Below are 72089 nucleotides of genomic sequence, written 5' to 3'. Positions count from 1 at the left end.
GAGCCAATGTCATTGCTTCCTAGAGTCTGCATTGTTAGGAAGCTGGACTCAAATCCAAGCACTCTGAAATGGGATGGTGGTGTCCCAACAGGTGTCTTAACGTCTAGGCCAAATGCCCACACTCCTGTGGTTTCCTGTAAACCCCCAGGATCCAATCATGAAGCTCCACCCTGTGACAATCTGATTCAATCCAGTCTCATTGTCTCACATCCCCACCTATTCCTACCATTAACATAAGACTGGGGACCAAACCTGCTGAGTTCAGGGGACTGATCCCTAGACCATGCTGGTGTCAGAATATGTCTGCCTGCTACTGGTATGACCTTTTCTCTCTGTTTCTTTCAGGCCAGCTAATAGAGTTTTTCATATTCAATTCTCTTAATAACTTGGAAGGTTCTGAACTGTTTGGTTCTAGTCAGCACCAAATGCTGGTGTCAGCCCCTACAGTTCTTTACACTGTGCCGTTCTCAGGTGTGGTTGCATTTTATTTTTTAATTCTTTTCAGCCCTAAATGACTTTATTTCTCTCTCTCAATGCATGACAGCCAACGGAAGACCTCTGATACAACAGGCATGGAAAGATCTCCCATAACAAAGCGTCACAGGAGCTTACACTGCACAAATTCACCATCACACACTTTGGGAGACTAACGGGAAGGTGTGGGCAGGGCTGGTGGCAGACCTGTGCCTCGCTCCTGGCTTCCTGTGATGTGTCAAGCCCTCTTGCCTTTTGATGCATTACCCCCACCTCTGCCTTCCTCTCTGCAAGCTGCTCTCCCTGAATGGTGGTCACATCTGCGCCCAAAATTCCCCTTTTCTAAAGAGCCCAACATTGTCCAGGAGTCCATTCTGATCCAGTAGGACCTCATCTTAGCCAATTATATGTCATTCCCCTATTTCATTAGCTTTTTGAAGACCCCTCATCTACATGATTTCAAATTCTTTTTTGCACCAAAATAAATTCATCTCTTAATCTGTTTCCCTCAAGAATTTTTTTTTTTTTTTTTGGAAAGATGGAGAGGCATAGAAAGCTTATATCTGCTGGTGTACTCCCCAAGTGCTTGCAACATCCAGGCTGCATTAGGCCTGCATTAGACCAGGAACTCCCTCCTGGTCTCTCATGGGGGTGGCAGGGATCCAGGTATTTGAGCCATCATCTGCTGCCTCCTGGGGTGTACATTAGCAGGACTTGGGTGCCTCCCACCCACAAGAGAGAGCAGGATGTGGTTTCTGGTTCCTGGCTTCCACCTGGCCTAGCCTCAGCTGCTGCAGGCATTCGGAGAATGAGCCAGTGGTTGAAGACCTCTTGTTCTCTTCTCTCTTTCAAAAAATAGTTTAACGGAAACAGAATCAAAAGACAAATTTATTTTGGTGCAAAGTTTTTTAAACTTGCGCATATGAGGGGGTCTGCGAAAGCTTATGAAAAACACATGGTATGAATAAATAATGCATGGATTTCAAAATTTTTGCACTAAAATAAATTGGTCATTTAATTCTATTTTCCACAGACTTCTTGAAATGCCTTCACATTCTTAGAAAGAAAACACCCACATTAAGAGGAAAGGAAAGGAAATTAATACCTGCTGAACACCTACTATGTGCCAGGCACTATCACATACCCTGTATCTCTCTTAGTTTCAAAATGTGGAGGTCCTGTGACATTAGGGTCTTCCGTGGCTGAGAGAGGAGAATTTTTCCATGAACAGCTTCCATGCCATGTGCGCACTTCCACACTTTTCAAGCCTTTTTCTGCTATCAGTTTGCAGCTGAGCCTCCTCTCACACCCTATTTAAAATTTAGCTGCTTCCCTTCCCTGCTCTTTTCCCCCTAGCATTTACTCTCAGCACCTTTTTAAAGGGTGTGTGATTTTCCAGTGTTCATGTTTACTGTTTGTCTCTTGGCACTCTTTGTCTCCCAGGAGGTAGCAGACTCACACTTGATCTGTCAGTGCCTTGAATGGTGTGGGCACACAGCACACACGCTATAAAACCTGTCAGACACAGGGTATCTGGGTCCCAGCTGCAAAACTGGGGCTGAGGACAAGTGCCCAGGGACTGATCAGAATTGCAGAGAAGCAAATGGGCTTAGAACCACCCAGATCTGGTTTTAATCCCAGCTTGGTGCTTTCCCAGTGAGGCCATCTGAGGAAAGTGACTTTGTCTTTCTGTTCTTTAGTTTCCTTCTTGGAAAATGGAACAATATCAGTCCTTCTCTCTTAAGTTGGTTCTGAGAGTCAACGTTTAGAGTACATAAGAAAATACTTAGCAGGGGCTTGCATACTGCAGGCACTCAATAAATGCAGCTTTTACTTGTTAGGGTTATTGTTCATAACACTGATTCTCACCAAAGAAAACCTCTCTGCCGTTCCTATGTCTTCTCACTGTTGATAGAGTTTGGACTTGACCCCATATCATAGAAAAAGAAAGTGGCTTTTGCTGTAAGACCCTGTTTCACTCTGTTTCTTTTTCTACCGGATCCTTGGACCTTATCAAACTGTGTGTACAGTAGCAGTGAGACACCTGGACTGCAGGTTCAGCCTAGCCCCCTTCCAGCTGGGTGCCCTGAGTCCTTGACTCTTACGACATCCCCTGTTCCGGCTTTTTAATATGTTAAATAATGGCATTTATTTCATGGTGGAATCTTTGAAGAGTTCCAAGATTTGGATGTTGAGGTTTGGAATGGAGATGAAGCTGAAAGGGGCTTTGTGGAGCAGAGGCCCCCTAAAGAGCAGAGGCTATAGGGAAAGACTCAGGTGATGGGGGAATCCTTTCAGTTTTAACGTTCCCTGATCCTGCTCTTTAGGGTTTAGCCTGAACCCTTCTCCACAGTTGCTGCCCCACTTGCCCTGCCTCTAGCCCAAGCTGCTGGTCTGTGGTCAGCTGAGCAGGTCAGATGCTCTCCTGGTCTCTGGCCTGCAGGGTGAGCTCTAGGTCCCCAGCTGCCCTGTTACTGAAACTGTCCCTCCTCCAGGAACCGTGTGCTCAGCAGGTCCCTGAGGCCGAAGTGCGCAGGTGCAGAAGCAAATGTAAGGGTGTGGGAATGCTGGGATGGCAAAGTCACCTGCAGTCCTGTGTTCTCTCCTGGTGCCTTTTCCACATGGGAGCTCACTTGGGGCCAGCCAAAGATGGGGCTGGAAAATTATCCTCCGAGTGTGCATTTTATTAATGAAGGAAGAAGACAGCAGAGGAGACTGTAATGATATCATAGTATGTCTGATCTAATTATGCTAATCAATTTCTACGGCTCATCAGTGGGAATCCCAGTTGAGGCTGTGCCTGGAATCCCCAGAGGATCTGGAGAGGCTGTGCTAGGACATGCAGTCTGTTGGGAACTTCTCCTGCTGGTCCAGGCTATGGGCCACCCACTCCACTGGTGTGGCTGGTAAGTGTGGCCCTGGGAATTGGGGAAAAGCCTCAAATAAGAACAGCCAGGCTGGAACCAGGAGCAGGGAGCTAGGGGCTGCCAGAGCTTGGGGTTCCCAAAGGATCAGCAGAGGCCCTTGGTGGGCTGTTGGCAGGGACTACAAAGCTGCACTGTCAGCATTCTGGCCTTTCGCTGTCAGCCCAAGGCCATGCTGCCTGCTGCTCTTCTCTGTTGTCTGCTGTCACTGGCTGATTCCACACTTCATTTTGTTTTGGGCTTAAACCAGATTCACATTAAAGGGTCTGGGAATGAGTGTGAGTGCAGCCTTATGACATCATCCCTCCTGTCCACCAGGGGCAATCACTCCCAGATCCTTCCTTGGGTGCGAATGCTGAAGATGGTGGGAGAACAAGGGCCACTATTTCCCAGTGTTGCCCAGGGCTGTATCTCCTGCGGTCACCTGTAGGACTCTGTCTCTTAGACTGGGTTTGTGCAACTCTAGGGGTGCCCTAGGGCCTGTGGGCCGAGCGCTGTCCCTGGCCAGTTTCCCACCTGCTCTACCAGGGCCAGGCTCAGGAAGGTAGGACCATGTCTGCCCAGTGTGTGATGCAGAAAGGTACTCTGATGAATAGTTACTGATGGCTGTGCCTTCCTTCTGGACAAGTGGCATGAGTCTCAGAGGCTGGAGTGCAGGGGGTAAGGGAAGAGGGATGGAGCAGAGGAGTGTGGAGAAACCGTATTAGGTCAGGCCAGAGTTCTGGCAGAGGCCCCCTGAGCATTCCCAGAAGCTAGTCTGAGGAACAGGGAGTGACTTCCTACTGGAGTGTTGGACGCTGAGTGCTGGTGTTATATTACATTCAGGGTGTCACACCAAGAGCAATTACTGGCCTTATTAGTTAGTTTTGCATCACTAATATGAATACCCGAGGCAGCTGACCCACAAGGAGAAGAGGTTTATCTAGTTCACCCTTTGGAGATTCAAAGTCTGAGCAGCAAGGTGCAAGTTTGGCTCCAGCAAGGAGCCCATGGCGGGTGGTGGAGGGCTTGTGGAGGAAGGATCACATGGCGAACTGGGAAGCAGAGTGGGACGCTAGCTCCAAACTCAGGCTTCTACACAACCCTCCAGTGAGAACTCCCTTCCAGGGGGAAAACACCTTTGACTACACGGGCCTTCCTGAGAGTTGTGCAGGGCCACACGACAGAGCTGTGGCCAGTGGGGTGTGGGTGGAGGTGTGATGTGCTATTTCTATTCCCAAGATCATGTGTCCCTGTGCACCTGCAGGACACACAGGGGCCAGAGGAGGCCGCTGGGCATAGGTGATGGAGAATCACTGTCTCCATGATGGGTGGAGCCTTCTCTGGAATGTGCATGTGGTCATTGAGACTCTGCAGTGGTAGCACACTAGATGTTGGGATTCATGGTTGTCAAAGTCAGTCCACCCTGAATATTACAAAAACTGGTGCTGGAAGTGGGGGCTTCCATAACAGAAACATCTAAAACATGAGATATGGGCTTAACAGTCGGGCGGTGGGTGGTGAAGTGTGCTGGAGGCTGGAGAGCCCCATGTGCAGTAGCAAAGCATTTGGTAGAATTGCAGTGACAGTTTGGAGGGGAGACTGTGTGCCTGGGAGTTTAGCTCTAGGGAAGTGGCTGGGAAACAGATTACTAGCAGGGTGTGCATGTTTATGTGTGGTGGGCTTCTGGGGGCTGCCTTGGCAAGGTATACTCCAGGAAAAAGGAAGTCAGAAAAGGATAAGCTGGTCTACAAGAAAAACAAAAGGGAATACAGAGAATACAGAAATGTGGAATGTGGGGCAACAAGTGTGTTGTTTTTCCTATGACTGATTTATGTATTTTTTTATTTGAAAGGCAGAGGGACAGAGATTAAGAAAGAGAGGGATCTTCCATCTGCTGGTTCACTCTCCAAACGGCCTCAACATCTGAAGCTGGGCCAGGCTGCAGCCAAGACCAGGAACTTTATATCAGTCACCCACATGGGCATCAAGAACTCAAGTACTTAAGCCATTATCCACTAGGTCCCAGACACATTAGTAGGGAGCTGGATTGGAAGTGGAGTTGCTGGACTCAAAGTGGGTAGCACTCTGACATGGATGCCAGTATCCTAACAACTGCTTAACCCACTGCACCACAACAGCCTCTAAACATATCTTAACCATTATCATGGGGCAGCAAGTTTACGGAAAACTTAGTGCTGCTGGCTGCTTTTTATGCTCCTCGACTGACTGTGTGTCAGGGAGGCAGGCAGGACATGGCAGATGCATCTTGTCTCCTCCACATGTTTGGGTCTCAGCTTTGAGAGTTGAGGCTGGGGTCTTGGACTGAGGAAGGCTTATTTACTCACATGTCCAGTGGCTGATTCTGGCTGTTGGTTGGGACCTCAGTGCCTCCTGGTATAGACCTCTAAGTGGGGTTCCTTCCACATGGGTTCCTTTGAACCTCTCTGTGGCATGGGGACTGGGTTTCCAGGCAGAATTTGTATCACCGTTATGGTCCAGCTTCAGGGGTCACTTCTGCCTCATGCCAATCATCACTACTGAGTCACCAAGGCCAGCCTGTATTCAGAGGGCGGGCATCAGACTCTAGTTCATGATAGACTGAGTGGCAAGGTTCTGGGAGAACCCAGAACTGGAAATATTGCTATGACTGAGGTAATTTTGGGGAGGCTACAACCTGTCTCAGAGGGGTTGGAAAAGCTGACTGCTTCCTAAACTCTAAGAGACATGATTGAGGAAGTCTGCAAGAGGCAGAGACCCAAGAAGACTTTTCAGTTGAGCCAGATGACTTGGCCCTGTAGTGAAAAGTTAGAGTGGTTTGCAGCTGTCAGTCCCAGCCATCCTGTCTCAATACAGCTGCTGGGAATGGGAGAGCAGGAGAATGAGGCAGCAGGAAAAGATCTCACACATGCTCCAGCCCTTTGTCTAGGCAAGGATGTGTTTGTTTTGCAAATAGGATTGCCTGGAAGCCAACTGATCAGAAGCTACTTAAATCTTTGCATTTAGAAGGCCCAGTAGAGGACTCCAAAGCCCTAAAAAATAGGGGCGCCGTAGATGGAAGGAGCCATGGTCTCTGAATGACCCTCTTGACCCCCACACCCCCTGTAGGCTGGGATGTGAGCAAGAAATAAGCCTTTGGGGTTTTCGTAAATAGCAGTTAGTGTCTCCTGACTAATACAGGCTGGTTTCCTGGCATATCCTTTGAAGAAGTAGTAAATAACATTTGTAAGTAAGTCCATTTCTCTAATGGACTGGCACAACAATTCCCTGCCTCCTCCATGTCCACCAGCCATGCTGATTGCTTCGAGGGGGTGGAAATGACAGACCCTGAGTCAGCCAGACTTCCCACCTTGGACATTTGGAGTTGGATGTGTAGTAGGGTGGTGGTGTGCATTTGGGATGAGAGGTCTCGTTAGCTGGTGGGGCCAGGCAGCTGTTGCCCACTGCCATGCACAGAAGCAGGGAATTGGGCTACCGAGAGCGAGCACCTGCAGGAGGAGTCAGGTGATGCGGGGAACCTCCGGGAAGCTGAGGAAGGATCCCAGGAACTGGTCCCGGATGCCCCAGCTGCCCTTTCTTGAGTTTCGTGAGAGATTCCCGATTGCTATGACAAAGTCCCTGAATCTAATTTTAGTGGGTTTCACTTACTGTAAACAACTGTTGATGGAGACAGAAGCAATATGGAAAAGAGTTTATGGTATTTCAGGTAGAAAGAAATAGATGTGCCTTATGAGTTTGAGCTTGTGACAATAATTATGACATGGATAAAAAAGGAACATAGACAGGACACCATCAGGTTGGCGACGGTTATCTCAGGAACTGTACACCATGCTGATCCGAAGCCAGGAGCCAGGTGCTTCTCCTGGTCTCCCATGCGGGTACAGGGCCCAAGCACCTGGGCCATCCTCCACTGCACTCCCGGGCCACAGCAGAGAGCTGGACTGGAAGAGGAGCAACCGGGACAGAATCCAGTGCCTCAACTGGGACTAGAACTGGTGTGCTGGCGCCGCAGGCGGAGGATTAGCCTATTGAGCCACGGCGCTGGCCCCAAGTTTTAAATCTATAATATTGGGGCTGACGCTGAGGCTGAGGAGATAAAGCCGCCACCTACAGTGTCAGCAATCCATATGAGTGCTGGTTCGAGTCTTGACTACCCCACTTCCAATCCAGCTCGCTGCGATGGCCTGGAAAACAGTGAAAGATGGCCCAAGTCTTTAGGCTCCTGCACCTGCATGGGAGACCTAGAAGATGCTCCTGGCTTCAGATTGGCTCAGCTCCAGCCATTGAAGCCATTTGGGGAGTGAACCAGCACATGGAAGACCTCTCTCTCTCTCTCTGCCTCTGCCTCTCTGTAACTCTGCCTTTCAAATAAATAAATAAATCTTTATATATATAAAAATAAAAATAATATATATATATATATATATGTAATATCCATGAAAAGGAAATTGGGAAAGCCAAAGCCAATTTAAAAGTAGTTGAAGAGGGTCTGCTAATAATAATTGATAGAAGTAAAAAGGAGAGAATGATCCAACATGGGAAACAGGATACACAGCAGACTCATAGAATGACAAATGCCCTAAATAGCACTCTGGCCTCAAAATCAGCCCTTAAGGCATTCTGATCCGTCTAAAAAGCCCATGAGAGCATTTCAGGCATGGAAAGCCAAGACACTGTGGCAAAAAATGATCTACATGAAAGATCTCTGTTAGTGAGATCCAGTGGAATGAAGAGGCCATCAAAGAAGGAGGTACCTTTCTCTGAAGGGAGGAGAGAACTTCCACTTTGATTATAGCCTGGTCTAAATAATGTTGGAGCATGTGGACTTAAGAGGCTTCCATAGCTTTGGTAGCTCATGACAAGAGCCTCAGGTGATTACTGACATCATAAATAAGAGTGTCAATTGTTAAATCAACAACAGGAGTCACTGTGCACTTGCTCCTCAAGTAGGACCTCTGTCCTTAATGTGTTGTACTATGAAAATTAATGGTAAAACTAGTCTTCAAACAGTACTTTATACTTCGTATGGGTACAAACTGTTCAAATCTTTACTTAGTATAGAGTTGATCTTCTGTGTATAAAGATAATAAAAAATGAATCTTAATGAAGAATGGGATGGGAGAGGGAGTAGGAGGTGGGATGGTTTGGGGGTGGGCGATCGGGTATGGGGGGAAGAACTGCTATAATCCAAAAGTTGTACTTATGAAAGCTGTATTTATTAAATAAAAGCTTTCTATATAAAAAAGTAGTTGAGGACACACATTGCAGATTTCTGGTTGGTAGTTTTTCTCTTGGGTATGTCTCCCTTTCTCAGAGGCAACCCCAAGTCACTGGGGGCTTCTCAGCCCTCCCAATTCTATACCAGCTGCAGCCACAGGGGGCAGTCCTTTGACACCCCACACTCCCTCTTATCCCTGTATTGCATTACATTTCAATTGGGCAGCAGCTCTGGATCTTTGGAAAAGAAAGACATTTGGCTTCTTAGCATTGGGCCTCGAGGCCGGCGCTGTGGCTCACTTGGTTAATCCTCCGCCTGTGGCACCAGCATCCCATATGGGCACCGGTTCTAGTCCCAGTTGCTCCTCTTCCAGTCCTGCTCTCTGCTGTGGCCCAGGAGGGCAGTGGAGGATGGACTAAGTATTTGAGCTCCTGCACCCAACAAGGGAGATCAGGGAGAAGCTCCTGGCTCCTGGCTTCAGATTGGTGCAGCGCCGGCTGAAGCAGCCATTTGGGGAGTGAACCAAAAGAAGGAAGACCTTTCTTTCTGTCTCTCTCACTGTCTATAATTCTACCTGTCAAATAAATTAAAAAAGAAGCATTGGGCCTCACTTAGTCTGATCTCTTTGATACTCACTGTGGCCACAAGATATCCATTTGGAAAATCCAAGGGACTTGGCCTGCCATCATCTTCTCCCAGCTTTCCCATCGCCGCTCTCCTTTATACTCAGCTCTGAACCATGGAAATTCTACTCTTTGTCTTGGTTGGTTCTTGTGAAGGAAGCTGGCTGGCACTTTGCTCTTTGATGCCTTTTGAATTCTTCATCTTTGTTCCAGCCTTGTCCTGTCTGGCCTGGCCGCATATTCTTTCCAGGATTCAGTTGGCTTGGGTTTTTCCAATGTCCCAAAGCAGGGATGCTTGGCCCAGTTGTGCTCGATGAGCAGCTCCTCTCCTTCCTATTTGCTTTGGAGATATTTCAGAGCCCTTGCAACCGTGTCATAAAGCTGCAGAGTTCAAGCCTACAGCAAGTGGAAGACTCAGTCAGGCCAGGAGCAGCACACTCTCCCTTAGCTAGGTCCCCAAGGGCCCCGCTGGACTCGTGTCCTGGGAAGGATGCAGGTAGTGACCCTACTTCAAAGGATTTAAGATGTCTTTCAGAATAGAATTGTCCTCGCTTGCTGTAAAATGCCATTGGTCGAAAACTCATATTTTGAAAATACTGATGAAATTTTCATTTTATTGTTTGTTTTAATGATCACCCTCTCGTTGCTTTGCAGCCATGCCTGCCCCCAGTCCCTGCTAGGAATGTTAGTGCAGAAGCAAAGGCACCCTTGGGTTGGCAAAGAAGGGGCGCAGAAGGAGGGAAGCAGACTGCAGGCAGGAAATGAGTGTGACCCCAGCAATCTGCCTGGACCCTGTGTCTGGAACACGTCTCCATCACCAGAATGCACAGGCAGAGGGAGCCAAGTCCCTTGTGAGTCCGTGTAGCTGGCATTCTCAGAGATGGCTGTCCTCGAGCAGGCATCAAGATGTGCACTCAGTCGTCTTGTTGGGAGACAGGAGACCTGTTCAGCAAGTCCGAAGTTGCAGCTCAGTAGGAATCCATGGTTTATAGTCACCAGAGCACAATTCAGAAGTGGCGTTGCTACTTTAAATAATGTCTCTGCTTACAGGTAAGGCATCTAGAGTGATTCACTGGGATTCGGTGTCATTTACAAGGAAGGATTCCCAAGTATGGCTTCCCTGTTGTGTAACTTCATGGGTCCTGGTGATGCTTGCCTCACTTGGGCAAGGTGGGCTTGAGATCTTTGGCCGGTCAGAGGGATGTGATGAACATGGCACGGCTCACAAGTCACAAGCATCATGGACAATGCCACTTAGCAGTCTCCCGAGGAGCCCAGGAGGTAGATAGGATTTCGGCCCCTACTCCTACAACTCCCCAGGGAGCTGAGGCTCTAAAGAGGTTAAATGTTTTTGTCCCTGGTCAAAAACTCATGGAGCCTGGAGGAAGACTCACGACCGTTTGGCTCCAAGGCTCATGTTTTATTTCTGTAAACACAGGAGTGAGGGGAACCAACACCCACAGCAGCATACAACAAAGCAAAACATCTTGTTGTTGTTTGAAGGATGGCGACAGCTTCCCAGCCCTGAACTGTGGGAGGTGTTTTCATCATTCTGAGTTCCTAACTCCCCTCGGATTTATTCCTTTTAGACTGGTAGACTGTGACATTGTGGGGAGAGAGACATCACTTAGGGCGATCCAAATCCTCTGAATATTTCGATGCTTATTTTGATATCACAGGATTTACTGGGGGCTTTGCTTAGGAAACCTGGGTTAGTGTGCACTGACAGCAGTCTGAGGGTTTGTAACGTGTGACAGCTAGGGAAAAATTCTGTTTCATCATTGATATTGAGGATTAAGGAACACGCCTTGAATTCTGTCCTGAGCAGCTGCCCTGCGGAATTCCCGTTCAACATTCACCATCACCATTTGGTCAGTCTCTCATCCTGATTGTCCCTTTACTCACAAATCCCCAAATTCTTCTATTGTCAGGGAAGACATAATAACGCACGTGCACCATTATAGTTTCAGAGCACAGAGGAGTGTGTGCTGAAGGCTTGCTTTAGCCTCTCTTTATGGGTTCTTTGAAATTTCATTGTCTCATCAGAGGATCGAATCCAATGAGTGCTTTTCAATTAGGTTTCTGTGGATGAGAGATGGGGAGAAATACCAGTATCACAGCATCCAGTTGCAAATATCATTTATTAACCTGAAAAGCCAGGGGGATTTAGGGCTTTCTGAGTCAAACACTGAAAAGCTGAACATTTTCAGTCTTTAAAAGCTCAGGAACTGGGCCCCACACACCAGCAGGATCACTTCCTTGCCGTGTAAACTCGTGCTGTGCAGCCGAGGGTCCTTCTCCGTGCAGGCAGAGGCTGCATGGAAGGCAAGCTCAGTGTGGCAGCTGTCCCAGGCCTGGCTCTGTTTCTTTCCCTCCCCCACTGCTCCTTTCTGCTGGTGACTCTGAGAGGATGGGGCCTCTGGGGACTTATCAGGTGCACCTTATTCACTGGGCTGCACTGTATGAGATGGGTCTCAGCTGGAGGCGGTGAGCGTGGGGGGGAAAAAGGGCTGATTGAATTCGGTTTGGGACTTGCTCCAAGTGCTGCAAAGCCTGCAAATGTTTAGGGGGTGATTTCCATATCACTCTAAAGTTGCTTGTCTTCCTCCCAAAGGCAAAGGCTGCTGCCAAGAGTGGAGGACTTAAAGCTGGCTGCTGCCCTAAAGATGGGGCAATGAAGGAAACTCCATTTCTGGAGCTCACTGGTTGTGTGTGTGTGTGTGTGTGTGTGTACACGTGTGCTCCCACATGTGTGCTGGTCTTTGGCTCCTTGTTAATTCCCCAGAATAGAGATCACAGTGCCGGGAAGTAGCCCAGGATGCCACCAGGCATTCAGCCAGCGGCAGAGGCAATGTGATGCCTGGAGAGGGGGTTCTTGGAACAAAGAGGAGAGTTGTAAAATGGGAATCTCCCGGGCTATGCAGTGATGTGCAGGGCAGGGTGAGCATGAGTCTAGTGGCCTTCAAGGAGGCTGTAGAGATGAGGGAATCAAGCTAGAGTGGGCAGGATGATCTGTTGTTGGAGGTCCTTTAGGCTGGTCACCTTCTGGCTCTCTACCACATAGTGTCTAGCTGCGGATGGAAATACTGATCCTCTTGGAACTCTCTGGTTAGTGATTCTACAGAGGAAGGAGGCACCAAGATGAATAGGCTGCTATTGCTGCCATTGAGGAGCTCCCTGCTGAGCTGCTGGGACAGCACGGTTCGTAGAAGGCTGCAGTGCTGTACTTGTGTGTGATTTGGTGAGAGGAGGAGCGCTGGCTCCTGAGGTCCTTTCAAAATCTAATATTCTAAGTGCCTACAAATCCAAGTCCATTATGTATTAAGTACCTCTAATATGCCAGGCCCAGAGATTATATCCAGAAATATAAGATAGAAATTAGGGGTGGGCATTGTGGCCCAGTGGATTGAGCTGCTCCTTGGGATGTCCCCATCCCATGTGAGTGCCTTGGTTTCTTACTTCTTGTTATCTTGGAAGTCATCTCTCTAGACCTCCAGTGTCCCCCTTATTTCCTCTGTACCGTGCCACTCTCCTATCTGGCTCTCACCGGTTCATGGGGTTTGTGGCCATGCAGAGTATCCAATGTAAGGACTTAGCTCTTTTCAACTCTTCAGATGGCTACTCGAGAAGTTTGTGGGAATAAGTCCAAAGTGCTTCAGCCTTGTACACATTCCAGGATTTTCCACAAGCCTCTGTTCTAACTCCACGTGCCATCCTCACTGCTCAGACTTGGTGGATGCATGCAGTGGTGAATTTGTGCTGCATCCAAATCTTTCTTGAGATCCTGCCTATCTACAGGTCCATAAAAGGATCCCCGCTCACGGCATTGCTGCTGTTATCTCAGTGGAAGCTGGCTGAGTGAGAAGCTGATACCTGGTTCAAGTCCAGCTGACTCACGGGTTTAGCAGCAGCCAATTAGCAGCTCTTAGGAAATTGAAATAAAATGCACAGAGCCAGGGGCATTGTAGCTTCCTGGGTCATGCGTACTAGCAACTGGGGTGCTTGAGCGGCCATGACATTATAACAAGTAAATAACCTATGGCAAAGAGCTGGAAGGAGGAAATACATAAACAGATGAGAGACCCATTGGAGGAAGGAGGTAAGGAGATGATTTCTTGGTTCTTTTTTTTTTTTTAAAGATTTATTTATTTATTTGAAAGGCAGAGGCAGAGAGAGAGAGAGAGAGAGAGAGAGAGAAGGGTCTTCCATCCATTGGTTCACTCCACAGTTGGCCTCAATGGCTGGAGCTGCACCAATCCAAAGCCAGGAGCTTCTTCAGGGTCTCCCATGTGGATGCAGGGGCCCAAGGCTTGGGCCATCTTCCACTGCTTTCCCAGGCCATAGCAGAGAGATGGATAGGAAGTGGAGCAGCCGGGACTCAAACCAGTGCCCATATGGCATGCCGGCACTGCAGGTGGTGGCTTTATCCCCTATGCCACAGCACTGGCCCCGACTCCATGGCTTCTGATCCAGCTTATGGCTGATTCATTTGGGAAGGCAACACGTGAAGGTCTTGGGTTCCTGGCACCCAGTGTGGGAGACCTGGATGAAGTTCATCCACTGGCATGGTCCTGTGTCCCAGAGACAGATCAGCATGAAACACTGCACCGTCTGACCAGTGGTTCCCAGTTACCTGGCCTCCACTCTTGTTATTCTCATTGCTCCCTGTTTTTTCTGATAAGATCTTGCCAAGCCATGAGCATTTTAAGAATTCAGATGAAAGAGGCCAAAAGGTTTGTGTTCAGAGCATGGCTCCAAATAGATGTTTTGCTCTAGCCCTACAGCTTAATGTGTAGTGGGCCCCATGGCTGCATGTGATCCACTGGCCGTGTTGACTGTAGATCACGTCTGAACTACCATGTATGTCCTTGTTTCTTGGATCTCTTCATGTCCTACATACAGCTCATCCAAAGCTGGGTTCATCATTTCACCACTAAACCTCTACTGATCCTCTTCTCTCTGTTATGCTTGCCCTACAACATCCCCCCCCCCACACCCTCATATGCATGCTCAATCACACGCAAAAATTCTCACACATACACACTTAGACCCACATTCACACTATGAATCTCTCTTAGTAAAAAATGTTGGTAACAGTCTCTCACATGAACTCAATTCCTGTATAAAACCTGATTTCTCTCTTCAGTCACTTGAATTACTTTCTCTATATCCTGGATGTGTTGCTGTATCTGGATGTGTATCTCTATGTGCTCAGTTTTTGTAACATACCTTTAATAAGAAGGTGTACACTTTCCTTTAATTTTGCAAAGTCTGTTACTCTCTCCTTAAATCTTGCCTCTCCTCTGTTTTCCCTCTTGATTCCCATGCCACTTCTTCACATTTTTAATTGATAGACTTTGCTTTTAGAGCAGTTTTAAGTTCACAGTGCTAGGATTTCCCATATATCTCTGCCTCACCACCATGCCCCACCAGAGTGACATCTGTTACAATCAACAAGCTTATTGTGTCACCTGGCGTCTGCAGTTTCTGTTAAGGTTCACTGTCACTAGAGTGAAGTTGATGGATCTGCACAAAGGTATCCACCATTATAGTGTCATACAGTCTCACTTCCCTAAAAATCACCCATGCTCCATCTACCCTGCTTCTCACCACGCTTACCCCTGGCAACCACTGATACTTTTAACACCTCCATAGTTCTTTCCTTTTCCAGAATGTCGCATACTTGGACTCATTCATTCTATGTGGCCTTTTCAGGCTGACTTCTTTCACTGAGTAATGTGCACTTAAGATTCCCCCACATTGCCTCAGAGTTTGGTATCTCATTTCTTTTTAGTGCGGAGAAATTTTCCATTCTTTGGATGTGCCACAATTTATGTATCCACTTACTTTTTAAAAATATTTATTTATTTATTTAGGCCGGTGCCGCGGCTCACTAGGCTAATCCTCTGCCTTGTGGCGCCGGCACACCAGGTTCTAGTCCCGGTTGGGGCACCGGATTCTGTCCTGGTTGCCCCTCTTCCAGGCCAGCTCTCTGCTATAGCCAGGGAGTGCAGTGGAGGATGGCCCAAGTGCTTGGGCCGTGCACCCCATGGGAGACCAGGAGAAGCACCTGGCTCCTGGCTTTGGATCAGCGCGGTGTGCAGGCCGCAGCACACCGGCCGCGGCGGCCATTGGAGGAAAGGAAGACCTTTCTCTCTGTCTCTCTCTCTCTCACTGTCTAACTCTGCCTGTCAAAAAAAAATATATAAAAAAAATTATTTATTTATTTAAAAGACAAAATTACAGAGAGAGGAGGATTTATATATATTTATATATAAATTTATTATTTATGTATTATTTTTATAGAATATATTATTTATATAACATATAATTTATAAACATTTATATATATTACACACATATATGTGTGTGTGTGTGTGTATATATATATATATATATATAAAGAGAGAGCGAGATCTTCCATTTGTGGGTTCACTATCCAAAAGCCTACAACAACTGGGGTTGGGCCAGGCAGAAGCCAGGAGGCTGGAGCCTGGAACTCCATCTAGATCTCCCAAATGGATGGCAGGGTCTCAAGTACTTAGGCCATCTTCCACTGTTTTCCCAGATTCATTACCAGGGAGCTGGATCAGAAGTGAAGCAGCAGGGACTCAAACCAGTGCTCAGACAGGATGCCAGCTTCGCAGGCGGTGGTTTAACCCACTATGCCACAACAATAGCCCCTATGTATCCACTCACTCAGTGAAGGACATCTTGGTTCCAAGTTTCAGCAATTATGAATAAGACTGCTATAAACATCCATGTGCAGGTTTTTCTCTGGACACAAGTTTTCAAATAATTGGGGTAAATATATAGGAGTATGGCTCCTGGATTGTGTAGTAAGAATATATTTGGTTTTGTAAGAAACTGCCTAATTGGGCTGCCTGCAGTGCAGGCATCCCATATGGGCACCGTTTCGGATCCTGGCTGCTCTACTTCTGATCCAGCTCTCTGCTATGGCCTGGGAAATCAATGGAAGATGGCCTAAGTCCTTGGGCTCCTGCACCCACATGGGAGACCCAGAAGAAGCTCCTGGCTCCTGGCTTCTGTTGGGCTCAGCTCCGGCCCCTGCAGCCATCCGAGGAGTGAACCAGCAGATGGGCCTCTGCCTCTCTGTAATACTGCCTTTCAAATAAATAAATAAATAAATCTTTAAAAAAGAAATAAACTGCCTAATAATCTTCTAAAGTGACTATACCATTTTGTATTTGCTCTACTTCCTTATGAACACTTGGTGCTGTCAGTGTTTGGGATTTTAACCATTCCAATAAGTGTACAATATATCTCGTTGTTTTAATTTGCAATTCCCTAATGACATATGACATCTTTGATTATGCTTATTTTTCATCTGTTAATCATCTTTAGCTGGGGTCTGCTCAGACCTTTGACCTATTTTTAAACCAGGTTGTTCATTTTCTTGCTGTTGAGTTTTAAGAGCTTGTCGTGTATTTTTGATAGCAGTCTTTTTATCAGATGCATCTTTTTGCAAACATTTTCCTCTGTCCTGTGGTTCATCTTCTCTTTCCCCTGACAGAGCAGAAAATTTTTAATGATAATGAAATACAATTTATCAACCTTTTTAAAGGTTTAATTATAACCAACAGAGAAAGAGGAAGAGACAGAGAAAGAGATAAATCTTCCAGTCTCCGACTTGGGTGGCAGAGGCCCATGCACTTGGGCCATCTTTCACTGCCTTCCCAGGTGCATTAGTAGGACTGTGGACTGGAAGTGGAGCAGCCAGGCCTCCAACCAGCACTCCAGTATGGGATACTGATTTAATTCACTTCACCACAACGTTGACCCCTATCAATTACATCTTTTCTAGATTATGTCTCTAGTGTAGTATTTAAAAAGTCATCACCAAACCCAAAGGTCATCTAGATGTTACCCTCTGTGAATTTTATAGCTTTGAATTTTACACTTAAATCTGTGACCAGTGTTGAACTAATTTTTGTGAAAAGTGCAATGTCTGTATCTAGATTCATTTTATTGCTCCAGCACTACGTGTTAAACAGGGAACCCTTGGCCGGCACCATGGCTCACTAGGCTAATCCTCCACCTAGCGGCGCCGGCACACCGGGTTCTAGTCCCAGTCAGGGCGCTGGATTCTTTCCCGGTTGCCCCTCTTCCAGGCCAGCTCTCTGCTGTGGCCCGGGAAGGCAGTGGAGGATGGCCCAAGTGCTTGGGCACCTGCACCCACATGGGGGAACAGGAGGAAGCACCTGGCTCCTGGCTTCGGATCAGCGTGGTGCACAGGCCGCAGCGCACCAGTCGTGGCGGCCATTGGAGGGTGAACCAACTGCAAAAAGGAAGACCTTTCTCTCTGTCTCTCTCTCTCACTATCCACTCTGCCTGTCAAAAAAACCCAAAAAACCAAAAAAAGAAAACAAAACAAAACCCCCCCAAAAAGCCCCCAAAAAACAAACAAAAAAAACCAAAAAAAAACAAACAAACAAACAAACAGGGAACCCTTTCTCTACTGTGTAGTTTTTGTTCCTTTGTCAAAGACCATTTGACTGTATTTATGCGGGTCTATTTCTGGCTCTGTGTTCTGTTCCATTGATCTATTTATCTATTCTTTCACCAATACCACACTGCCATGATTACTGCAGCTCTATAATAAGTCTTGAAACTGGATAGCTTTAAGGCTGCTACTTTGTCCTTCTTCAATATTGTGTTGTCTATTGTGGGTCTTTTTTCCTCTCTACACAAGCTTTAGTTTGTCAATATCCAAAAAATACTTTACTGGGATTTTGATTGGGACTGCATTGGATCTATATATCAGTTTGGGAAGAACTTACATCACGACAGTATTGAGTCTTCCCATTCATGAATATGGAGTATCTTGCCTTTTATTTAGTTCTTCTCTGATATTTTTGCTACAGTTTCTGACCAGATTGCCCATCTATCCCAGTCTGGAATCCCATGTGTAAGTTCCCAGATAAATTTACTCTCACAACCAGCTGCCACCTTCATTCTTTTGTCTCAGGACCCCTTCTCAGTATGGGGGACATTACACTTTCCACTGACACTCAGATATTTCTGCCATATAAGACAACATTCACTCTTTCTTCATGCAAAGTAATAGACGCAGATTCTAAGGAGTATAGCCATTTATAGATGATGAGAGAGATCAAGGCAACAGTAAAAAATATGATAAAAAGAAATCAGAAAAAGAGACACCCAGAAATGCATCAGTAAAAACTATAAATGTCAATGGATGGGGTATCTCAGAATAGAAAAAAGACAAAAATGAAATTTATCTAGATGTGGTTTGTAGGAGACGTAAAGAAACGATAAGACTCAAAAAAATATTGAAGGGAAAGAGTTTGAAAGGGGTATCCTGGGCTGGCATTGTGGTGCAGCAGGTTGACCTACCACCACTGACAAAGGCATTCCACACCATAACACCAGTTTGAGTCCTACTTGCTTTGCTCCATTTCTAATCCAGCTCCCTGCCAATGCCTGGGAAAGCAGCAACTGATGGCCCAGGTACCCATGTGGGAGGCCCAGGTGGAGTTCCTGGCTCCTGGCTCTGGCTTGGCACAGCCTCAGCTGTCGCAGATATTTGGGAGTGATCTGATAGATGAAACATCTCTTTCTCTCTCTCTCTCTGTCTTTCAAATAAATAAAATAAATCTTTAAAAAATAAGGAAAGAAAAAAATGATACTTTGAGCGAACACTACTTAAAAGAAAATCAGACTAGCTGTAGTGATGATAGACAACATTGGTCTGAGGCAAAAGCATTAGCGGGAATAAATGCTGAGTCATGATAGGCGAGGTTAGGCTTCAGTACCAAAGAGCTCGGCAGATCACGGTGACTTACTCAAGAGGTGGCTGATTTCTGGCTCACAGAACAATTCAACACAGGCAGGGAGCTCCTCTGCTGGTTCTGCTACCCTTGGGCCCATGCTGATGGCTCCATCACTATCCAGAGCAAAACTGGTATCATGGGAGAAGGAAAGAGAAAGACATTAGGAGCCATGCACTGCCTTTCAGCTCTACTGTTTGAAAGTGATGCTTCTCACGTCCTTGCAGAATTCACCATGCAAACCCAATCAAAAATTAAACCTTATGTCAAAGGAAAGGGAAAAGACCCTCTTCCCTTAGCAGGAGGAATGAAAATGTTAACAGTAAGTCTACCATAGGGGCCACTGCATCATGATCAAAAAACTATTCTCCAGAAAATTGCAACAATTCTGTGACTTTGTGTGGATAACAATTTAGCCTCAAATATTTCCCAAACTGACAAAATTACCTTAAGAAAACAACGACTTTATAATCATATGTGGGGATTTTAGGATGTCTCTATTCAAATTGCATAAGGTAGATGAAATTAACAGAGACATTAAATGCATACACACAATGAATATTTTTAAAAAGAAGAAAATTGTACCATTTTTGAAAACACAGGTGAATCTGGACAATATGATTCTAAATGCAGGAAGTCAGTTACAGGAGTACAGCTGTTGCATGCTTACCTACAAGAGGTTTCTAACATGGTCAAACTCACGGAAGCAGAGAGAAGGTGGTTGCCAGGGGTTGAAGGAAGGAGAAATGAGTTATAATTCAACCGGTTTTAAGTTTTCTTTATGTAAGATAGATGACAAATGTGCACAATGAATGAGTTCTAGCAATCCCCTATATAACATAGTTTCTATAATTGACAATAGAGCATTTAAAAGTTTTTTGAGGGTGACAGCGTTATGGTGTATTGGATTAAACTATTGCCTGCAGTGCTGGCATCCCATATGGGTACTGGTTCAAGTCCTGGCTGCTCCACTTCTGATCCAGCTCCCTGCTAATGGCCTGGGAAAACAGAAGAAGATGGCCCAGGTGCTTAGACTCCTGCCAAGGGAGACCCTGGTGAAGCTCCTGGACTCTGACTTCAGCCCTGCCTAGCCCTGACCATTGCGGTCATTTGGGGAGTGAACCAGCCAATAGAAGATCTCTCTCACTTTCTGTGTCTCTTCTTCACTCTCTTTTAATTGTGAATTCCACATAAATAAATTAGTTAAAAAAAGTTTGCTGAGAAGATAAATCTAAGGGCCTGTGCAATGACACAGCGAGTTAAGCAGCCAACTGCAGCATCGGCAACCCAAGTTGGAGTCCTGGCTACTCCACTTCCATTCCAGCTCCCTGCTAATGTCCCTGGGAAAGCAGCAGAACATGGCCCAAGTGCTTGAGACCCTGCTATCCATAGAAGACCTGGATGGAGTTCCTGATTCCTGGCTTTGGCAGGGCCCAGCTCTGGCCATTGTGGCCATTTGAGGAGTGAACCAGCAGGTGGAAGAGCTCTTTCTCTCTGTCTGTCTCTCTCTGTAACTTTGCCTTTCAAATAAATAAATAATTCTTTTTTAAAGAAGGGAGATCTCATATTATGCATTCTTCACACAAACACACATTTACAAAGGGACGCAAGAAATTTTTGGAGGTGGTTAACACATTACTATCATGGGTGTATGCATATGTATAGTCATTAAACTGTATCCATAAAACATACGTGTCGCTCCCCCATTCGCGGAGGAACGACACAGGACCCTGCGCTGTTCTTTCTGCCCGGCCCTTCCCGGGTTAGCTGCCGGTCCCTCACTCGCGGAGGAACAACGCCATCCTGGGTTAGCTGCCGGCCCCTCCACCTCCGTGGAGGGGCAGCACCCCCCGCCGCTTTCCCTGCTTCCGTGGAGGAGCGGCACACCACCAGCCGGCTCTCTCGGGGGCTGCTCAGATGTTCCTCGTGCATGTTGTCTCTCTCCTCCTTTATAGTCCTCTTCCACCAATCCCAACTCTGCTACCCACATGCCGAGTACGCTGCTCTCCTCCAATCAGGAGCAGGATCAGCTCCTGCAGCTTATCAGTCAAACTGATGAGGCAGCTGCATCGAGGTTGTTTGGTCTCTCTCTCAGCACCATATTATGGGAGCGCAGATGCATAGAATAAGTCTTAATTCCAGTAACTTAGTCTAGTCTCAGTTGCTCCCCACAATATGCAGTGAGTTTTCCTGAATATGAATTATACCTCAATAAAGTTGATTAAATAGGTGTATATGGCATAGATTTTTTTTTAAAGATTTTATTTATTTATTTGAGAGGTAGAGTTACAGACAGTGAGAAAGAAAGGTCTTCCTTCCGTTGGTTCATTCCCCAAATGGCCACAATGGCCGAAACTGCACGGATCTGAAGCCAGGAGCCAGGAGCTTCTTTCTGGTCTCCCACATGGGTGCAGGAGCCCAAGCACTTGGGCCATCTTCTACTGCTTTCCCAGGCCATAGCAGAGAACTGGATTGGAAGAGGAGCAGCCGGGACTAGAACTGGCGCCTATATGGGATGCCAGCACCACAAGCAGAGGATTAACCACTGTGCCACGGCGCCGGCCCCTATGGTATAGATTTTAACAACAAAATGCAAAGAAAGTGGAACCAACAAAGAACACACATGGAACATTAGTTGTATATATGAAATATTTGAAATCTGTTCTTTTTTTTTTTTTTTTATTGGGCAGGCAGAGTTAGACAGTGAGAGAGAGAGACAGAGAGAAAGGTCTTCCTTCCGTTGGTTCACCCCCCCAAATGGCTGCCACGGCCGGCATGCCATGCCGATCTGAAGCCAGGAGCCAGGTGCTTCTCCTGGTCTCCCATGGGGTGCAGGGCCCAAGCACTGGGCCATCCTCCACTGCCCTCCTGGGCCACAGCAGAGAGCTGGACTGGAAGAGGGGCAACCGGGACAGAATCCTGCGCCTCGACTGGGACTAGAACGCGGGGTGCCAGTGCCGCAGGTGGAGGATTAGCCAAGTGAGCTGCGGCGCCGGCCAGAATCTGTTCTCTTTATATAAATAAATAAAATAAGAAAAAAGAATTCGGTTTAAAACACATGTAGCAAAAACAAACAAACAAACAAACAAACAAACAAAAAAAACAACTTGAACTAGCACAGACAGCATTTTGGAAAACTCAAATGTACAATCTCTTATAAATAAATTTTCTGACAAGCTATAATTATGTGAAAACAATAAAAGATAGACCAAGATACTCCAAGAAATGCATGTTCTATAAATTTCAGTGTGTTGCTGTATAATCCATTGGATATGGTAAGCCATTACTAACACAAGACATAAAATTGAACATTAAAATATATTGTATTAACACTCACCGTATGCATCTAAAGTTGCACTTAATGGGTAAATGTATAACCTTAAATGCACTTATTAAACACTGAAGAAATATCAAAATATCAAGATGACAGAAAACTAATACAGTAACAGCAAAGAAAAATTTGTTGAGAAAGAAGACAATAACTAAGAGTATAATTAACAAATAGGAAACAAAATATTTGAACCAATATGAAAATTCAGCAAGTTTGTCACAAATAAAATCAATTTTTTGAGTTCAATTGTGTTCCTACAAACCAGAAAAAAGATGACAGAAAGTAGAAAATAATGGTATAGAAGAGTAACAAACAATACTTCTGGATAAAGTAATACAGTTATTGAAAGGTATGAAGAAGACTAAGAGAGAAGCCATGTTCAATGGTAGAAAGTTAATATTATAAAACTGTAAAATCTCAAAGTCACCTGTAGGTATTGTTATATCATACATAGATATAATTCCAGTTAAAATCACAAAAGAATCTCTCACAAGTGTGACAGAGTGTTAACCCACTGCTTGCACATGTACCCATCCCATATCTGAGTGCTGGTTCCAGCCCCATCTCCTCTGAGATCCAGCTTCCTGCCCATGTGCTTGGGAAGCAGTAGATGATGGCTCAAGTATTTGAGTCCCTACCACCCATGTGACCAACTCCAAGTAGAACTCCTGGCTCCTTGCTGAGGCCTGGCCCAGCCCTAGTGGTTGCAGTCATTTGGGGTGTGAACCAGTGGATGAAAGATCTGTCTCTCCCCCTGCCTCTCCTCTCCCCCTCCCCTTTGCTCTCTCCCTCTCCCTCTCCCTCTCCCTCTCCCTTTGTCACTCTATCTTTCAAATACATAAATACTTAAAATAAAAGACAATTAGGGTCTGGTGTTGTGGCATAGTGGGTTGGACCCCTTCTTGCAACACTGATGTCCCATATCAGAATACTGGTAACGCTTTGGCTTGTCCCAGCCTTGACTGTCACAGCCATTTGAGAAGTGAACCAAGAGATGGAAGACTTCTAGGCACCCCCCACTTCATGATGCTCTGCCTTTCAAGTAAATGAACAATACAAGCTTATTCTAAAAAAAAATGACCAAAAATTGAAGAAAATTTTTGAAGAATGACAGAGTAATCATTACACTAAATATTAAGATGTTATAAAACAATAACTAAGATAATATGGTACTGCTGCCAGCCCCTCCATATGTATTTTTAAGCTAAATGCAAAAGGAAATATTTGTAAGATTTACTTATTCATTTGAAAGGCAGAGATACAGAGAGAGACAGAGAGACAGAGAGAGAGAGAGAGAGAGAGAGAGAGAGAGAGAGGTCTTCCATCCACTGGTTCACTCCCCAAATGGCCGCAATGGCCGGAGCTGGTCCAAGCCAAAGCCAGGAGCCAGGAGCTTCTTCCGGGTCTCCCAAGAGGGTAATGGCCCCAAGCACTTGGGCCATCTTCTACTGCTTTCCCAGGTTCTTTAGTAGAGAGCTGGATCAGAAGTGGGACAGCCAGGACTCCAACTTGCACCTGTTTGAGATGCCGGAACTGCTGATGCAAGCTTAACTTGCTATGTCACAGCGCAGGGCCCCAAAAGCAAATCTTCACAACAAAAGTTAAGACTGTAGGTATAAAACCGATTGTGCAAGTTTCAAGACCAAGAAACAGTAATACTTCCCAGTAACAATGGGCATTTATATAGAATAAAACTTTTATATAAACACAAAATTTACTCGAGTAGGTTCTTTTGAGAGAGGGAAGGAAGAGAATGGAATCTGGGGAGAAGCCTAAGGCGCTTCAACTAGTTATCATAAAAGGGAAGGTATTCAGATCTGATAAATCTTGGCAGTGACTACACAGATATTCTTTCTATTATCCTTTTTGTCTTTATAGCTAAGCTATCTTGTAGTTCTTCTAAAATTGAAATTATATATTGGGGCCGGCGCTGTGGTGCAGTGGGTTAACGCCCTGGCCTGAAGTGCCAGCATCCCATATGGGCGCCAGTTCGAGACCTGGATGCTCCACTTCCTGTCCAGCTCTCTGCTATGGCCTGGGAAAGCAGTAGAAGTTGGCCCAAGTCCTTGGGCCCCTGCACCCACGTGGGAGACCCGGAAGAAGCTCCTGGCTCCTGGCTTCAAATTGGCATAGCTCCAGCCATTGTGGTCGTTTGGGTAGTGAACCATTGGATGGAGGACCTCTCTTTCTCTCTCTGCCTCTCCTCTCTCTGTGTAACTCTGACTTTCACATAAATAAATAAATTGTTAAAAAAAGAAATTATATATAAATAAATGTATATTTTATTATATATACATGCATATGCCTATAAGTGGACTTCACAAAACTCATGGAAAATGAAATTAGATCATAAGTTTATTTTGGTGAAAAAATTTTAAAACTCACGCATGCAAAGGGTCTTCAATAAATTCATAGAAAATACGTATTATGAAAGAACTATGTCTGGACTGCAAATATTGGGACACCAAAATTAGCATCAGTTTTCTTTCCTGAGAGGCAGAGACAGAAGCAGACAGAAAGTTCCTATCTACTGGTTCACTCTCCAAATGCTGGCAACTGAGCTGGAGCCAAAGCCAGGAGCAAGGAACTGAATCCACGTCTCCCTCAGGGGTGCAGGATCCCAGTCACTGCAGCTGATATCACTGCCTCCCAGGGTTTGCATCAGCAGGAAGCTGGAGTCAGCCACTGCACCTGGGCTTCAAACCTAGTTACTCAAATCTGAGACAAAGGCATCTTAACTGCTAGGCAAAACATCTAACCCAAACCTTTCTTTTAATTCTGTTTTCCATGAACTGCTTAAAGTACTCTCGGATAGACAGATAGATGATTAAAGACAGAGAGAGATGGAGTGAGTGAGCTAGAAATGAATAATGGAGCAGTCATCCCCACCTTGCTCCTCCATGGAGAAAAGGTGAAATTTCCTTGATCTTGGACTGCAAATGACACACGAAAAGAAATAAGGGCCCCCGAGACCCAGTGAAATGGAGTGTTGCTGAACCTCGGAAGAATCAAGGAGCCAGCGGCTGGCTCTGGTTTAGTGGGTTAAAGCCCTGGTCTGTAGTGCCGGCATCCTATGAGTGTTGGTTTGGGTTCCGGCTGCTCCACTTTCAATCCAGCTCTCTGCTATGGCCTGGGACAGCAGTAGAGGATGGCCCAAGTCCTTGGGCCCCTGCACCCATGTGGGAGACCCAGAAGAAGCTCCTGGCACAGCTCTGACCGTTGAGGCCAGTTGGGGAGTGGACCAGCGGATGGAAGACCTCTCTCTCTGCCTCTCCTTCTCTCTCTGTGTTAACTCTGACTTTCCAATAAATAAATCTTTTTTTTTTTTTTTAAAAGAAGCCATGGATAACCTTGACACTCTTGATACATGATGTGGTTATCTGAAGCTGTGGCCTAGCCTGCTGTTCTCTTCTTGAATTCCTTATTTCTGTTAGTGCGCACCACTCTTCCCCTGGTGATGCGGCTGTGGAAATTGCGCTCACCGCTGCCTCCTTCTTTGACGTCACCTGCAGTCTCTCATTCTGTTCAGCACCTGGAGAGTCTTGCTTTCCTTCCTTCCCGGTATTCTTGGCCTAGTCCCTCAGATCTGCTTGCTGATCCTATTGTCCGTGGGCTCTTCCTAGCCCCCATGACAAATTCTTTTCCCTCTGATTTTGCTTTTCCCTCTTTTATTGCATCCTCATTCAATCTATCAGCAAGGGCTTTATCTATCTTTAAGTATATTCCCCAAATGACCACTACCAGAGCCATGCACCTGGCCTTAGGGGACTTGGCCTCTCTGGACCTTAGCAGTAGGCTCCCTCTTGCTTCCTTAGGGTTCTCCATTCTGAGTGATCAGGTAATTTCAGACCTCTGCCTTCCTCAGAAGTTTCCACAATAGCTTCTCGCTGCATTTAGAATAACGTCCAGACTATGTTTTACAGCATTCAAAGTCTGGCTCTGCCGAGTTCTGTGACAGCATTTTCTCTGGGGCTCCCTCACTCACACCGCCATACCACACCAACTGCTTGCTTCTGCCCACATGGGACTCCACAGTTGTACCGCTTCCTGTTCGTTTGCCAGGAAGACACCCCTGGATTCTGCATGATTTCCTTCAAGAGTTCACGTGCTCCTTCTGATATCACCTGCTCAGAGAAGCCTTCTCTGATGGGACAGTCGAAAATGATCTTCTCTGATTTCTATTATGCTATCTTGCCTCATTTTTTCTTCATATCATGTATCACTATTTGAAATTATCTTTCCTATTTATTGTATTATTTTAAATGTTTATTTATTTGTATTAATCTATTTGAAAGGGGGAGAGAGAGAGAGAGGTGGATATGTCTTCCATCAGTTGGTACACTCCCAAAATGTCCACAACAGCCAAGGCTGGGCTAGACCACAGCCAAGAGCTTGAACTCCACCTGAGTCTCCCATGTGGTTGGCAGAGTTCCTAGCACTTAATCCATCGTCTGCTGCATTCCAGGGTGCGCTGGAATGGAGCTGGATTGGAAGCATAGCAGTCAGAACCTGAACTGGTTATTCCATATGGGGTACAAGCATTCCAAGTGGTAGCTTGACTGACTGCACTCAAACACCACTCCTCTTTGTGCATTAATTTTCTTGGTTATTGTTGTCTCTTTCTCGGAAATAAAAATGTCAAGGATTTTAACTTGCACCTTATATAATTTTGACTTGTCTCTTGATGCCTGGATTTACATATTAGGTTCTCAATAGATATTGATGATGTGAATGAGTTGTGTTATTAAATTGACCTTTCTAGATGAAGCTTGGGAAGCTCATGTCCTAACACAGATTTTCATCGCCCCTCAAGGTCCTTTGTATGTGACCCACACTTTCCCTCTATTCTTATCTTGCATCACACCCCTCCCTATCACTTGTCATCTACCTGAGTGGTCTTTATGTTGTTACCCAAATTCTGTCAGATTTTTCTCACATCAGTTTCTCTAACCAGCAAGCCATTCCCCTTGAATCCTGAGTTTCTTAAAATAAAGCCCAGCCCACCATCTCTTCTCATTAAGGTGATTCGTTCCCATCTTCACTTGCCTGGGGGAGCTCTAAATTTCCAAGAGATTTGCACCTCTTATGCTGTGATCTACAGCATTGCACCTTGTGCTGTGTCTCTTGGAGCCACTCACAATAACCTCAGTATCTCACATATGCCACATAGTAGACATCCAAGAGATATTGGTTAAGTGCACGAATATTCTACATTTGTTGTTTTTTAAAGCTGTGAATGACGGCTGGCGCCGCGGCTCACTAGGCTAATCCTCCGCCTTGCGGCGCCGGCACACCAGGTTCTAGTACCGGTCGGGGTGCTGGATTCTGTCCCGGTTGCCCCTCTTCCAGGCCAGCTCTCTGCTGTGGCCAGGGAGTGCAGTGGGAGACCAGGATAAATACCTGGCTCCTGCCATCGGATCAGCGCGGTGCACTGGCCGCAGCGCGCCAGCCGTGGCGGCCATTGGAGGGTGAACCAACGGAAAAGGAAGACCTTTCTCTCTGTTTCTCTCTCTCTCACTGTCCACTCTGCCTGTCCAAATAAAATAAAATAAAATAAAATAAAGTAAAATAAAGCTGTGAATGTCATTGAAAGCTTTGCTTTTTTTTTTCCAAGTAACTTCCCATAACACCAGAGTGAGTAAATGAAGGAAAGTCATTATTCCCAACTCCAGGGTGTAGTTAAAGTCACACAACTAATGAAACTTCCGATTTCATGGAACATTCCTTGACAGCCCTTGTCTCTGGGAACACATTGTTTTGTTTACATCTCTAAGAGTTCTGTATATAGAATGATTAGACTAGCAGTTGATGATTATGATAAGAAGAATTCTGAGACCACCTCCCAAGATTCTTAGCTCCTAGTGTGTCTGTATGTTTTCTCAGTTGTTCAAACTTGAATCTAGGTTCTACTGTACAGAGGTTCGCACAGATATTTTGAAAGTATAAAATTAGGGGTTAGCTCTGTGCTACAGCAGGTTAAAGCTGTGGCCTGTGGCGCTGGCATCCCATATGGGCACTGGTTCGAATCCTGGATGCTCCGCTTCCAATCCAGTTCTCTGCTATGGCCTGGGAAGGCAGTAGAAGATGGCCCAGGTCCTTGGGTCCCTGCACCCGTGTGGGAGACCTGGAAGAAACTCCTGGCTCCTAGCTTCAGATCAGCTCAGCTCTGGCCTTGCGGTCATTTGGGGAGTGAACCATCGGATGGAAGATCTCTCTCTCTCTCTCTCTATCTCTGGATCTACCTCTCTCTGTAACTCTTTCAAATAAATAAAATAAATCTTTAAAAAAGAGAAAGTATCAAATTAGTTGACCTTAAGGTAGGAGGTTATTGGGGTGGGGTGGACCTAACCACTTGAACTCTATAAAAGCAGAATTTTTCTTTGATTACCAAAAAAGAAGTCAGAAATTTCAGCCGTAAGATTACTGGGTGCACAAGGAATTCTCAGGTGCTGACTTTGAAGATGGAGGGAGACCAATGCAAGGCAGTCTCTGGGAATGGAGGGAGACCTCCCCAGGACTACTAGCAAGGAAACACTGACCTGTCCTACAGTTGTCAGGGGATGAATTCTGCTCATCCATGGTTTCAAACTACAGCCCTGGTCACTGCCAGGACTGCAGCTTGGTGAGACCCTGGTCCCAGAATCCAGCCACACCTGCCTAGACTTCAGACCTACTGTAACTTTGGGATACTACGTTCATGTAGTATACTGAGTATGGCATTTTGCTGCCTATCCGTGATGATGGTGAAGGGAGAGAGAGAAAAATTTCTGAAGGTCTGGACTGAAGAAAGAGCAGAAGAAAGCATTCAAGCTTCACACATCCCCACGTATGACTCGAGCTGTCCCAGGCTGCGAGCTCCAGCACAGGCAGGGATCTTGATTCTGCCCCCAGCCACTTGAGGCATCCGCTAGCAAAGAGGATTCAAATGCGATGAGTGGATGAATGTTTTCTTTGTTTGTCTGCATTTTCCTTTTAGGCTTAGAACAGAGGCACATGCTCTTTCTCGACTGATCCCCTTCTAATAAGTGTACCGACCTGAAACAATTGACCTTAAAAAATAAAAATAAGTAACCAGCCCCCAGAGCCCTGGCAGGCAGCATTAGCATTCTCTTGTCTCCCTGGGTTGTGTCCTGGGAGCCTCAAAGAAATGAATCTTATTATTAGCCTGCTGCCAGTGACTGCTCCTGACAGCTCCCTCCTCCCTCAGCTGTCCTGCCAGCACAGGTGTCATGGAGCTGATGGCTCCCTGGATGCAGAAAGGGGACAGTGGGAGCTGCATTAAGCTGTCAGCCCTACACCCAGGGCAGGCTCCTGGGAAGCCTGGCTCCCGTTTGGGCTCCTACTTGTCAGAGGAGCCTCCAAATCTCTGCTCCAGGGTGTTCTCATGTAGGCTTCTTAGGTATAGGGTAAGATTCACTACTTAGAAACCTTAAGCCCTTCATTTGTTATTTTGAGATATAGTTCTCATTCAGAGGCTGGCATTAATACACTAGGTGTGGCTTTCAACCTTTCTGGCTTTTTTTTTGTACCAAAATAAATACATATTTTCATTCAATTTTCTACAAACTTTTTGAAGTACCCTCTTATGTGTATAGTTTTAAAAAATCATAAAGCAACTCCTGTGTAAAGAAGTAATTATACAACAGACGTTGCCAGAGGTGCATGTCATGTGCAGCAGGTTAAATCATTGCTTGGGCTGCCTGCATCCCATTTTGGAGCACTGGTTCTGATCCAACTCCCTGCTAATGTGCTTGGGAAACCAGAGGAAGGTGATCCAAGTGCTTGGGTTCCTTCCACCCATGGGGAAGACCTAGATGGAGTTCTGGGCTCCTGGTCTCGCGCAGCCTGGCTGTTGTGGGCAATTGGGAAAGTGAACCAGTGAATGGGCAATATCTTTCTGTGTCTCTCCCTCTCTTTCACTCTATCTTTTAAATGAATGAATGAATGAATAAATAAATAAATTTTTAAGCAAGTAAGCAAAAAAACATTGCCAGCACACTGGAAACTCCCCTGATTCTCCCTTCCTAAACACAATTTATTTGTTCACAGAGATGCTCGCTACACTGATGTTCATAAAAATGAGATTTTTTTAAAAGATTTATTTACATATTTAAAAGACAGAGTTACAGAGGAAGAGAGTGGTGGAGGGGGGAGATAGAGATAGAGAGAGAGAGAGGGAGAATTTTGCAGCCATTGGTTCACTCCCCAGTGGCCAGAGCTGGGCAGATCTGGAGTCAGGAGCCAGGACAATCTTCCAGGTCTCCCATGTGGGTGCAGGGGCCAAAGCACTTGGCTCATCTTCCGCTGCTTTCCCAGGCCATAGTAGAGAGCTGGAGCAGAAGTGGAGCAGCCAGGACTCAAACCAGCATCCATTTGGGATGGTGGCACTGCAAGCAGTGGCTTTACCCACTATGCCACAGCACCAACCACTGTAAAAATGATCTCTTTGCCTCCATAAAGCCCCCAAGTTTTAACTCCTCTGTCTGCATTCCTCAATAGGAACAGTGTAGGCAACCTTATGGAGAGGAAAAGTACGCACTTTTGCATCTTGCTTCGTTAGTCAGTATGTGTTTTGGAGATTTATCCATACTGTCTTATAACTGGGGTTTGCTCGTCTTCATTGATGTTAAGTATGCCATTTTCTAAAAATACCATAATTTGTTTATTTTTATCACAATGGACATTTGATTTAGGTTGTATTTACTAATTGTTTAAACCACATTGCTGTGGACAGTCTTGTATTTATGCCGTCATGCAAGAATCTATGCAGGGTGTGTGTGGAAGCGTGTCCTTTGATGGGCACAGCATGAGTGTGTCTTTCATTTTACTAGATGATGTGAAATTGCTTTCCAGACTGAGTCAAGTATAATCCCCAAATGGTGGATATAATTTCCTAATTCTTTGCATTTTTCTCAGTACTTTGTATCTTCGGTTTTTTTTTTTTATTGCTATATAATAAATTGCTACAATCTTGAGGCTTTGGACAACTTAAATTATTAAACAATTGAAACAGTACTATCTTACTGTTTGCATGGAACAGAGTCTGGGCACAATTTTACAGAATCCTATGCTCGGTCTCCCAAGAACACAGTGCAGGTGTCCATTGGAGTCTCAGGGTTCTGTTCCAAACTCACGTGGCTATTGGCGAAATTCATTTCCTTGTTGTTGTGGGTCTTATGGCTTCAAGGCCAACATGAACACACCCCTTGACTAAAGGAGGCCCTGATTAGGTCAGGTCCACTTTGAATACCTTCCCTTTGGGTTAGCTATAAGGCAATGGGTTGCTGACCCAATCACAGGGTTGAGATCCCCATTCATTGGTTCTGCCCATACTTGAAGAGAGGGGTTTATACAAGACGCACTCACTGGGTGTGGAACTCTTGGAGACTACTTTAGAATTCTGCCAGCGCACTTGGCATTGTCAGAATGTCTAATTTTCAGCTCTTAGATCACTTAATTTTGGAACGTCTGAAGTTAAGCAAGTCTCCCTGCTTATTGATAACTTGTATTCTGGGAGTGCTTGTTTCACCTTCTCTGTTTGCAGACGTCTCTCTGACCTGGTTGAGAAACAGTCTTACATGATACATAGCGTAGCATCCATTGAGCGCTCATTCTTTGTGAGACGTTGCCGTGCATCCGCTCTTTTGAATAGGTTCTGTTGATTCTGTCACCGAAGCTTAGAGCAGTTTACATAGCAGGGAGGCCACTGATTGGTCTTTAGGCCATTCTGTCTGCACTCGTAGCCCATGCTCAGAGACTCAAGAGGGCCCAGCATGAGGGACAAGGAGGGCTGAGAGATGCAAGTTGTTTTCTCTTTCATAATGAAAATATGTGTATTGAAGAGTGAGTTCTCCATTAGCCCTGATAATTTCCCCCTGTGCTGTCAACCCCTAGCTGGCTGCTTCTGTCCTGCATCTATCCAATATGCTGTTGTTATGTTAGTCTCCTCTGGCCTTTGAGCTCATGGTGATAGATTCTCTCCAAATCCTATGGAAATGACTGGGACTCTGACATCTAAGTCCTTTCTTAGTCTGACTCCATGCTTTTCTGCCAACCTCTTCTTTGGCCATGGGATATGACCAGCATATACACAGCTCAGCACTGTCACTCAGACTTTGCCCCCAATTGTAAACAATAGTCTTTGCTGTTATCCCCTCCGTCTCAGTTCTGCTAACTGTTCATGGTCCACTTAATCCACATCTTCTAAATAAGTCATCCCCCTAACTTCTCTGTCCTGTAGCCTTCTCCTCCTGTCTCCTGAGTTCCTGCAGCCTCTACAATTTTACCATTGACATCTGAGCAGATCCTTCATTACAATGCTACTTAGACTTCCACATTTCAATAGAATCACTCACCCATTGCTAGTTGGTGGATTGGTGACTTGTTTTCAGTTCTTATCTCACTTGGACTTTCCACAGCATCTTGTGCTGGGTAGTAGGACTCACACTCGGGGCTTTCCTCTCTGTTGGTTTCTAAGATATCTTTCTCTCCTAGTTTCTTCTTGGTTTGGATTTCTCTCTTCATCCATACCCTAAGTGTCTGTTCCTTGGGATTCCATCTTTTTCCCTCTACTTCATGTCTCACAGGTTTTATTCTAGTGCCACGTTATTGGACTCTCTTTCAGTCCCATCCGAGTTGCATCCCCAGGGCCTGACCCAGAGACTTGCCGGATGCTTTCCTTGAGAACAGATGCGTTAGTTATCAGTTTATGAACTGCACAGTATCACTGATGCTGCAGCAGATGACTGGACACAGTGTATCCTTACAGATTGAGGACAGTGGTATCTGATTTCTGAGGAAATATCCTCTCGGGGATTCTGTCTGTGCATTTTTTACTCAAGGTGTAACTATGAGGAATGCCAATTGTCTTTAAATATTTAAAACACACATTGAAAACAATTTTGTGCCATTAGTCCAATTCATGCCCTTTGGATTTCTTCAGATTTCTTCTAGCTAAATGCTAGTAAGGTAGTCAGAGTTCTTTTGATGACCTGGCTCCCAAAACCAGATGTGGGAAGTTAAATCAGATAACTGATTCAGATATTGATTCCTTGCTCTCAAAGCATCTCTATGTCTTTCTTTCATTTGTTGATCATCAGAATACATATATCGCGTGCATGAATGCATCTCTTAGAAATATTTCTTGGCGCAAGTCATTGAGCATGGCAGTTAAGAAGCTGCTTGGGATGTTCACTTCCCCCATCAGAGTGCCTGGATGTGAGTCTTGGCTCTGTTCTCAATACCAGCTTCTTGTTAATGTGCACTCTGGAAACAGCTGTGATGGTTCAAGGAATTGGGCCCCTGTCACCCATGTGGGAGACCCAGGTTGAGTTTCTGGCTCCTGGATTCAGCCTGGCCCAGCCCCAGCTATTGCCAGCAATTAGGGAGCAAACCAGCAGTTAGGAGCTTTATATGTCTGTCTCTTTGCCTATCAAATAATAAATGAGTGAAAATCAAAATGTCCTGATCTCGACACTGTGCAGGGTGCTGGAGGAGCCCTGGAGAACCGTTCTTATGTCACCTTGCTTTAATGACATTGGCGTCTGCTGCCCTTACTCCACTGGGGGCTGAGCAAATTGTGGCTTTGACAAATCACAAGGTTTCCGGTGGTTGCTCTGTGGGTGAATAAAGAGCTTGAATTCAAATCCTTTCTCCCCAGCCCACACACCTCTTTGCCTTGCTAAATGACACGTTGACCCCTGAAGTTCAGTGGAAGTGTGCTATTTGTGCCGTGTATAGTTTGTGACTTTTCTGTTTCAGAAAGGAAAACCTATAGGAGCACCAAGAATAATGTTTCAAGCCAATATTTGGCTTCCTCCTTTGGGTTCTACCTTGTTGGATGACTCAGCGTCTAGGAGGTTTTTTTCTAATAATGATCTCAGGGCTCACCTGGACCTTGAGCCTTGAATGACCTTGCTTTCTGACCACTGGAGTACTTTCCATATGAGCCAGAGGGTGGGGAGCTATAAGAAGTATGTCCTACCCTGCTCCACCTGGCTCCCATAGATTTTCATGAGCACCGGGGGGCGCGGCTGCCTAGATCTCCACCCCCATCCTGCTAACTTTCCTCTGAAGAAAGCAAAGGGTAAGTGAGATCACACAGCCAGGTGGGTGCCTGGATTCGCTTTCCCTGGGGCTAATTATGGAACTACATTAGATAAAAGTCAACATATGTTGTAAAAGGCACTGTGTATCATTGCTTGACAGTTTCTAACAATGTGCTCATGTAACAGCTGTCAAAGGCAGTGCTGGAAAATGAGTAATATGTTGATTTATGTATATCAGATCTGTCCTCATGCTCTGCGGTGGAGCAGACCCGGCAAGCTGGGCTCTGTGGGTGGAGACTCAGGAGGGGCGGCCAAGGAAGGAAGGAAATTCCCTCATCTTCAGAAGCGCCTGGAAGGGATGGCTGGAGCCAGTAGCAGCTGCTACTTCTGAGGTCCTTTGGAGAAACATTGCCGAGGGGACATCTGTTCCCTCTTACAATAGTTGCAGGAGTAGAATCCAAGTCTCCTCAGGCAACAGGGGCTGCTGAGGCAATGGCCAGTGCATTCCTCAGCCTCTGGACAGGATTAGGGGCAAGCCATCGAGAAGCCATCTGCTACTGTCCACATAGCTTTTGGGAAAGGAGTTTTCTCTTGAAGCAGTTGCTTTGAGTTATCTTTATAGTCAGGGCATTCATAAAAAATGTTTAACTGAGTAAAAAGCATTGTGTAGGGGCCGGCATTATAGCACATAGGGTAAAGCCACTGCCTGCAATGCTGGCATCCCACATGGGTGCTGGTTCGAGTCCTGGCTGCTCCATTTCCAATCCAGCTCCCCGTAGTGCACCTTGGAAAGCAGCAGAGGATGGCTTCAGTGCTTGGGCCTGTGTACCCGGATGGGAGACCCAGATGAAACTCCTGCCTTCTGGCTTTGGCATGGTCCAGCCCTTGCCATTGCAGCCTTTTGGGGAGTGAACCAGTGGATGAAAGATCTCTCTCTGTCTCTGTCTCTCTCCTTTATGTAACTCTTCCTTTCAAATAAATAAATAAATCTTTATGAAAAGTAATTAAAAATAGATTGTATATATTCTAGGAGTGCAATCTGATGGTTTGATACATGTATACAAGTGTAACGACCACCACCATCATTTTCATTAGCATACCCATCATCACCCTCATTATAGCTCAGATCCTTAAAACCCATTCATCTTGTAACTGAAAGTTTGAGCCTTTAACTGACATCGCTCCATTTTGTGCACACCCTCAACCTGCTCTAGGGCCTGGTGACCATAATTCTGCTCTCCATGCATATGACCTTTCAAGATTCCATGTATAAGTGAGCTCACATCCTATTTGTCCTCTGTGCCTGGCTTGTTTCCCTTAGCATAATGTCCTACAAGTTTGGTCATGGTACTGGCAGTGGCAGGATTCCCTTCGTTTTAAGATTCAGTAGTGCTGGCGCCGCGGCTTACTAGGCTAATCCTCCGCGGCGACGGCACACTGGGTTCTAGTCCTGGTCGGGGCGCCGGATTCTGTCTTGGTTGCCCCTCTTCCAGGCCAGCTCTCTGCTGTGGCCAGGGAGTGCAGTGGAGGATGGCTCAAGTGCTTGGGCCCTGCACCCCATGGGAAACCAGGATAAGTACCTGGCTCCTGCCATCGGATCAGTGGGGTACGCTGGCCGTGGCGGCCATTGGAGGGTGAACCAACGGCAAAGGAAGACCTTTCTCTCTGTCTCTCTCTCTCACTGTCCACTCTGCCTGTCAAAAAATAAAAAAAAAAAAGACTCAGTAGTATTCCACTGGGTATGGAGAGCTCATTTTTGTTATCCGTTCATCCTTCAGTGGACTCATTTCTACATCTTGGTTATTATGAATTACACCATAATGAACATTGGAGTACGCATATTTCCTTGGTGTACTGGTTTCATTTCCTTTGTATATGTACACAGAACTGGGATTTCTGCATCATATGGAAGTTTAATTTTTAATTTTGTGAGAAACTTCTATACTGTTTTCCAAAATGACTGTACCAATTGACATTCTCATCAACAGTGTACGTTAACTTTTTTCCACATCCTTGCCAATGTTTGCTATCTTTTTATTGTTGTTGCTGTTGTTGGTAGACATCCTAACAAGTGCAAGGTGATGGCCATTGCACATTTTTAATGACCAAACCCAATTTCATTGTTTGTTTTGTAGGTAACTCATTTTATAGTCAAAGTATGTTAAAATAAGAACTAAAACAAGCTTTCTTATGTTTAAAAAGCTTTTTCAGAGTGGGCATTGTGGTGTAGTGGGTTAAGCTCCCAACCGCATCCAATGTCAAAGTACCTGGATTGAGTCCCATCTCTGTTCCTGATACAGCTCCCTGCTAACATGCCTAGAAGGCAGCAGGTGATGGCTCAAGTATTTGGGTCCCTGCCACCTGTGTGGCAGACCTGAATGAGGTTCTTGGCTCCTGGTTCCTAGATTTGACCTGGCTCAGACCTGGATGTGGGCATTTTGGGAGTGAACCAGCAGATACAAAATTTAGCTCTCTTTTTGTATGTGTGTAGCTGTTTGCGTCCCTCTGTCACTTTTCCTTTCAAATAAATAAATAAATAAATAAGTAAACTTCAAAAAAGTAAAATGCTATCTCTGTTCCCTATGTTTCCTCTTGAGGTTATGCAGAGGGCCCAGTGTTCTCTCTGAAGACAGTCCCTAAATACTAAGAGCAAATCCCAGCTTTAAATAATTAACTTGTGGTTTGGGGTGGGAAGGGATGGTTCACCAACAAACTTGTATAAATAGTTCTGCTTGTTATTGAGACAAACATAGAAACTCTACCTTTATTCCCAAGCCTCCTGGGCAGGGTCCTTGTGATGAGATAAATCACAAACACCCTTGCCTTTTGTGGAAGGCCTTTGGGGTTGAGGAAGCAGCCTGTAGGGTTCACTGCTGGTGGAAGGGAAGCAGCAGGCAAGGCACCCTTTTCTCTCTTGAAGCTGGTTCTCTTTCAGGAGTGCTACTGTGTGCATGAAGCTGTGTGTCCATCCTTCTGTTTGCACACTGTGCAGCCACCATGCTGGCCAGCAAGAGTTGTGGTGGGTGTCAGAGCCCTGTAGGGCCATGCTTTCCTTGCCAAGGCCCTGATGGCCCTATTAGGCATATGTCCCTCCACTTCTCAATCTTCGGAGCTCCCAGCTGGCTCCTAAGTCATTACCAGCCATAGCCCAGCTTCTTCACTGAAATCAATTCCTAGCAATTGAGTCAATGGAGAAAACCACTTGCAAGCCCCTACTTGGATCCCTTAGATGCTGAGGGGACAGCTGATTGCACACCCAACTAACAAAAACTCTAGGGTCTCTGCACATTTATTAGGTCAAGATTTAGAAAGAAGTCTAAGATTCATAATAGATCAAGGGTAATTTATGTAGCCAATTCCAAATTTGGATCTCAAAACTTAGGCAGTAACTCATTGTTTTGTTGTAGTATACTATCTCCTGCTCATTCAACAAATACTTGAATACCTACTGTATGTGAGACACTGTTAGATAGGATGACCAAGGTTCCTATCCACTCTGAGCTAACTGTGTAGATGTGAATATAGATGAGAGAATGAGAGAGGAAGGGAGATGGAGAGGTAAAGGGAGAGGAAGAAGGGAGAGAGAGAGATAGAGAGCAAAAGAGCAAGCAGGCTTATTTAAGGAAAGAGAAACAATTTCATACATTTGGTTCATGGAGTTGTAAAAGATGATATTGGCACCAGTGCCGCAGCTCACTAGACTAATCCTCCGCCTTGCGGCGCCGGCACACCGGGTTCTAGTCCCGGTCAGGGCGCCGGATTCTGTCTTGGTTGCCCCTCTTCCAGGCCAGCTCTCTGCTGTGGCCTGGGAGTGCAGTGGAGGATGGCCCAAGTACTTGGGCCCTGCACCCCATGGGAGACCAGGATAAGTACCTGGCTCCTGCCATTGGATCAGTGTGGTGCGCCGGCTGCAGCGCACTGGCTGCGGCGGCCATTGGAGGGTGAACCAATGGCAAAGGAAGACCTTTCTCTCTGTCTCTCTCTCTCACTGTCCACTCTGCCTGTCCAAAAAAAAAAAAATGATTTTGGCATGGTGGGTTGGTCCTCCACCTGCAGTGCTACCATCCTGTGTGGGCACTGGTTTCAGTCATGGCTTCTCCACTTCTGATCCAGCTCTCAACTAATGGACTGGGAAAGCAGTGGAAGATGGCTTGAGTGCTTGGGTCCCTTCACCAACGCGTCAGAGACTTGGAAGAAGCTCCAGGCTCCTGGTTTCAGATTGGCTGTTGTAGCCATTTGGGGAGTGAATGAGTGGATGGAAGACCTCTCTCTCCCTCCCTCCCTCTCTCTCTCTCTCTCTCTCTCTCTTTCTGTAACTCTGCCTCTCAAATAAATAAATAAGTCTATTTTTTTTTTTAAAAAAGATGATATTGGAGATATGAGCAGAAATCAGGCCCTGAACACCTTCTAAGCCATGGTAAATCCTGAAAATCAATTGCATAGCATGTACTAAATGTGAAGACGCTTCAAAAATTTATGGAAAATGGAAATAAAAGACAAGTTGTTTTGGGCAATGATCTTGAAATCCAGGCACAGTTGTTGTTTGTTATTGTTAATAAGTTGCACTTACCATGAACTTTTTGAAGATCTTTGTACACATGTAGTTCAAATCATTTTGCAGCAAAATAAACATGTCTTATAATTCCATTTTCCATGAACTTTCTGATGTCCCTCTGTATTAAACCCTTTATGCATTACCCATTCCCACTAGGATGTATGCATAGAGTTTTATTCCCCATCAGAAGGAGAACTTGCAGCCCAAAAGGTACTGGGTGGGAGTTAACCCTGTCTGTAGGCAGATGGTGACTCGGAAGTCAGATTTCTGCCTCCTTTCCTACCCCAATCCTCTTTCTGCACGGCTGCTGGTACTGCTGATCTGGGCAGAAAAATAAAAATCTTACTCTGCAAAAGCTGCTTCCCATCAGCTTTGCTAGCTTGGCCCCAGCCCTGCTGAGCTGTGGGGCACTGGGCTGTAAGAGCTGTGTTGGAAGTGACTCCTTTGATGTTTTCAAAGGTCGGAGCACATCTCTCCCCTTTTGGAGTGTCACTCGGCTGTAGGCAGAGGATGTTTCAGCTGCTGGGAGAGCCAATTAGAGCCAATTATAACCCAACTAACCTCCCATGACACCGAAACTCCTTGTAGAACTTGCCAGCTTCTTGCAAAAATAGTGCTCACGTGAGCCTAACTCCAGCATCCCTTGTGCCTGGACTATGGAAATCGTCAATGCTTGAGTCACTGTCCACTGTGACTACAAATGACAGTTATCTGGGTGGATTCTTGATTACTGACACCCAGAATCCATACCCCAGAGAGTCCAATTTAGATGCTGTAAGTTGTGGGTCCAGGCATCAGTGCTTTAAAAATGTCCCCAGATTTGAAAATAGTGATAAATCTTATTCACGCCCAGACACACCTGAGTTGCTCTAAAACCCAACTTCTGCCGCTGCTTTCCCATTGCAGACACATTTTCCTGGATTAGTTGTTACCTACTTTTATTAACATCATGTTCCTATTTCATATTTTAAAATTATTCACTCTAATTGTCATTAACTCTTTCAGACATGTTCCTAATATATTTGTATTTTCATTTGATTTTGTTCTTTCTTAAGCAAATATATTCCAGGTACCTTGAACTATGCAAGTAAACAAATTAAAATATTTTATAAGCTAATTTCTAAGAAAATTTTGAAAACTATTCGTGTCTGCTGAACCAGGAAGTAGATCCACAGCTTCCTGAGATGCACTGATGCATTGGACAGCTGTAGGCACATGCTTAATATGACTGTATGCATTTTCCTATATTTATCTGTAAACATATATCCATATTTCCCATACACACATGTACACAAACATCTTCTATAAAGCAAGGTCTTATACAAAGCATAAATCCAAAAGGAAGTGATTCTCGAAGGAAGAAATGAATGCATAGACACATGGATGCATATACAGCAGCTGAAATTACCAGATAAATAACTTTTCTATTTGCACATAAAGATATGCAGATCTATGGCTTATATGTAAATACAACCTTATTTCCAGTTGGCATTGATAATGACAGGACATCTGGTATAAGTTTCAAATTTGTCCTCAGTCTATGTAAATAACTGCTATATGTATGTAGCAGGATATGACTTTTAATTTTTAAATGTTAGTGTATTACATTGATGCTTTTAATAATGCTTAAACAAAACTTCATTATATTCTCATTATTAAGGGAATACTGCCAAGATGAAATTTAAAATGTGAAGAGGATTGATTCATTTGACTCCATGACAAGAAATACAAAGAGACAGTAACTTCCAGAATAAACTGGGTTCCAGACCATGAGAATAATGCCAAATAGCATCAGAGACAATGGAGTCCAATAATTTTCAAAGATCTGGTTTTGATTTCAAGCAGCAGCACTCCTTCTTTTCACAAGACTGTAAGCAGGAAATCGATACAATATAACCAGAGTTCAGTCGCTTTGTGGGAACTGAGGAGGCACACAAAACTAGTTTTCCTGGGCTCCAGGGAAGCCAGAATGGAAGTCCTGGGACCTTTTAAAGAACTCTAGAGGCTGGCACTGTGGCATAGTAGGTAAAGCTGCCACCTGCAGTGCTGGCATCCCATATGGGTGCTGGTTCAAGACCCAGCTGCTCCACTTCTGGCCCAGCTCCCTGCTATGACCTGGAGAAGCAGTGGAAGATGGCCCAAGTCCTTGGGCCCCTGCTCTTGTGTGGGAGACCTGGAGGAAGCTCCTGGCTCTTGGCTTCAGACTGGTGCAGCTCTGGATGTTGTGGCCATCTGGGGAGTAAACCAGCTGATAGAAGACCTCCCTCTCTATCTGCCTCTGCCTCTCTCTACCTCTGCCTTTCAAATAAAAAAATAAATAAATCTTAAAAAAACAACAACAACATTAGACCTCACCTTAGAGATCTGATTTACTTGGGGTAAGATGAGGCTCATGAACTACTACTTTTGTAAAAGCTCCGCTTGCTGACTTTCATGGGCAGGGAGGGTTGAGAGCTCCTGGCGGAGAACACCTCCTCCTGCTGGGCAGAACTGAAGCCCAACGGGTGCGATGGCTTAGCTGGAATGCGAGAGTCAGCCAGGACAGACCCCGAGCTCTTGAATTCTAAGACTGGAACCTTGCCCCAATTAGACCCCAGCCCAGCCCCGTCTCTGAGTGGATGGGTGGGTGGTCTCCAGAAGGGTCTTCCATTGTCACAGCAAGAGCAGAAGAGGAATCTGACATGATCTCCTCTTTACAGACTTCCAACTTCTTCCCCTAGGATTGGCAGGCATGAGCAGCAGTATCAGTTGCATGAAGCTCCAGGTAGGAAAAGGGACTAGGGAAGAAAGGCTGGCAGGTGTGGTTTTAACAGCGCATCCCTTGGAAGCAAAAAATAATATGAATGGCACGTGGTAATTTTGATGGTAATGGCAGCAAGATTGGCTGTCTTATTAAGCGTTCTGTATTTAGTCTCTCAGCTAATCTTTGAAACAAACCATGGAACTTGACCGCCATTTGGATGAGGAAACTTAAAAATCTGAGCTCTTGGAGAGGTTTAGTGGTTTTCTCAAGGTCATGGAGCTTTAATTGGCTGAGCTGAGTTAATCACAGGTCCATTTGATTTGAGTGCCTGAGTGCTTAATGACCAGAGTATAAAACAAAATATAAAATTACTCAATTGCCTTGGTTTTAGGGGCACTCAACTCGAACCCAAGGACCACAGAGGACAGTTCAACTTTCCTTCATAAAACTTGGAGTCTTTCATAGCCAACAAACCCATCCCCTGGGCAGAGAAAACCCTCCCAGACCAGGAAAAAAGCATTGCAATAAATGAGGCACATTAGCTCTCTTTGTTTGTGTATTTATTTCTTTATTATTTGCTGTCGTTATCTGGAAATCTATATTTTAACCCTAATTGTCTCCCTGCGGTAATGATTAAGGCATGAGTCTGAGATTTGCATTGCAAACACCATGAGGCCTTCAACGGGAGCAGATGAATTCTGAACTTGGCATCTAACAGCATTTATTGCTTCATTTTCAGGTCTTCCTGGCTTCGTTTTGGGCCAAAGTTATTAATATTTTTTTTCAAGTTCCAAAAGGATGGGAGGCAGTGGGATTCAGGATCATGATTTTAGGCCTGCGTTGACTCTACCAGGATATCAAAATTGAACTCTCTACTGCTGAAACCATATCTTAGAAAAAAAAATAACCACGGATCAGTGCCTTGTGTACATTTTGCTAATGAATATTTATAAGGCCACCCACCGGGTGTTCAATCTCATACAAGCTACTCTATTTAGACAATGGTTATTTGGGAAAGCCAGCAAGGGCTTTAGCAACACGCTGTATGTAGGATGCATTTTTATCCCTCCCAAAGGGGAGGTGGGAGGCCTTCAATGGGTATCGGCACTTTTTCAGTTTTGTTACCTTAAAAGTTTTATTTATTTTAGAAATAGTTACAACTTAGCCAGGTAAATATATTGCCATACATTCCATTTACCTTTTTACCTCACTGGAATAGCCTTATAAAAGGCAACAAAAACCCACAGAAAGTTCAATGAGGGAATGAGATTGTCAATATGGTGTGTGTATTTGAAAATAAAATGGCACAATCAGGTGTAAAGGAGAGTCTATATTCAAGGTAATAAAAATCAATCTAGAAGAGAACATACTGCATTTTTGTGTCTAAGTAATCTCATCTCTTAATAACAATAAAACTTTCTACTTTATAGGGCTTTTTGTTTGCAGTCTCTAAGAGTTTATCCACGAGTGCTGGAATGGGACTGATGGTGCCCTCTGTCCAGAGCTCTTCTCCTGACCTCCGACCACAGGATGGCGAGGACCCACTAGGCTCCCTGCCATTGTTGTGTCTCAAGTTGCCAGTCAGTACTTGTCCCAAGCACAAAACCAAGTATAATTAAGAGGAAATAGGGACTCCGCCGAAAAATGCTTGCCTTAGGTATGTCTTTAATGACAATAATGAAATGCACAGTAGCTATGCCACATGAATAGATGACTGAATATCCAAGTGCAAAATAATAAATCTGACCTGCAGAGCCCTGTAGGACCACTTTATTTTTATGGAGCAATCGTACTTTTTTTTTTTTTTTTTTTTTTTTTTTTTTTTTTTTTACACAGGCAGAGTGGACAGTGAGAGAGACAGAGAGAAAGGTCTTCCTTTGCCATTGGTTCACCCTCCAATGGCCGCCGCGGCTGGCGTGCTGTGGCCGGCGCACCGCGTGGACCTGAAGGCAGGAGCCAGGTACTTATCCTGGTCTCCCATGGGGTGCAGGGCCCAGGGACTTGGGCCATCCTCCAGTGCACTCCCTAGCCACAGCAGAGAGCTGGCCTGGAAGAGGGGCAACCAGGACAGAATCCGGCGCCCCGACCGGGACTAGAACCCGGTGTGCCAGCGCCACTAGGTGGAGGATTAGCCTATTGAGCCGCAGTGCCAGCCGGGAGCAATCGTATTTTAATGTCTCTAAGAAGTCATTGATTGCAAGATATGCCATCAATTTAATAACTTTCCTGGGAAAAAGGAAAACATGACCCTTTTGCACATATCAGTTATAAGTAACATCTGATTTTTAAGAAACGTTCCAAGATGGGGGAAGTATGTCTTAGGTTAGGGTTAGGGTTAGGGTTAGGGTTAGGGTTAGGGTTTAGGGTTAGGGGTTAGGGATAGGGTTAGGGTTAGGGTTAGGGTTAGGGCTAGGGTTAGTAAGGAAGGAAATACAGCAGATTAAATTTACATTAGGTTCAAACAGTACTTTGATACTTATTATCTAATTGAATTTCAGCACATTTTCATAAGATTGTTATTATTATTCCCATTTTACAGATGAAAATCCTGGCCTCTGAAATGTCCATTAGTTCACCCAGGATCATGCAGTTAATCATACAAAACTCTTGACTGTTTGCTTCTAAATTCTATATCTGTTCCCCTACTCCATATTATATGGTGCTATCTTGAGACAGTAGGACATTCTCATTTTAAATGTTTTCCTGACCATGGGTAAAGAAAGGTGCATTTTCAAACAGACTCCTATAGCAGATTCTCTACAACTGGTCCTGAAATTCCTTCACGCTTAGTTAAGATTGTCTTCACACCAACCTGTAAGCAAAGTCCTCTCCTCAGTGCAGTAGGTGGGTTAACAGAGGTGCGGCTCTCCCGGGGTGGGGGCCTTCCTCTAAAGGGAGACAGGGACCAACTGGCTGAATGCTCAGGTGCGCCCCACAGTGGCCGGCTCACTGCCCTTCACTTTACCACTTAGCTCTGGACAAAGGACACCTGCTTCCGCGAATTAAAAGTTTGAATTGGTTACATTCATTACCTTTGGTCTATTTGTGAATCTGAACCTCGTTCTAGATACTTGACGGGATTAAAAGTTTGAATTGGTTACATTCATTACCCTTGATCTATTTGTGAATCTGAACCTCGTTCTAGATACTTGACTTAATAAATGTGCAGTGCCCATAAAGCTTTCTTTAACTGGGTGTGCAATCAACTGTCGCCCCTAGCATTTTAGCAATCCGAGTAGGGCTTGCAAATGGCTCTCTCCATTAACTGGATTGCTAGAAATGGATTCACTTGGCTATGCCTGGTGATGATTGGGAGGCTTCTTTGGGGCTCAGCAAATCTGGAATCAGAGGGGGAGGATCAGGGCTTGCCAGGTGTCCTGGTAGCCCCGAGTGGCCAGAGAGGAGCAGCTCTAGGACATCAGTCTGAAGGCTGCTGCGAGAAGAATTGCATGTGTGTGTTAGAATCAAGTTATGGGAACAAATAAAGTGTGGACTGAAACAGGAAGTGAGTAAAGTGAAGAGGTAGACGTAGACTGAGTGTAGCGAGGGCTGCTGCTGCCTGGAGCAGTCTATGACGCCACAGTGCCACCTCTATCAATCCGTGTTGCACAGACAGTAGATGTACTGGATTGGGGGTTGGATGGGATATATCTAAATCCCACCTCTGCCACCTATTAACTGGGTGGATACTTCACCCCTCCAAGCCCTCGGGAAAATGGAGGTACTGTGAGTGCAGCTGAAATGGAATAGCAAAGCTCCACCTAGCCAGAGGACAGGTTGGGACAGAGGTCAGAGCCCATGTGTGCCCTGTCCTGGCACTGCCTCCCTTCAGGTGTGCAGAGTGGTCATCACTGTTAACTGGTGGCAGGTGGCAGCACGCTCCTTTTATCACAACCAGTGGGAGAAGAAGAGGGGCTTCCCTTCTCAAAATTCTCTCAGCTCTCCTCACAAGCTGGCTGAGGACAGCTGCCTTGGTTTCCTGCTGTTTCTGTAAGCAAGCCCCACAAACTCTGTGGCTCAGACTGAGAGGAACTCATTGTCTGACAGCTTTGGAGAACAGAAGTCTGGAATCGAGGTGTCAGCTGGGCCCTATCCCCTCCGAGGATGCTTGAGAAGGGCCAGGCCTGTGTCCCAGCTTCTGGTCGTTTCTTGGGGTGCACAGAATGCTTCCGATCTGCACATGGCATTCTTTGCGTCCAGATTTCCTCTTTTGAAAGGAAACTGGTGAAACCACATTTTAACATTATCAACTACTGGGAGATGTTCCAACATGGCTTTGTGGAGAGAGACAGAATTCACCTACAACCATAGCCCATCCCTGAATTAAACAATGGAGAAAGGTCTGATTGATTGGCTTGGATCACAGAAGGAGGGGGGTTGGTTGTTGGGGAATTGTACCAGGCACACACTCATGGGATATTGGGAGAGCAATGGAAACTCAGAGACAAGTCCAGAGGGTGGACACATCAACTGTGTCTCTGGGGGTAAGGTGCTCAGTGTGGACCTGTGCCTACACATCAGCTGTGTCACTTGGGGTGACATGTTCTGCAAGGATGATGCCCATGTACCAGCTATGTCACTGTGCTCAGTGTGGACCTGTGTCCATGCACCAGCTGTGTCACTGTGCTCAGTGTGGACCTGTGTCTAAGCACCAGCTGTGTCACTGGGGGTGAAGTGCTCAGTGTGGACCTGTGTCCATGCACCAGCTGTGTCACTGGGGGTGAAGTGCTCAGTGTGGACCTGTGTCCATGCACCAGCTGTGTCACTGGGGGTGAAGTGCTCAGTGTGGACCTGTGTCCATGCACCAGCTGTGTCACTGGGGGTGAAGTGCTCAGTGTGGACCTGTGTCCATGCACCAGCTGTGTCACTGGGGGTGAAGTGCTCAGTGTGGACCTATATCCATGCACAAATGTATCATTGGTGGTGAACCGTTCAGTTTGGACTGGTACCTGTGCACCAGCTGTGTCAATTGGAGAATGGTGCTGAGCCTCTCTAAGCTTCAGCATGTGCAGCTACAAAATGATACTGCCTGTCCAGCTGGATGACTGTGCCAGTCACAGATGACAGATGTGGGAGCTTCAGTGTGGAGCCAGCCTCACTAGTTGCTCCACAAGCTAATAGTTATTGGTGTTGCTATTATCACTGTTATTAATACCGTGCTTTGACCACTGCTGAAATTGTCTATGTAGAATCATTGAAAGAGAAACATGTGTCCCAAGAATCCAGAGTAAGGGAGAGAATTTGCCTTTGGAGTCTGAAATTAAGGCCTTAGAATGCTCATTTGATGACTTCTACTGTCTGGGGAAGTCAGGGCCTGGAGCTCTGGAGAGCAGGTGTTGAGAACTCTGAGTGTGAATCAGTTGGCTAGGGAGAGGCTGAAAAGGAGGAGAGAGGGAGAATGGGGGCTAAACTGTGCTGCAGCTGCACTTGGGCATGGAGTTGCTGGAAAGCGAAGGGGGATTCTGCGACCCTGACAGCACCAGCATCTCACCCGACAGCCCAAGTTGTGGCAGAAACTGCTGTGACTGCGCGGGACCAACACCAGGCCAGCTTCTGCGTCCTCTGTGAGTGCTGGCTCAGCTATGTCCCTGCTTAGTGTGCAGAGAGTGGAGGAGAAGGGAGGCCTTGGGGAGGGTGGACACTGGGAAGGGTCTTGGCCTACTGTGGCAATCCAAAGGGCCAAGGTAGCAATGCCAGGGTGTTTTTTTTTTTAAACTGCACTGACGTAACTGAACTGGGGCCTGCATGGGGCTCCATCTGGGCAGGATTTGCAAAAGGATGCTGGATTAGGAATCCTTCTTTGGGCACTGAGTCTGGAGGGCGGAGGAAGCTCCTGCAGCTCTTGGAAGGCACTGGGTTTTGTGTCCACATTCTGCTCCAGTGTGCACTGTCTAGCTGGTTCACCCTTGGGCATTGGGGCAGGGAGGGGTAAGGAAGCTGCAGTGTTCTGGCCCACATGGATGCACTAATAGGGAGGCCCAGGAAGCTATAACTGTAGATGCACATTTGGGGCTGGGGGTGGAGATGACGACTCCTTAGGAGAAATATGCTATATAAATTCTAGGTTTTTTCTGAAGCCTGGCCCAAGTTCAAGGCTCTGCAAATGTTATAAACCAAAAAGAAAATTTTTCCCCCAAGCTTGTCATAATACTTTGAATTGATAAAACGAATGCATGCTGTAATTATTTAGTGGTTTATTCTCAATTTGTGGGTTTAAGCATCTTTCTTTTGTGATGCAGCCTGTGCTTATGGTCAGTTTATTCTTCCATTGTTCTACCATAGCCTTCTCTGGGAAACAGGGATTGGGTCTGTGTCAACACTCTCTGTACTGTGTAGCAAAGGTTAGGACTAAGGATAATTCAGTGTGTTTCTTTTGTATAGTGGGAACTATGGAAAAGACATTCTTTTACTAATAGAAAATCTTTCCAGGGTGTGAAGCACTTACCAAGTATTAATATGAGGGGCAGTAAAGAAAATGACATAAACTCACGGTCCCTGGGCTCTGGCTGAGCACATGCGTGTCTCCTCCTATGGCGGCCGGTTCTGGACTTGACTGCATGTGGGAATCACCCGGATGTTTAAACAGTAAGGATGCTTGGCTTCCACCCCTGGCATTGGCAGATAGCGTGAGGCCTGAGCGTCACCGTGTCCAGATGATTTGAATGTGCAGCAGAGTTCAGAACTCGCTGTCCCCAAGTCTCCTGACAGTTTGGTGAGTAACATCAACATTACATCTTTTAAAGCACAAGCAACAAAGCATATTAGAAACCTGCACAATGCTGATTTCTGAATCAGTATTATAAATAGAATATCATATGCTGTCTATGGTAATTATGTAGAATAGAATAAATCAGTAATCATAAATAGTAGAAAAGACTGCACAGCTCAGACTTAAGTATATAAGTATTCAATGATATAGTTTACAGTGAAGGAAAAAGATCCATGAGTTGCTAAGGAAGGGAACTATTATTAATTATTTTTTAAATGGTGACTTATTATCTTCCTTCCTTTCCTTTTTTTAAAATAAAGATTTATTTATTTCTCAGACAGAGTTACAGAGAGGCAGAGACAGAGGCAGAGAGAGAAAGGTCCTTCATCCACTGGTTCACTCCCCAGATGGCTACAATGGCCAGAGCTGGGCCGATCCAAAGCCAGGAGCCTGGGGCTTCCTCCAGGTCTCCCAGATGGATGCAAGAGCCCAAGGACCTGGGCCTTCCTCTTCTGCCCTCTCAGGCACATTAGCAGGGAGCTGAATCGGAAGTGGAGCAGCCAGGACTCAAACCAGTGCCCACATGGGATGCCGGCACTGCAGGTGGTAGCTTTACCTGCTGGGCCACAGCGCTGGCCCTAGTTGATTAATTGTTTACAGATTTATTTATTTATTTATTTATTTGAAAGGCAGAGGAAATCTTCCATTTGCTGGTTCGCTCCCCAATGGCTGTAATGGCTAGGTCTGGGCCAGACTGAAGCCAGTAGCCCGGAACTCCACACAGGTCTCTCATGTGAGTGGCAGAGCCCCAGGTACTTGGGCCATCTTTTGTTGCTCAGTGTGGACTGGTGCCACAATTAGCAAGGAGCTGGATCAGAAATAGAGCAGATGAGATTCGAGCTGGTGCTCATATGAAATGGCATCGTCATAAGTAGCAGCCTGACTCTGTGCACCTCAACACCAGCCCTGGGAGCTATTACTTAGATTACTTAGGTAGGAATGTTGCCTAGTTATTTTTTTAAAAACAGCAATCTGAATTGTTGGTTGGTATTTTAGGGAGGTTAATAAATAATCTCTTCTATACAAGCCATGTTCAAAATGAGTTAGGAGATGGACACAGAGCCAGCAAGGTGGAGACGGTCACTAGTAAAGCCTGGGCAGAGACTGCAGATCTAATCTGTTAGAAAACCAGGCATGCCAGTGCTGCGGTGTAGCAGGTAAAGCCTCCATCAGCAGGGCAGGCATCCCATATAGATGTTGATTTGAATCCTGGCTGCTCTGCTTCTGATCTGGCTCCCTGCTGATGGCCTGGGAAGGCAGTGGAAGATGACCCAAGTCCTTGGGTCCCTGTATCCATTAGGAGACCTGGAAGAAGCCACTGGCTCCTGCCTTTGGATCAGTCAAGCTCCGGCTGGTGTAGCCATCTGGGGAGTGAATCAGTGAATGAAAGACTTTTCTCTCTGCCTCTCTCTGTAACTCTGCCTCTAAAATAAGTAAATAAATCTAAAAAGAAAGAAAAAAAGAGAGAGAGAGAGAGAGAGAGAGAGAGAGAGAGAGAGAAGGAAGGAAGGAAGGAAGGAAGGAAGGAAGGAAGGAAGGAAGGAAGAAGAAAGCAGGCATGCTAGCACCTTGCATCTGCACTACAGAGACTTACCCTTACCCAGGTACAGTGCGCAGAAGGGATACTCCAAGACTTCCCACGGGGGCCACCCCTTGTGGAGCTGTAAGGAAAGGAACAGGTCAGCTGAGCCCCTGGAGCAGGGCGGACCCAGATGGAAAGAGGAAGAGCCTGGTGATCTCTCACATGCTGGGATCAGACAAGTGGAAAAGACAAATCACAATAAAACCAGAAGGATTAAAAAACTAAACGTGGTGAGAAAAGCCATCTGCATGGAGGCCTGGAACAATGGAGAGACTCCATCCCCCCAAAAACATCCCCTGCACATTCACTAATCTCACATGGATCATTGAGTTAAACGGAAGAGAGCAAATTCTCTGAAAAACCCCAAGAACACTGGGCTGCCTCAGAAGGAGGGTGGCCTTTCCCAGCGCTGGAATGCTGCAGAGAATCTCAACGGAGCCGATCAATAACTTCTACTACATACAATTTGGGGACTATCACATTATTAAAGATTTTTTTTTTTTTTTTTTTTTTTGACAGGCAGAGTGGACAGTGAGAGAGAGAGACAGAGAGAAAGGTCTTCCTTTGCCGTTGGTTCACCCTCCAATGGCCGCCGCTGCAGCCGGCGCACCGCGCTGATCCTGGCAGGAGCCAGGATCCAGGTGCTTTTCCTGGTCTCCCATGGGGTGCAGGGCCCAAGCACCTGGGCCATCCTCCACTGCACTCCCTGGCCATAGCAGAGAGCTGGCCTGGAAGAGGGGCAACCGGGACAGAATCCGGCGCCCCAACCGGGACTAGAACCCGGTGTGCCGGCGCCGCAAGGTGGAGGATTAGCCTATTGAGCCACGGCGCCGGCCCACATTATTAAAGATTTTTAAAAGATGAAGATAATACATGTTGGTGTGAGTATAAATTGAAGCAACTTTTGTGGACATAAATTTGGTAATTTAAGAGATTTAATGTGTTCATACCTTTTGTCTCAAATAATTCCATGCATAGAAACCTGAGAATATAATCAATGGTAGGTTCAGAGATTCATATCCAAAGATGACCTTTCTAAGTTATTTTTCATAATGAAAAAGTGGAACCTCCTGAACACTCTACAATAGCAGAATGATTAAATAAATGAATGTGTCTTAATTTTATGGGGGTGTGGGTTCCATTTAAAATGGAGCTTTTGAGCACCTTTCCTTCTCTTCTCCCTCCCTCCCTTCTCTCTCTCTCTCTCTCTCTCTCTCTCTCTCTCTCTCTCTTTCTTTTAAACATTTATTCTATTCATTGGAAAGAAAGAGTTACACAGAGAGAGAGAGAGAGAGAGAGACAGAGAGAGGTCTTGCAACCGCTAGTTCATTCCCCAAATGGCCACAATGGCCAGAGCCGAGCTAATCTGAAGCCAAGAGCCAGAAGCTTCTTCCAGATCTCCCACGTGGGTGAAGGGGCACAAGAACTTGGGCCATCCTCTGCTGTTTTCCCAGACACATTAGCCAAAGAGTTAGATTGGAAGTGGAACAGCTGGAACTTAGAGAAGTGTCCATATTGGATGTCAGTGTCACAGGTGGTGGCTTAACCCCCTATGCCACAATGCCAGCCCCAACTTTTGAGCACTTTTCAATGAGATAATGTTTGCAAAAAGTAAGAAATTCAAAGTACAAAATAAATCCATTGTATAATTGCAATTGTGCAAACAATAAATGTTATTTTCAGAAAATATTATAAGGGAATGCATAAAAATGTTAATGATGATTGGGATTGTGGATATTTTTCATTGTTTAAGAATTCTGGTTTCTATACCATTTTTAAAGATTTATTTTATTTGAAAGAGAGTTACAGACAGAGATAGATACAGAGAGAGAGAGAGAGAGAGAGAGAGATTCCATCTGCTGTTTCCATCCCCCAAATGGCCACAATGGCCAGAGCAGAGCCAATCCGAAGCCAGAAGTCAAGAACTTCTTCTGGGTCTCCCACATGGCTGCATGGCCCAAGGACTTGGGCTATCTTCTGCTGCTTTCCCAGACACATTAGCAGGGAGTTGGATCAGAAGTGGAGCAGCCAGGACTGGAACCAGTGCCCGTATGGGATACTGGTGCTGCTTTAACCCAATGTGCCACAGCACTGGCCCCAATTTTCATGGTTTCAGGTGCATGTGTGTTAAGGTAAGTTATGATTATTTTTTAAAGTGCAAAGTATTTGTTGAGATTCGAAGGTCATTGTGGCTTGGTCATGCCAGTCTGGTAGCGCTGGACTGAGAATGGAAACCACATGGAAACAATGTATTATGGGAAGAGAGGTAGAGCACTCCTCCGTCCCCACCCCAGACGAGAGACCTGAGAGTGACTAGAAATGCAGGGGGTTTCATGGCATCAGCTCTCTCTGAGCAGACCTGCTGTAATTAACACAAAGAGACCTTGAACCAACAGGATGTCTTGCACTTTTATTAACGTCTTCAAATAGGCAATCGGCCTGCTGGGTCTAAACCAGGACTGAAGGGAGGCTGTGGTCCAGTGATGCTTCTGGGGGGGGGGGGGGGCAGGCTGCACCGTGGCTGGCTGACAGCCTGGCTGCACGCGCACTCCCAGAGCTGCTTGGAGCCCATCCACATGCCTAATCCACCCCAGTTTGGGCTGTGCCGCCAGCATCTGCTCTGTGTGGTCTCACCCAGGGGGTGGGGACAGCTGTGCCATGAGCACTGAGCTCCAGAGAGCTTTGTGCTGTCACAGAGCAACTCCATGCATTTAGTTGGGACTTCCTGAATAGCTCCACCCGGCTCTCTCTGCATGGAGCCAGGTGAATTTGCAGGCAAATCTAGCTTATGAAATTCCTAACTCTGTGATTTCATCAAGGCTTGAGGAGGGGGCCTTGTACAGATCCAAATAGGACTGCAACAGACCTCACGATTTCCTAATCTTGCAAAGGAGGGCAGAGCGAAGAGTGAGGACTGCAGCCAGGACAAGCTCACGGTGGAAATGACTCCTCCAAACTTGGGCTAAAAAAATACATCTGCACGTTTGTTTTGTTTTGTTTTCCTTGAGCCTAAGTGTTTGAGGGGAAAAAATACCCAGAAAATGAAAGTGTATTTACTCAGACTGGTGCTTGATCTTGATGAATCACTGTTTGAAATTGAAAAATATTTGGGAAATTTTATTTTTATTTTTTGAGAACTTGCCCTATTTAGTCTTGTTGCTGCTTATTTAAAATTTTTTTAAAAAGAATTTATTTACTAGAGAGACAGAGAAATAGACAGAAAGACACAAAGAGATAGACCGACAGGGCTCCCATCTGCTGGTTCACACCCCTGATGCCTATAGTGGCCAAGCTGAAGGGATGAGTCAGGAACTCAGTTCAGGATTCCCACATGGGTGACAGGAACTCAACTACCTGAGCCATCACCTACTGCCTCTCTGAGTGTGCCTTAGCAGGAAGCTGAAGTTGGGAGTGGAACCAGGACTTGAACCCAGGCACTCTGATATGGGATGCAGACTTTCAAATTGTCATCTTAACCCAAAGGTTAAATACCTTCCCCTTAGTTATTTAAAAAACAAGCAAGCCATAAAAATCAAAGCTGGGGACAAGTATGCTACCTGCTCCTCTTTTTGTATTAAGACTTCTGCATTTTCCATTCAGCCCTGAGTGTGCCTATTGCACACAGCATCCTTGCAAGATCAGGAAGAGGAGTATCTGATGGGTTCCTATCTTGTCCATATTTCCTTAGAACTGCAGTGTCCTCCTTTCGTATTTTATGCAGCTGAGCCCGATCCAGTTTTAAACGTCTAAATTATTCAGCAGTACATGACGTAATTGATGCAGGGTAGGAAGTCCGAGGCACGTGCGGTGACATGAGACGGGGCAGCAAGGGTAAGGTGGAGGTCGGTACAATGTGCAGCGACATTTCAGAAACGTGTAATTGAATAGTCCGTGTCGCCCCGTGTTCCGCCACTCACACCTGTGACCGGAGTTTCCTTCTTTGTGCTTGGTGAAAACGTGATTCTGTTGGCTGTGCGGTTCTGCCTTGGGGACAGGCAGGTCTCTCTCCAGGCTAGGGGAGTTTTCTGTAGAATTGAGACTAGGTTGGATCTGGTGACTCCAAAGGGGACATGTTTCAGGTCTCAGCATCTCATTTGCTTTTCCCCACTGACGCCAGCAGGCGCAAGGACCTAAATCAACTCAGCACAGTCGCGGGGAGTGGGGGAGAAGGAGGCAATCTGTTCTGGTGTCTGTCTCCCTGATCCTTGGAACAGGAGACGGCGTCACCTCTGAGCCCAAGTGTTCTTGTATGGGGAAAGCGTCCTTTTAAAGAATTAGTCTTCAGCATTCTGTCAATTATGGCCTCCAAATCTGGCTGAGTAATTAAATGCCAGCTGACAGTAAATATCAAACTGCTTGGGAGCCGTAGCGAGATATAGACAAGTGGATTCTGTGTGATTGCTTTGGTAATTTGCTTTTTAATCTTTAATACCAATTAAAGGCAGGGGAGCAGAAGCTCATGCATTGCCCAGAGACAGCCTGTCAGCTGACGCCTGGAGCTGTCCAGCGTGGATTTCTTGGCGCTGGCAACCACACCAGGTCTGGGGAGATAGGAAAGTCTGACCGGCAGTGGGAGTCCAGTCACTGCTGATGCCTGTGCCATCTGCAGGCAAGGCAGTCCTGCCCGTAAGGGCCCTGTGTCCTTGCAGGCAGGTGGCCAGGGACCTCTTTGCAGTTTATCCCTGTATTGTCCCCAGCAACCCTGTGGGTGCAGCTGGAGACCTAGTTTTTTTTTTTTTTTTTTTTTTTTTTTTTTTTTTTTTGGGACAGGCAGAGTTAGACAGTGAGGGAGAGAAAGAGAGAGAGAGAGAGAGAGAGAGAGAGAGAGAGAGAGAGAGGTCTTCTGTTTTGCGTTGGTTCACTCCCCAAATGGCCACCATGGCCAGCACGCTGCAGCCAGCGCATTGCGCCGATCCGAAGCCAGGAGCCAGGTGCTTCCTCCTGGTCTCCCACGCGGGTGCAGGGCCCAAGGACCTGGGTCATCCTCCACTGCCTTCCCGGGCTGCAGCAGAGAGCTGGACTGGAAGAGGAACAACTGGAACAAAATCTGGCACCCCAACCAGGACTAGAACCCTGGGTGCCGGCACCACAGGCGGAGGATTAGCCAAGTGAGCTGAGACCTAGTTTTTAAAATCTTTTCCCTTTGACAGGAAAGGAGAGAGAAAGAAAAGGAGCAATGCTTATTGAACACACATCAGGTGCAATTGCATAGCAGAGATTTTTATTCTGATTTCTTTAAGGTCATTCCATATCCAAGAATACAGTGCATTTTGGTGATTATTCCATGTCCATTTGAGAAGAACGTGTATTGTGTCAGGTCAAATTCAGCTTTAGATGTTGTTCAGGACTTCTACATCCTCCATAGTCTCCTGTTTACTTATTCTGTTAACTGCTTGGAGAAGACTATTGAGGACTGACTACAGACAGAGAGAAACTGAGGGACAGGGAAATGTCTTCCATCCGTGTTTACTCCTCAGATGGGCTGAGCCAGGCCAAATCCAGGAAGGAGCCAGGAGCTAGGAATTGAATCTGGGTCTTTCATGTCAGTGGTGGGGACCAAGTACTAGAGCTGTCATCAACCTCTTCCCAGGTTATGCTTTATCAGGAGGCTGGAATTGGAAGTGGAGCCAGGACCTGAACCTGGGCTCTTGGATACGGGCTGTGGGTGTCCCAAGCGACACCTTGACCACTGTGTCAAATATAAGCCTCTAATCATCGGTTTTGGTTATTTCTGTTTCTGTTATATGAGGGGGTCTTAGCAACATTCGTGGTGAGATGTATTGACTTCACAGTATTTTGCACCAAAAGAAACTCTTCAATCCCATGTTTCCTCAAATGTTTGAAATATTCTTGTATAAATGTTGGCTTCCTATATTTTAAAGCAGTGTTGGTTTTCTGCATAACAGGATTGTGACTTCCTTCTTGGGAATTAAACCCTTCATTATCATGTCGTGCATTTATTTATCCTTGATACTATCGCTGATGTGCAAGTCTACATTTTCTGGTTGAAATAACCCCTCTAGCTTTCTCTTGGTTAGTCTTTGCATTGCATGCAGTGAGGCATCAGTGTAATATGCCTGGGGATGCTCTCCTTAGAGGGGCCCATGGCAAGGCTGGCTCTGGGATGGCAGTTGGGAGCTTGGATTTCAGAGGCAGTCCCACAATTCCATCTGTAATAAGGATGGCTTAATGAGCTTGGACTGTGAAAAAACCGGGGTTGTGCTAGACACCTGATTTCCTTCTGGGAGTCTAGAGTTTGGGTTCAGGTGCCAACATGACCCGCCCTGAAGAAAATCTCACAGGTTTCTTTGTGCAAAAACATCACCATATGCTGCTGCTTTGCCCTTGCTGGAGTCAGAGTACGCACAGAGCACAGCGGAGGCTCTATGTGGGTTCCTCCAGACTCAGCCTCTGCCCTGTTCATTTGTGATCTAGCTGTAGGTTCTTACTACCTGCTTGCTGTGATTAACTTCAGCTGCAAGTCCAAAGGTATGCCAAGTATGTGAGTCTGTCTAGCCAGCCAGCCTCCAGACAAGAGTGCTAGTCTGGGACCCTTCAGTTGACTTGGGGCATCATTTTTTTATCCTCCATTGCAATTTATTGCACATAGTTTCATTTGCATTTTTATTTAGAAAGAGTTCACATGCAGTTGTTGACATAATACAGAGAGGTCCCTTGGACTGCCTTCGACATTCCCTCAAGGATCACATCTTGAAGACTGCAATACAACATCCCAGCCAGGACCCTGACTCTGATACAGCCAGGGAACAGCGCAGTTCCTGCATTGCAAAACTCTGCAGCTTGTATTTTGTAAGCTGTACTCACTTCTCCTCTGTGCTCACACCCCCTTTTTTTCTTAAGATTTATTTATTTATTTGAAAGGCAGAATTACAGAGAAGCAGAGGCAGAGAGAGAGGTCTTCCATCCACTGGTTCACTCCCCAAATGGCTGCAATGGCTAAAGCTGGGCCCATCCAAAGCCAGGAGCCAGGAGCTTCTTCCAGGTCTCCCACGTGGGTGCAGGGGCCCAAGCACTTGGGCCATCTTCCACTGCTTTCCCAGGCCTTAGCGGAGAGCTGGATCAGAAATGGAACAGCTGGGACTCAAACTGGTGCCCATATGGGATGCTGGCGCTGCAGGTGGCGACTTTTTACTGGCTAAGTCCCAGTGACGGCCCCACCCACAGCCTTTTAGGCCCCTGGCCATCTGTAACCTGTGATCTGGTTTTATATATTTTTTGTCATTTAAAAAATGTTATGTAAATTCTTTTTTTTTTTGACAGGCAGAGTTAGACAGTGAGAGAGAGAGAGAGACAGAGAAAAAGGTCTTCCTTTTTCCTTTGTTTCAGCCCCCAAATGGCTGCTACGGCCAGCATGCTGCAGCCGATGTGCTGCACTGATCCGAAGCCAGGAGCCAGGGGCTTTTCCTGGTCTCCCATGCGGGTGCAGAGGCCCAAGGACTTGGGCCATCCTCCACTGCTTTCCCAGGCCACAGCAGAGAGCTGGACTGGAAGAGGAGCAACCGGGACTAGAACCCGGCACCCATATGGGATGCCGGTGCCACAGGCAGGGGATTAACCAAGTGAGCCACGGCGCCGGCCCCCAAAAAATGTTATGTAAATTCAATCCCACACTGTTTGTCTTTTTGGGAATGCCTTTTTTCACTCAGTATAATGCCCTTTAGAGCATACAAGCTGCTGTGTGCATTGGTTTACCCTTTTTGTTGCTGAGTAGTACTCCATGACACAGGTATACCACAGTTTGTTTGATAATTCACTCTTAGAGGACATCTGGGTTGTTTCTGGTTTGGGACTATTATGAAAACAATTGTGTGCTTTTTTTGTGTAAACATACATTTATTTCTCAGGGATAAATGCTCAGGAGAGCAAATTCTGAGTCGTATATGCTGGTGTGTTTTGTTTTTCAAGAAACTGCAAAACATTTCCAGAGAGATTATACTGCTTTACATTGCATCTGCAATGAATACATACATGATACAGTCTGTTAGCATCCTCACAGCCTTTGATGTCATTCATGCTTTTTCGTTTTTTTTTTAAAGATTTATTTATTTATTTGAAATTTAGAGATACACAGAGAGAAGGAGAGGAAGAGCGAGAGCGAGAGTGAGAGCAAGAGCTCCAGCAAGAGAGAGAGAGAGAGAGAGAGAGATCTTCTATCTGCTGTTTCACTCCCCAGGTGGATACAATACAAGGGCTGGAGCTGCACCCATCCGAAGCCAGGAGCCAGGAGCTTCATCTAGGTCTCCCACACGGATGCAGGGGCCCAAGCACTTGGGACCTCTTCTACTGTCTTCCCAGGCCATAGCAGAGAGCGGGATTGGGAGTGGAGCAGCTGGGACTTGAACTGGAGCCCATATGGGATGCTGGCACTGCAGGTGGTGGCTTTACTCACTATGCCACAGTGCTGGCCTCTGTTATTTTTTTTTAATCCATTCTGATAGGTGTGCTGCAATGACTCATTGTGTTTTTTTTTAAGATTTGTTTATTTATTTGAAAGTCAGAGTTACACAGAGAGAGGAGAGGCAGAGAGAGAGAGAGAGAGAGAGAGGTCTTCCATCTGCTGGTTCACTCCCCAGGTGGTCCCAAAGGCTGGAGCTGCAGTAGCCGGGTCTCGAACCGGTGACCACAGGGGATGCCGGTGCTTCAGGCCAGGACGTTAACCTGCTGTGCCATGGCACTGGCCCCTTATTGTGGTTTTAATTCAGATTTTCTTGACAGTTAATGATGTTGAACATCTTTTTGTGTGTTTATTTTGTGTGCCTTTCTCAGTGAAACCTCTCTTCACACTTTCTGTTCCCTATTTCTTTATTTATAAGACAGACAGACATACTCACACACATAAACATAGGAAAGAGCTGGGGTGGGGAGACACAGAGAAACACACACACACACAGGGAGAGAGAGAGAGAGAGAGAGAGAGAGAGAGAGAGAGAGGTCTTCCATTTGCTGGTTCACCTCCTAAATGCCTGAAACTGCCTGGGCTGGGCTGGGTTGAAGCCAGGAGCTGGGAACTCAATCCTGGTCTCTCATGTGGGTGTCAGCAACCCAGATCCTTGGGCCATCACCTGCTTTCTCCCAGGTGGATGCTAGCCAGAAGCTGAGATGGAGAATGGAGCCAATATTCAAACCCAAGTGGCATCTTAACTGCTGAGCCAAATACCTGCTCTTGTATCCACTTTAAAAATACATTGTGTTTTCAATGCTGAGTTTTGAAAGTTACTTACATATTCTAGATACTAGTCTTTGTCAACTAAATACTAGTCTTTTGTCAACTGGCTATTAGTCTTTTTGACAGTGTGATTTGTAGACCTTCTCTCCCAGTTTGCAACTTGTCTTTTCATCCAGTTAATAAGAACTTTGACAAAGCAGAATTTTAATTTTGATAAAGTTCAATTTATTCATTTCTCCCTGTGTGGTTTTAAATCTAAGAACTTTTTTGCCTAGTCTTAGATCTCCAAAATTTTCTTCCACATTTTTTTCTAAAAGTCCTATATTTTTATCTTTTGTATTTAGATACATGGTCATTTTGGTTAATTTTTTGAAAACTGTGAGACTTACATCAAGGTTCATTTTCTTTATTGTCTGTAATTTTTTTGTTTAAACAGCCATTTTTATGACTGTAGATTGTTTTGCTAAAAAGACTATCTTTCTGCAATTGAGTTGATTTTGTACTTTGCAAAAATCTGCTAAATGTATTTGTGTGGGATAAATATGTGTGGGCTCTCCCTTCTGTTCCATTGGTCTTTGTGCCTCTCTTAGCACCAACACCACATAATGTAGCTTGTTGTTGCTATATAATAAGTCTGGAAATCAAGTAGAATGAACATTTTATTCTTCCCTTAAAAATTGTTTTAGCAATTCTAGTTCCTTTGCCTTTCTTTATAAATTTCAGAACAATCTTGTCTATGTTACAAAAAAATCGTGATGAGTTTTTTATAGGTATCATATTATATCTATATATTATTTGGGGAGAAATTGACATGGTTGAATATATCAAGTCTTCCAAACAATGAACATGGTATATATCTCCAATTCATTTAGATTTTATTTAATTTCTTTAAATTGGCATTATGCAGTTTTTTTTTTTTTTTGACAGGCAGAGTGGACAGTGAGAGAGAGAGAGACAGAGAGAAAGGTCTTCCTTTGCTGTTGTTTCACCCTCCAATGGCCGCCGCGGCCGGCGTGCTGTGGCCAGCGCACCGTGCTGATCCGAAGGGAGGAGCCAGGTGCTCCTGGTCTCCCATAGGGTGCAGGGCCCAAGGACTTGGGCCATCCTCCACTGCACTCCCAGGCCACAGCAGAGAGCTGGCCTGGAAGAGGGGCAACCGGGACAGAATCTGGCGCCCTGACCAGGACTAGAACCCCGTGTGCTGACACTGCAAGGCAGAGGATTAGCCTATTGAGCCGCAGCACCGGCCGGCATTATGTAGTTTTTAGCCTACAAGTCTTTATATATTTTATTAGATATGCATTTAGATTTTTCTCTTTTTTAGTGATTATTATGTTGTATTTTAGCTTTCTTTGTTTTAGTGTTCTTGTGTTCATTGGCAGCATATAAAAATGTAATTAATTTTTGTGTGTATCTTACATCCTGAGACCTTGATAAATTCATCCACTCATTATAGGAATTCATTTTTATTTAGATTCCTTTTGGAGTTTTCTATGTAGATAATCATATCATTTACAAATAGGGAAAGTGTATTTCTTCCTTTCTGATCTGTTTCCTTTATTTGATTTCTTGCACTGGCTATAGTTTCTAGCACTATGTTGAACACCAGTGTTGAAAGTAGGTATCTTTCTTTGTTTCTCATCTTAGGGGAAAAATATTCAATCTTTCAACCTTATATATAATGTACACTGTAGGTATTTCTCAGATACTCTTTATAAAGTTGAGAAAGTACTCCTTTCTTCCTGTTCTTCTGATTATTTGTTATCATGAATTGATATTGAGTTTTCGAAGTTTTATGAAGCTTATTTTTCATGACATTTTAGTCTTAGGCTCATAATAAAATTGTGGGGAAGGTACAGAGATTTCCCATATACCTCCTGCCCTCACCCAGGCAGAACCTTCCCATTATCAGTATCTCCCTCAAGAATGGGATATTCACCATAATTTGTGAACCCATATTGACAAATAGTCATTACTCAACATTCATAGCTACATTGGGGTTCATTGTTGGTGTAGTAAACTCTAGGGATTTGAACAAAGCTAATGACAGGTACTCACATCAGTGAGCATTTTCACTGCTACAAAAATCCTGTGTGTTTCAGTCACTCACTCTCTCCTCACCACCAAACCATGGAAACCCCTGATTTATTTACTATTCTCCGTGGTTTTGCTTTTTCCGTATAGTTAGAGTCATACAGTATGTGGCTTTCAGATTGGCCTCTAAAATGCATTTATGTTTTCTCTATGTCTCTTCATGGCTTAATAGCTCATTTAATTTTAGTATGGAATCCTATTTCATTGTCTAGATGTACCCAGGTTTATTTATCCATACAGCAGATTCACATTCATTCATATCTTGGTTGCTTCATATGTTGAGCTGTTAAGCTTTGACACAGTGTGCACCAATTGATGTGAATATGTAATTTTTCCATTTGACCAGTTAATATGGAGGATCACATTTATTGATTTTGAAATATTGAATAATAAATTGATTTAAAAATTTTGAACATTGCATCCCTGTAATAAACTGTACTTGGACATAGTTCTAAATTATTCTTGATAATTAAGAATTTTCTTTGTTTCCATATTTATGATAAATATCAGTCTGTTTTATGTTTTGTGCCATCATTTTCTGATTTGAGAATCAGGGATTTATTTAAAGGGCAGAGTTACAGAGAGGTCATTTAAATGAAGCAGTAGAACTGTGACTTCCTCTTGTGTCCCTTTGTGCTCATCATTTATAGTTGTCTCAATATTTTCTTTGTGTATTTGAGAACCACATTAGACAGTGCTGTTTTTGCTTCAATTTTCAAATATCAGTATGAAAACTCAGGAGAAGAAAGTAAGTCTTCCATTTAAGCATATGTTTGCTTATCATGTTCTTTTCTCCATAAAGTTAAAGTTCCAAATTTGCTTCTTTTATCATTTTCTGTCTGTTTGGAGAAATTCCTCTAGCCATTCTTTTAGGATTTTTTAAAAAATTATTTAAGGTGTACAAATTTCATGGATTTCCTATACACAGATTCAAGAACATAGTGACACTTATTCCTACTTTTAATTTTTACAAAGATTTATTTTCAGTTTTCTTTCTCCTCATAAGGTTAACCCTACACTAAGTAAAGAGTTCAACAAATAGTATGAAAAAAAAAAAACTGTTCCTCATCAGTAGAGACAAGGGCTGTAAACAAACATCAAATCTCAAATGTCAATTTCATTCCTATACCTTACTTTTTAGGTACTCTGTTAGTTATCACAGATCAGGGAGAACGTATGGGACTGGCTTATTTCACTAAGAATAATGGCTTCCAGTTGCATCGATTTTGTTGCAAAAGACAGGATTTCATTTTATTTTAAACAACTGAGCAGTATTTATTTTAAGATTTATTAATTTATTTGAAAGACAGAGTTAAGAGGCAAAGGCAGAGAGAGAGAGAGAGAGAGAGTGAGGTCTTGCATCCACTGGTTCACTCCCCAAATGGCCACAACTGCAGAAGCTGGGCTGATCTGAAACCAGGAGCCTGGAGCTTCTTCCAGGTCTCCCACTAGGGTGCAGGGGTCCAAGGACTTGGGTCATTTTCCACTGCTTTCCCAAACTATATCAGAGAGCTGGATCATAAGTGGAGCAGCTGAGACATGAACTGGTGCCCATATGGGATGCCAGCACTGCAGGTGGAGGCTTTGGTAGGGCACAACGCCAGGCCCATCTGCTGAGTAGTCTTTTAGGGTATCTTTTAGGCTTTCTTCTTCTGAGAATTTCTTGACTTCCTCTTCACTTCTGAAAGGCATTTTCATTGGGTATAGGATCCTGCAGTGACAGCTCCTCTTTATTTAGCACTTTGAAAATACTGTGCCGGGGCCGATGTTGTGGCACAGTGAGTTAAGCTGCTGCCTGTGATGCCAACATCCCATTTTGAGTCCCTGCTTCTCTGCTTCCAGTCCAGCTCCCTGCTATGTGCTTGGGAAAGCATTGGGAGGTGGCCAGAGTACATGGGCCCCTACCACACACGAGAGAGACCTAGATGGAATTCCAGGCTCCTGGCTTCAGCCTGGCTCAGCCTAGGCCACTGTGGTTATTTGGGGAATGAACCAAAGAATGGAAGACGTCTCTGTCGCTCTGTCTCTCCCTCTCTCTGCCTCCCAAATTAATAGTATAAATCTTTTAAAAAATATGTTGTGCCACTTCCTTTTGGGTTACATGTTTCTGATGATAAATCTACTATCATTTAAAGCATTTTTATCCATGTATTTACTTTGTCAGTTTTTTCTGGTGGCTTTCAAAATATGTATTTTTTGTCTTATGTTTTCTCAACTTAGTTATGATATGTTTTAGTTTGATTACTTTGAATTTATACTGCTTTGAGTTTTCTCATTTTCTTGAATGCTTAAGTTCACATCTTGCCAAATTGGGGGATGTTTCAGTCATTATTTCTTTGAGTACTTTTTCAGAGTAGTCTTTTTTTGCATCTCTCTAAATCCTAGTAACACAAATGTTAGATTTTTTATTGTAGTCCCACAGATCACTGAGGCCTTCTTTACTTTTTCTTCCAGATCTACTTTATCTTTGTTGTCCAAATTGAATTATTTTTATTGCTTTCTCTTCCAATTTATTCGATGTTTTCTGTCCCTTGCATTTTGTTGGTAAATCTAACCACTGAACTTTTTCTCAGCTGGCTACTGTGATTTTTAAATTCTAAAGTTTCCATTTAATTCTTCTTTGCACCTTCCTTTTCTTTGATGAGACACTCAATTTCCTTGCTGAAGTTTCCTATGCTTAAATTTATTTCAACTATGTTTGTAATAGCCTGTTGGGACATTTTGAAGCTATTTGTAATAGACTGTTGGGACATTTATTGGCTTGAAACTATTTTTCAAATAGTCTGACACCTCTGTTATATCAGCATTGGTATCTATGTATCATTTTTTAAAAAGAATTATTTTATTTATTTGAAAGACAGAGTTACAGAGAGAGGTAGAGCCAGAGAGAGAGAGAGAGAGGTCTTCCATTCTGCTAGTTCACTCTCCAAATGACCACAATGGCAGGAACTGAGCTTATCTGAAGCCAGGAGCCAGGAGTCAGGAGCCAGGAGCTTCTTCTGGGTCTTCCATGTGGGTCTCCTACTGCTTTCCCAGGCCATTGCACTTGGGCCATTTTCTACTGCTTTCCCAGGCCATAGCAGAGAGCTGGATCGGAAGCGCAGCAGCCGGGACTAGAACCAGCACCCATATGGGATGCCAGCACTGCAGGCAGAGGTTTAGCTGAATATGCCACAGTGCTGGTCTTATCCTTTAAATTTCTTTACAAGATTTATTTATTTGAAAGGCAGAGTAACAGAAACAGAAGAAGAAAAAGAGAGAGAGTACTTTTCTGTCTGCTGATTCACTCCCCAATGGCTGCAACTGGCTGGTGCTGGTCTGTCTGGGTCTCCCACGTGGACTGGAAGCAGAGCAACCAAGACTACAAAGGGTGCTATAATATTGGATGCAGGCATCCTAAGTGGCAGTTTAGCCTGCTACACTACACTGCCAGTTCCCTTCTTTAAATTTTTACTTTTTAAAAAATTTATTTGAGAGGCAGAGGGACAGAGAGCAATAGAGTGACTAAGAGAGCTCCCATCTGCTGATTCACTTTCCAAATGCCAGCAACTTCTGGGGCTGGGCTAGGCTGAAGCCAGGCTTAGCACTCAATTCAGCTCTCCCACTTGGGTGTCAAAAACCTAAGGACTTGAGCCATCACTGCTGACTTCCAGGGTGTACAGTAGCAGAAAGCTGGCATCAGGAGCAGAGCCACAACTCATACCCACACTCTCTGAAGAGATGCAGGTGTCCCAAATGTCTTAACTGCTAGTCCATGAGCTCACCCGTTCCCTCCTTTTAAAAAATTCAGTCTTACAGCCAGTGCCACGGCTCAGTGGGCTAATCCTTTGCCTGCGGCGCCGGCACCCAGAGTTCTAATCCCAGTTGGGGTGCCGGATTCTGTCCCGGTCGCTCCTCTTCCTGTCCAGCTCTCTGCTGTGGCCCGGGAAGGTAGTGGAGGATGGCCCAAGTCCTTGGGCCCTGCACCCGCATGGGAGACCAGGAGAAGCACCTGGCTCCTGGCTTCGGATCAGCACAGTGCGCCCGCTGCAGTGCACTGGCCGCAGCGGCCATTGTGGGGTGAACCAACGGCAAAGGAAGACCTTTCTCTCTGTCTCTCTCTCTCACTGTCCACTCTGCTTGTCAAAAAAGAAAAGAAAAAAAAATTCAGTCTTACAATGTCTTCTACTTGGTATGCTAAATTATTGTGCCTTTCACATCTAATGTGATTGTCGATGTTTTTGGATTTAATTTTACTGTCTTGCTAGCAATTTTCTATGAGTTCTGTTTGTCAGTCCTCCTCATACCCCACCTCTTTTTTCCCTGCTCATGGAGTAGTTGAGCAATTTTATTCCATTGTTTTTCCTATTCACCTATACTATCTTTTAAAACTTTTTACCAAATAGTTGCCCTAGGATTTACAATATACACCTTCAATTAATCAGAGTATGCCCTCATATAAAATTATAGCCTTTGTGTGTGGTATAAGAATCATATAGCTTTAATTTCTCCTTTCCATCTTATCTGTTACATGTTTTACTTTTTTGCACATGGCATCAACACTTGTACATTGCTACTATTTTTACTTTAGATCATCAATTACCTTTTTTTTTTTTTTTTTTGACAGGCAGAGTGGACAGTGAGAGAGAGAGACAGAGAGAAAGGTCTTCCTTTGCCGTTGGTTCACCCTCCAATGGCCGCCGCGGCCGGCGCGCTGCGGCCGGCGCACCGCGCTGATCCGATGGCAGGAGCCAGGAGCCAGGTGCTTTTTCCTGGTCTCCCATGGGGTGCAGGGCCCAAGCACCTGGGCCATCCTCCACTGCACTCCCTGGCCACAGCAGAGGGCTGGCCTGGAAGAGGGGCAACCGGGACAGAATCCGGCGCCCCGACCGGGACTAGAACCCGGTGTGCCGGCGCCGCTAGGCGGAGGATTAGCCTAGTGAGCCGCGGCGCCGGCCTAATTACCTCTTTATAACAAATGAAAACAAGGCAGAATTTAAGTCTTCTAATTGTATCTTACCTTTACTTTCTCCATTTCCAACACACTTCATTTCTTTCTGTAGATCTGGTAGGGGTGGGGAGTAGCTTGGAAAAAGGAATGGAGGCTTGCCAGTGCCTGCACTGTTGCCCTCACTCCTGCAGTACCCAAGCCCCACTCCCAGGATGTCTTGACGCCATGACACATCTCAAAAAAGGCCATGAAGGGCTGGTGCCGCGGCTTTCTAGGCTAATCCTCCGCCTGTGGTGCCGGCACTCTGGGTTCTAGTCCCGGTTGGGATGCTGGATTCTGTCCCTGTTGCTCCTCTTCCAGTCCAGCTCTCTGCTGTGACCCACAAGGCAGTGGAGGATGGCCCAAGTGCTTGGGCTCTGCACCGGCATGGGCAACCAGGAGAAGCACCTGGCTCCTGGCTTTGGATCTGCACAGTGTGCTGGCTGTGGCTGCCATTTGGGGGGTGAACCAACAGAAGGAAGACCTTTCTGTCTCTCTCTCTCACTGTCTAACTCTGCCTGTCCAAAAAAAAAAAAAAAAAAAAAAGACCATGAAAAAGGGCAACACTCAAGCCCCACCCAGATTCTGCCCCTTTTGAATATTCAATCAAGCCACACCCACACACCACCCCCTTTGCCTCTAGACACTGAAGGACAGCTCCAAACCCTATTAGTTGTAGAACTCGCTCTTTTTTTTCCTCCCTCTTGAGTGTGTTTTTTCCCTTTGCCTTTAAATAAATCTGGCTCTCCTGCTCATCTTTATCAATGCCTTTTCCTTGAATTCTTTCTCCCATGGAGACTATAATCCAGACCAAGCCTCACCACAATAGTTTCAAGTTGAATCACATTTCTTTCGACTAAAAAATGACCCAGAGTGTAGTTCTGCTGGTAGTGAATTTTCTTAGCTTATTAGATAATTTCACTCACTGTAGAATTCTAACATTTTTTTTTTGACAGGCAGAGTGGACAGTGAGAGAGAGACAGAGAGAAAGGTCTTCCTTTTTGCCGTTGGTTCACCCTCCAATGGCCGCCGCGGCCGGCACACTGCGGCCGGCGCACCACGCTAATCCGATGGCAGGAGCCAGGTACTTATCCTGGTCTCCCATGGGGTGCAGGGCCCAAATACTTGGGCCATCCTCCACTGCACTCCCTGGCCACAGCAGAGAGCTGGCCTGGAAGAGGGGCAACCAGGACAGAATCCGGCGCCCCGACCGGGTCTGGAACCCAGTGTGCCGGCGCCGCAAGGCAGAGGATTAGCCTAGCGAGCCTCTAATTAACATTTTTTAACTTTTATTTAATAAATATAAGTTTCCAAAGTACAGCTTATGGATTACAATGGCTTCCCCCCCCCATAACTCCCCTCCCACCCGCAACCCTCCCATCTCCAGCTCCTTCTCCCATTCCATTCAAATCAAGATTCATTTTCAATTCTCTTTATATACAGAAGATCAATTTAGTATATATTAAATAAAGATTTCAACAATTTGCACCCACACAGAAACACAAAGTGTAAAGTACTGTTTGAGTACTAGTTATAGCATTATTTCACATTGGACAACACATTAAGGACAGAGATCCTACATGAGGAGTAAGCACACGGTGACTCCTGTTGTTGACTTAACAATTGACATTCTTGTTTATGGTGTCAGTAATCTCCCTAGGCTCTTGTCATGAGTTGCCAAGGCTATGGAAGCCTTTTGAGTTCACCAACTTCGATCTTATTCAGACAGGGTCATAGCCAAATTGAAAGTTCTCTCCTTCCTGCAGAGAAAGGTACCTCCTTCTTTGATGGCCCATTCTTTCCACTGGGATCTCAGTCGCAGGGATCTTTCATTTATTTTTATTTTTATTTATTTATTTTTTTTTGCCAGAGTGTCTTTGCTTTCCATGCCTAAAATACTCTCATGGGCTCTTCAGCCAGATCCGAATGCCTTTAGGGCTGATTCTGAGGCCAGAGTGCTGTTTAGGACATCTGCCATTTTATGAGTCTGCTGTGTATTCTGCTTCCCATGTTGGATCATTCTCTCCCTTTTAATTCTATCAGTTAGTATTAGCAGACACTAGCCTTGTTTATGTGATCCCTTTGACTCTTAGTCCTATCATTATGATCAGTTGGGAACTGAAATTGATCACTTTGACTAGTGAGATGGCATTGGTACATGCCACCTTGATGGGATTGAATTGGAATCCCCTGGTATGTTTCTAACTCTACCATTTGGGGCAAGTCCAGTTGTGCCTGTCCCACATTGTATACCTCCTCCCTCTCTTATTCCTACTCTTATATTTAACAGGGATCACTTTTCAGTTAAAATTTAAACACCAAAGAATAATTGTGTGTTAAATAGTTCAACCAATAGTATTAAGTAGAACAAAAAAATACTAAAGGGGATAAAGTATTAAGTTGTTCATCAACAGTCAGGACAAGGGCTGATCAAGTCACTTTTTCTCATAGAGTCCATTTCACTTCAATAGGTTTCCTTTTTGGTGCTTGGTTAATTGTCACCGATCAGGGAGAACATATGATATTTGTCCCTTTGGGACTGGCTTAATTCATTCAGAATCATGTTTTCCAGATTCCTCCATTTTGTTGCAAATGACCGGATTTCATTGTGTGTTTTTTTTTTTTTTAACTGCTGTGTAGTATTCTATAGAGTACATGTCCCATAATTTCTTTATCCAGTCTACTGTTGATGGGCTTTTAGGATGATTCCAGGTCTTAGCTATTGTGAATTGAGCTGCATAATTAACAATTTTTATTTCTTTCAGCACTTCAAAAATGTTACTCCATTGCTTTTCAGCTTTCAAGACATATCAAGAAAAGTAGTATCATTTTTCTTTTTTAAGATTTATTTATTTTATTTGAAAGTCAGAAAGAAAGGGAGAGAATGAGAGAGAGAGAGAGAGAAAGAAAGAGAGAGAGAGTGTTCATCCATTCACTGGTTCAGTCCCCAGATGTCTACAATGAATAGGGCTGGGCCCGGCCAAAGCCAGGAGCCAGGAGCTTCTTCCAGCGCTCCCACATGGATGGCAGTGCCACTTGGACCATCTTCTGTTGCTTTTCCCAGGCCATTAGCAAGGAGCTGGATTAGAAGTGGAGCAACTGGGACAGGAACTGATGCCCACATGAGATGCTGTTGTTGCAAGCGGCGGCTTTACCTGCTGTGCCACAACATTGGCCCCCATCTTTATTTATTTCTCTGTAGGTAATAGTTCTTTTTCTCTGGCTGCCTTCAAACTTATCTCTTTGCTTTTTCAGTGGTTACTTTGGTTACTTTGTGAATAGGAATAATTCTTGTTTGTTTGTTTCAGTATTTAGCCTACTTGGTGTTCTCTGAGCTTCTTTGATCAGTGGTTTGATATCTGTAACTAATCTGGGAAAATTCTTGGTAATTCTTTCTTCCAATATTTACTTGGGCCCATTGTCTTCCTCTTGTGTTTCCAACATTCTGACTGCCTGCTTATTACATCATGGTTTCTCAACTCACAGAGTCTGTTCCGTTTCCCCTTTACTCTTTTCTGTTTTCTTCAATTTAATTAATTGTTGAGATCCTCCAATTTCTTGGTTCTTTCTTTAGATTGTTGCCTCTTGATAATCCACTTGAAGGCATTTTTAAATATCTGTTATTACTTTCATTTCCAACATTTCCATTTTATTGCTTCTCTGTGATGTTACCTACCACATCTCATGCCAGGTTTACCTTGCCATTAATGCCTTGACGTATCAATTTTCCTTACTTATACTCACTGTCATATAGTTCCAAGTGTGTGTCACATCACAGTATGATTCTGATGGATCCTTTTTCTCTTGGGAGCATGTTGCTTCATCTTGCCTCTTGTGTGCATTGTAAATTTTTGCAGAAAGACAAGTGTCTTGTGAAGGACCTTAGAGATTGAAGTAAAAAATGCTCATGCCTGAAAAAGAGCTACATCTTCCTTCTGCTAAGATTTTAGAATAGTGGCTTGAGCTAATGTGACTAGGAATTGGCTGAATTTGAGGTTTGTTGTTGCTATGGTTATGCTCAGTAAGTTAGAGACTTCACATCTCCCTAACAATAGCTTGTGTTTAGGGTGGGGGCTGATTTTCTAGAGAATATTTTTCCATGAATGCTACACTGTTCAGTCAGAGGTCTTCACCATGGCTTGTACCTAAGAGAAGATGTGTCTCTTGCTATTTGTTAACTTACCAATAGAGGTTGGACACTTCTCTTTTCTTGCGATTGAGCATCCATCTTTGGCAGTCATTGAGTCCCCGGATCTCAGGGATGGTGATTTCCATGCTGTCTTGTTCCAAACTGGGGTCTCCCTCCCCTAAGGGTAAAGGTATCCCCCCATAGCTAGTGCTATCTCCAGCTGCAATGGGTCTTCTCCTGTGCCCCCAAAGGTGATGGTAATTTTTGCCTCACTCATTAAGGCTTTTGTTCCCTAAAGAAGATAAAGAATATGGGCACTGATGGAGTGTTTTTCTCCTGCAATGTTTGTCTTCCTTTGAGAGTCTCCCAGTCTTTTCTGTGTATACCCAGTAGTGTTTACAAGGAAACAGACCATAGGTGTGCCTGGTCTCCCCTGGTTTGTGTGCTGCCCAGAGGCTTAATCATCTATGACCAGTGCCTTACCATCTTCCAACAATTTGCCAGCTCCCTTAGTGTCTGAATGCTTCTTGGGAAGGTCAACCAGTTCTTGCTTTTCATCTGCTCTGCAGGTACATGCTTCTCCTTAGATTTGGAGCCTGCTGGTTTCCCTGTGAGCTCAGCATTCTAGTTGATTTATGAAAATCATGAATCTGTTGTTTGTTTCTCCTTTTATCTATTTTTTGTTATTGAAGGGATGGGATAGCCATTCTTTCCTTATTCCTACCTCCCTGAGAGGAAAGCAGAAGTCTCTAATATTCTTGCTTTTTAAATATCAAAGAATATTTTACTCTAGAATTAGATTTCATCAAATTACTATTCAAATATGAGAGCATAAAATAGACAAGTGGGATTTCATCAAGCTGAGAGGCTTCAGCCCTGCAAAGGAAACACTAAATGAAGCAAAGAGGCAACTGACAGAATGGGAGAAAATATTTGCAAAGTATGAAACTGATAAAAGATTAATATCCAGAATCTATAAAGAGCTTAAGAAATTCAATAACAACAAAACAATCCAGTTAAGAAATGGTCAAAGGACTTGAACATGCATTTTTCAAAAGAGGAATTTTAAATGGCCAACATACACATGAAAAAATGCTCAGGATTACTAGCCTTCAGGGAAATGCAAATCAAAACCACATTGAAGTTTCACCTCTCCCCAGTTAGAATGGCTTTCATACAGAAATCAGCAAACAGCAAATGCTGGCGAGGATGTGGGGGGAAAAGTGCCCTAATCCACTGTTGGTGAGAATGTAAGCCAGTACAGTCATTGTGGAAGACAGTGTGGAGATACCTCAGATAGCTGAAAATAGATCTACCGTATGACCCAGCCATCACACTCCTGGGAATTTACCCAAAGGAAGTGAAATCAGCATATAAAAGAGTTATCTGTACCCCCATGTTTGTTGCAGCTCGATTCACAATAGTTTAGATATGGAATTAGCCCAGATGTCCATCAGTTGACTACTGGATAAAGAAATTATAGTATGTATATACACATTATGGAGTACTAATCATCTATAAAAAAAAAAGAATGAAATCCAGTCTTTTTGCAACAAAATGGATGCAACTGGAAACCATTATACTTAGTGAAATAAACCAGTTCCAAAAAGACAAATATCATGTTTTCCCTGATCTATGGTAACTAACAGAGCA

This window comes from Oryctolagus cuniculus, chromosome 1 (assembly GCF_051225735.1).
Source record: "Oryctolagus cuniculus isolate XC-2025 breed Fujian yellow rabbit chromosome 1, ASM5122573v1, whole genome shotgun sequence".
NCBI classification, from domain to species: domain Eukaryota; kingdom Metazoa; phylum Chordata; class Mammalia; order Lagomorpha; family Leporidae; genus Oryctolagus; species Oryctolagus cuniculus.
The sequence above is the reverse complement of the archived record's forward strand: the minus strand, read 5'-3'. Positions refer to the sequence as shown.